At 34.6% G+C, this 53479-nt stretch overlaps 1 protein-coding gene and 1 long non-coding RNA gene across 2 annotated transcripts; both read right to left on the bottom strand.

Annotated features, from left to right (window-relative positions):
- Nucleotides 1-6148: 6148 nt before the first annotated feature.
- LOC128219719 (uncharacterized) lies at nt 6149-35015 on the bottom strand. Its single transcript, XM_052927654.1, has 10 exons — nt 34910-35015; nt 32878-33060; nt 27083-27262; nt 25808-25882; nt 17849-17926; nt 16953-17331; nt 16328-16374; nt 16147-16224; nt 15202-15255; nt 6149-14942 (listed from the first exon to the last, which is right to left on the bottom strand). The coding sequence occupies exons 2-10, from the start codon at nt 33016-33018 to the stop codon at nt 14592-14594; spliced, it is 1383 nt and encodes a 460-aa protein (XP_052783614.1). The 5' UTR covers nt 33019-33060; nt 34910-35015; the 3' UTR covers nt 6149-14591.
- Nucleotides 35016-45064: 10049 nt separating this feature from the next.
- LOC128218968 (uncharacterized) lies at nt 45065-51291 on the bottom strand. Its single transcript, XR_008258525.1, has 3 exons — nt 51224-51291; nt 48955-49008; nt 45065-45564 (listed from the first exon to the last, which is right to left on the bottom strand). It is a non-coding gene; the product is annotated as an uncharacterized LOC128218968 (long non-coding RNA).
- Between the last annotated feature and the right edge of the window lie 2188 nt (nt 51292-53479).

The following is a 53479-nucleotide window of genomic DNA, read 5'->3' as shown; positions in this document are numbered from 1 at the left end:
AATCATTAATATAGAAGAAGAAGAAGACTTTATTATGCAAACAAATCTGACAAGATCCATAGCATAGCAGAATTAACAACAAAGTATAATAATAATATACTGGTACAGATGTCATCTGGCATAGTAAGTTTACATAATAATTCAAAAATAGCAATATGAAACTTATATACTTGAAGGAAAAAATTCATGTCGGGAGAGACAACATGTATTCGATTCAATTTGTATTAGGTAGAAGCACGTCAGTCATATACTAAATGGCGTCTTATTTCAAAGGCCTTAAAAGTAAATGTGGCAAGATTTTTTAATTTCACTGAACTTTCACTATTTATCAATTGCATAAACTTGAAGAAACTTGGATTACGCCAAAAGTAGTTGTTTATATATCAATAAAAATATATCAAAGCTAGTTTTGAAGATGTGTTCCTATAATGTAAATGTCAGTTTAAGATAAATATTTGCACTAAAATATAAAATGCAAGAATTCATATGCTTTAAAATATTGCTTTTTTTCAGTTAACACTCCGAACTTCAAACAGCAATGGACAAGTAACAGTTTACAAGTTTTCTCAAAATTGAGAGAATTAATTTCATTCATACTGCGACGCGAAATTCAACGTCAAAAATAACAGATCAAAATTGATGGCAGATTCAATCTCGTCTCGATGGTTTGACGGCTCATTTCTTGGAGAACCGCGTGCTTTCTGACGAGTGGCTCTCAGCGGATTGGATTTAAGAAAAGAAATATAAGAACGACTTACAATGATCGCCGGCCTATTATAGGTTCAATACATTAGCCAATTACCCGCACGTTGTGGAATTTATCGCCCGTTACCAACCAACTACGGAAACGACCGCCGACCCGATGCATGTCCATTATATATATATATATATATATATATATATATATATATATATATATATATATATATATATATATATATATATATATATATATATATATATATATATATTACCGACCAATTGCGCAACTGGTCACCCTCCCATTGTATATCCGTAACTGGATAACTTCAGTCGACCAGTTGTTTTTGGCGATATTCTTCGCAGACTGGAGAATTATCTAAGTGGGTTTGATTTATGATATGATCAAGCCGGACAAGTGGGTTTAGTTTCCCCACAACACAAAACCCCACCCTCGCGTAACATCGTGCCAACAAAAGTGATTAATATAATTTTGTTATGACTTGATTCACAACCGTTGTATAATAAATAAGTTTAAACTAATTAGCGGACCATTCAAGAAACAATTGGCGGCACATTACATGTCCGCTATGTTTGCCAGTTACGGTGTCATTGCGGATTTTTTCGTCGGCATAAAGCAGGCATATGCGTACGTTTGTTAGCGAATTACCAGAATTAGCAAATTGCGTTATTTATCGCTGGTCCATTGCGTGTCGTGGAGGATACCGGAGGAGTAAAAGGCGGAAACCTACTTGTCCGGCTTGGTGACTATAAACCTTACTCACATGTACCAAATCGTAACAACTCGGACATCTCCGGCAAGCATCGAGATAGACAATTCCTGTTTGATAGTGGCCGGGGTGTTCCGATTGACATGAACCCAGGTCAATTGAGTAAACGATCGCGTTCCCTTTGAAGGTCTGTAATGCTGGCCGGTTACAAATCCATTACCGAAGTGGCATCGGTCCAATAGAGGTCCGTTATGCCATATTCTGTTAAATGCTTGTTGCGGAATATATCATCGGCTTCGTGCACGAAGTTTATGCTGGCCGGTGACCGAATCATTACTATGGCCCGTTTCCTACTCAGAGCGGAAATGAGCGCCGGCCGATTGCGTTTGCGGTATGATGGCCCCTGACATGCCGAAAGCAGCAAAGATAGCTAGTAAGTTATGCCGGGCAACTACCGGCTAATCGTGGAATTGATCGATCTAATATGCAGGATAGTTACCGGCCCACAATGTTAACAATCGCCATCCCATTGCAAACCAGTTAGTTTGGTATGTTACCGCTAACCGGCGCATTGCAGACTCATTATGGTTGTTCGATCGTTCATGCCCCAGTCAATTGTAACCACCGCCCTCAGGTCCGGGGAATAGCGGTGACTTTGACTTATGGTCCAGCCAATTCCCGGTAAAAATCCCCGCCCTGCGGAGACAACCTGCTGATAAAATCCCCGCCAAATGCCCCCGCTCCCTGGGGACATCCTAGGTTAGGCCCATTTCCAGGTATTTTCGGCACAAATTTGCTGTTGATTGTCTGCTTTAGACAAATCCTAATAAATAAGCAGTCTGTTGATAGGAATGGACCAAAGTTCAGTAACGCTACCGCCTACCGAAAAAAGGAATAAGTAGCAGCGTAAATGAATAGTTGGCCGTTTTGTGAACGCATCTGCTCCGTTTGTTTAACGAATCAGCTTACTTTACATTTTGTCATAGTACTGCTGGTGTGTATGTGTAAAACTTTAAAGTTAAAAGGTTATCCATGAGACATTATGCAAAAAAACGTCCAAAGGTGCACTTTACTTGAACAATTAAAACATGAAAAATCAACATCTACTATCACATTATTTGCAAAATTATAAGAAAGAGGTACGCTTAAAGTTTTTACAGACGATTAATAAAATAGTTCACAAAATAGTTCTTAATCGGCCCGTATCTTCTTATCTTGGTATTTAAAATAACACACAGTTCATATGCATCTCACATTCTACGTGACAGGAACAAGCGTCATATTAGTTAATAAATTATAAGAAATGGTAATCTAAAATCAAACACAATGGACCGATTGTTCCGAACTTTATTAAAATTAACAACGTTGTTTACGTCATCGCTGTTAACTTTCAAATCATTACTGAACTGGCCCCAATTTCTCGAAACTTCTTAAGCTAAACAGGCTTAAGTTGCCTATTTCAATTTGCCAAAATACATGCATATAGTGATTTTTTATTTTTTATGAAAAATGGTTTATTGTGATAATCATAACGATAATTAATATCTTAAGTACTAAAACATTTAAAGAAATATATAAAACGCAAAATATTGAAAGACAAAAATAGTGGGTTTAGCATCCTGTTATAAGAGACTTAAGAAGGTTCGAGAAACTGGGGCCTGCACGTTTAATGGCTACACTCGTGATCTGTTGTATTTTAAACAATATGTGAGACATTTATTTAGCTGTACTTTTTTATATACAAATATATGAGCAAATACTTCATCTTTAAAAGATAACAGCGATTTCGTTTATCACATTGTTAACTTTAACCAAGTTTTGAACAACCTGCCCTACTATTTGAGTCCGGGCGTGGCCTATTTTCGGTGAAATATGTGCGATAAAAGTGACCGTAAAGTAACATCTATTTCGTGAGGTCTCATATGAACAGGAGGAAATAACAAATACCTTATGAAGAGCTGTTAGAAGGAGAATACAGTCAATAGTCATTTCAAATAATCCCGAAGAACGAGACATACCGTACACTACAAGCGAGACAATCATCACGACTCTTATATACGTTTACAAATACTAGTAAACTCCCTTTGTGCAAAGGTCTCTTTATAAGAAAGTTGATTACAACTCGTGTAAATAGCTCAAGTAAATTACAAGCCCATATAAACAGCCGCTTCAGAGTCTTTGACGATTTTTGATTTGGCGACTCTACGCAAATGTTAAATCTCTTGCTATAAAACAACTTTTATTTAAAATATTGATCATTTATTGATTTATGAGAGCATTCGACTTTTATTAATAAAGGGACGAGACAACAGATGGTACCATTGCAAGAAAAAAAATGAAATTGTCAAAAACTTACATAGAATTGATATCGTTCTATACAACGCATTGAATCCCACCTACTGATATCATCACTTACGACACATGACGATGATATATCTTTTGCAGTTTTGCATAGTTTTCCATTGCGAAATTTACTGGGTTTATCTACCACGTATATCCCAGTAAATCTAAAAATAGCGTGAACAACACTGAGACAGCGAAAAAATATTATTTTAATCAGGTAAAATAATGTATTATTGGGCTCATACTAGCTCGTATTGATGAGTCTAGGCTTGTCTGGAGGAAATACTGTATTTGGAGGTTTTAAGACCATCTGGTGTCTAGTCCCTTTAAAAGAGTAAAAATATACAGTCAAGATTTCGTAAAATTTTAGGCCAATAAGCGGTTAAAATGAGTTGTACCTGTTATGGAGTACTAGTACTTGCTTGTTTGTTGCAGGGATTGTATTGAGGTACAATTGTAACTTTCTGTATACACGTATTTTGCGGAGATTATTTTCAATAACATGTCTTTTGGGGCTATTGAAGCAGGTAGTCCGACGAGGTGCGGCTGACCAAATCATTGGAACAGCCAAAATCTTTGTAAAGGACTGTCTCAGTAACCCCATCTACAATTTAATTAAGTTAAATACCAAGAGCAGGAATGTCAGGTGCACCGCGACTGTCTAGACAGAAAAACGTCCTTAATTCGGCGAGTATTAAAACGATTTCAAGGATATTTCTGACAAACGACCGTGTGCACTGAATACCAAACACTAGTTGGTGTTGACAACGGCGTTTCCTTTTATGCACCAGTCAATTTTAACCACGCCCCCGGCCCAGGTTCGGGGAAATGCGGGGACTTTGATTTTCGTTCCAGCCAACCCCCGGTAAAATGCCCGCGGGGACAAACTGCTGGTAAAATCCCTGCCAATAGACCCCTCACCCCAGGGGCATTCTAGGTTAGGCTCATTCTCCGCGAAAACAAAACCACCGCAGTCCCTTGGCACTGCAGGGCCACCTGAAAGGTAAAAACACGACCCATTTCCCCCGCTATCCCCGGTATACCCCCGGACTTGGACTTGGGAGGGGGGAGGCGAGGTTACAACTGACTAGTGCATTACAAAGCCTGTATTAAAATATATTGCTAGTAAAAATGCATGTCTTACTATTCTTATCGCGTTACCCAAATTACATTTCTTCTTCAAAAATACGAATGTGTACTATTCTCTTATACGAAACCCTTCTCCCATAATTTGCCACGGTCTTTGAAAGGTATCATTAAAATTTTCTGAATAAAGAAAGCAAAAGTTTTGGATATTTTGAGTGTTTTGGACATGTGTTAATATGGCCACATTTTGCAGCTCAAAATCAAAGTCAAGTTTTTGCCTTTCTTTTATTTTTTGCATTTTCATTTGTAAACATAATTGTAAACGTGCACGGGTTTTTTGTTCGTTGGGGATGGAACTCTTGTTTCATCGGAAGTGTTTTAATCGGCGGTAACTAAATTAAAAGTTCCAGTAACCCTTGACATTTGCTTTAACTGCAAGACGTTGGTAAATAGTCGTTAAGCTGTAATACATTTAGTACAGTATTCAACAAAACGTTTAAACTGTCCCAACATTGCTGACAAGAGGGAGATATAAGGAGGTCCATGGTTGTCATAGGTTACATGTTCTAAGAAAAATGTAGTTGCTGATGAAGTTGACGGTTGTTTAGGAGGTCCATGGTTGTTGAGGGAGAAAATGGTTGCTCGGAAAGTAAGCTGCTGCTATGAAAGTCATTTTTCGTCGTTTCCAATGACGTTTGTGGTTGCACAGGAACTTGAAGGTTGCTTAGGAAAGTGCTGGTTGCTACGTAAATAAGATCATTTGAATATAGTTGGTTCAGGACCAGTAGACAAATATTCATAGTAAGTATCTCAGCTCTGGATACTGTTTTGGAGGAATGTATTCTTCAATAATTTATTTTATTTAGTCTGTATCAAAGAAGTGACCCCCCCCCCCCCCCAAGAGCAGTGTTTAAACTAAATTGGTACAACACAAGGCAATGCTATATGTCAATTAATAATCCCTGCAGTTATAGGGTATATGTTTTTACAACTTGTACAAAACTACCAGAGTCTGTGTATTATGTGATGCTTGGTATATATATTTATGATAATATAATTAGAAACAATAAAATCCTCTGGATGAAACACATCATATCTATATTTGTGTTTCGTCCAGAGGATTTCATTTCTACTAAGCATAATACACAGACTAACTATAAGTTGGGAATATACGTTTTTAATAATAACTGATTATTTGTGTATCGATATATATTTTGATGGCTTAACACCGGTTTCTCCATAAACCATACAATTTGGCGTACTACGTTTTACATTAAGTACATGTTTCATAGAAGAAGAAGAAGATTTATTTCATATCCAATAAGCCATACGGCCCATGGGGACAAACACAATATTTACAAATGTTTACAATGGTACATACACATTCATGATAAGGAGAAGGCACGCAATAATTGTTTTAACAATGCTCTGAAAAAATAATGATACTTGTAAAAGAAAGTTATCTAACATTGCAATAACTGTATGCAATTGTATTATTATAGAATAAGTCAGACTTGAATTGATAACAAAACCATTTAAAAGAAGTTAACGTAATGGAATAAGATATTTAATATGATGCTTGCATGCTTAGAATTATAACAGCTTAAATGATTTATAAATACATATTGTTTGCATATGTTTATACATTAAATGTGCAAGTCTATTAATATATCTAACCATGTAGGGGCAAACCTAGCCACTGGTCGTAAACGAAAGTGTATCTATTTTTATTTTTTTATTATTCAATATTGACAAATATTATACAACACAACACGTTGCAAACATATATATATATATACATATCAATGAGACATTTATATATAGCGTACTTGTTATTTGTATTACATAATATTTGTTTTTTAAGTATTGGTGTGTGAGTGATATCACATGCAAAATATATTGTACATAAAGGTCAATATAGGTCACTGCCAATGCAGGAAGCAATCTTTTAATCTTTCAATATTTAAGTGTTGAAATAAAAAGTAAGAAGATAATAATGAAGGATGGTAGGATAGCTAGAAAGGATAGAAAGAATAGAATAAAATAGTTGGAATAGACAGAATAGATAGAATAGATAGAATAGATAGATAGAATAGATAGGAGGTATTTATGCATTTATGTAGTTATTCAAAAGATGCCATTTGTTTTCATGGAAGTTCATTTTGTTGTTGACTAGAGCTGTTTCGCGCTCTATTTTTTCTCAAAGTTTTACATAGTTCAGAAAGGATGTAAAGGTTGGTATAGTGTTTCTGTTTTTCATGCTAAATATAAAAAACTTCATTAGCAGTATTAAAAAGTTAATTATTGTCTTATGTTGTAATTGTTCAAAGATACCAAAGCTTATGGTTTTTAAGTTTAAATTGATCGAGTTTGGGTTGTGATCAATTATTCTTTTTAATTGAGACCACAGATTTTGTGTAATTCTACATTCCCAGAATAAATGTTCCTGTGTTTCGATGTATTCCCCGCAAAAGTCACATAAACTTGAATTTGAGATTCCACACTTGTATAAGTATTTGTTAGTAGGTATAATTCTGTTTATAAATTTGTATTGAAAACTTCTCAGGGTAACATCATTGGTGTATCTATAGTAAGATGTCAAGATTAATTTCCATAGAGTGTTATCTATATGTTCGTCTGGTATGACCCGTTTCCATTTTTCATCTATTTGACTGTAAGTTTCTTTATAAAACTGGATTGAGTATAGTAATGTGTTTGGTTTTACTTTGCTTGTTTCGATTTTGTGTTTTAGCGTGTCTTGAGAGTCGTTTATTGGTATTGCAGCTCTCATTTGATCTCTTATTGATTGTGGCAAACAGGCTATTAGTTGATAATATTTAAGGTAATCGTTATTTTTTATATTGTATAAATATTTAATATCTTCAAATTTGTAAAAGTCTTTTGAACGGTAATCAAATATGTGTTGTATGAATTGTACACCTTTATCATACCAATCTCTGTAATAAAAAGTGTTACCGTTGTTATTAATGTGTTTGTTGTTCCATATTATGATTTTTTGTGTCGGTATCTTTGGGTAGAACTGATTTACTTCTGTCCAAGAATGAATAATGTCAAATAAGAACTTATTTCCGCGACAAATTTTGTTAATCAAAGTATCGTTTAAATTACACTCAAAAACCAGGTTTCCACCGTATCTCTCAATAAGATTTGAATAAAATGTTTTATATTGGCTTTTGTTAGAGCGGTCTAATATTCTCTTTACCCATGACGCTTTAATTGAATTTACAAGTTTATATATGTCCGGTACTTTCAAACCCCCATGTTCGTAATCTTGTATTAGTAGATTTCGTTTTATTTTATCAGGTTTGTGATCCCATATAAAGTTAAATATATCTTTATTTATATCGTCAAGAATATGTTTTTGCGGGTTTGGTAGAACAGTTAATGGATATATAATTTTTGGCAGTGCAAATGTTTTTATAACTGTCACTTTGCCAAGAAGAGTAAGTTTTCTGTGATGCCAACCTTTGAGACAATTTTTGAAGTTTTGTAATTTAGGGAGAAAATTGAGGTCTAAGAAGCTATTTTCAACATTTGTGAAATTTATACCAAGTGTTTTTGCTTCGTTCGATGTCCATATGAATTTCTTTTCTGGCAAGTAAGTTAAATTCGTGTCTTGCAATTTTCCTGCTCTTAATATAATTGTCTTTTTAGTGTTCAGTTTTAAACCAGATATCTGTCCGAACTCATCTATTGTATTGACTAGAGCGGTAAAAGATTTTTCGGTACCATCATTTATATAAGTCGCGTCATCGGCAAACAGTGATTGTTTTATCTCAATATTGTATATATTTAGGCCTACAATGTCCGTTTTGTTCTGTATAGCGTTGGAGAGTATATCGATACAAATGATAAATAGATAAGAAGAGAGAGGGCAACCTTGTCGTACTCCTCTTTCAATTTTCAATTCCTCAGAAAAATATCCATTGTTGATGATTATACTACTGATATCATTATAAAACAGTTTAACCCATTGAATCAATTCGGCACCAAAATTAAAATGACGTAAACAATTTAACATGAACGAATGGTCCAGGCTATCGAAAGCCTTCTCAAAGTCAGCAAAAAATAAAATTCCTGGTGTGTTTGTTTTGTTTAAGTAAGATATACATTCATTTATCAGTCGAACGTTTTCTCCTATATATCTAGATTTTATGAAACCAGTTTGGAAGGGGCTTATTATTGATGGCAGTATACATTTTATTCTGTTCGCTATGGCTTTTGTGGCAACTTTGTAATCTACATTCAATAAGCTAATCGGTCTCCAGTTAGATAAAAATTCTGAGTCTTTACCAGGTTTTGGAATGAGAGAAATAATACCTTGTTTTTGGAGTAAAGATAAATGTCCTGATGTAAACGACGTGTTAATTGAGTTTGTGTAGTGGTGTTTTAAGTTGTTCCAAAATGTTTTATAAAATTCAACTGAAAATCCGTCTGATCCTGGACTTTTATTGTTTTTCATTTCGTTGAGTGCTTTAAAACATTCATGTTCTGTTAAAAGGCCTTCACATGATAGCATTTGTTCGTTGTTTAATTTGGTTGTTGAGTAGTCTAATAAAGATGACTCAGGTCTAATAAGGGTATTTTTCTTGTATAAATTAGAATAAAATTTATATTGTTCATTAACTATTTCCTTTTGACATATTGTAACTTTATTATTAATGTTAAGTTTATGCATTGTTTTCATTTCTGCTCTTTTCTTTTCGAGGTTTGAAAAGTATGCTGTATTTTTTTCATTGTTTTCTATATGAACAGCTTTTGATCTAAGAATTGAGCCATTGACACGTTTTAATATTATTTCGTTAAGCTCAGCTTTTAAGGACGATATTTGGTCTGTTATTTCATCAACATTTATATTTTGTAATTCCAGTTTGAATTCGAGTTTTGCGATGCTGTCAATTATTTCTTTTTCTTTTGCATTTGTATTTTTTTTTAGATTTGATGAATATGTTATCGTAGCGTTTCTGATATTTCCTTTTAAAATGTCCCATAAAGTTACTGGGTTTGCGTCTTCATTTGTATTCAAAGTATCTGTGATTGTATTTTCAATTATTTCCTTGTAGTCAGGCATAAACAGTAAGCTATTGTTAAATTTAAAATATCCTGGTCCACGTTTGTTTTCAATTGTACAAAGTCGAAGACTAACAAATGCATGATCAGTTCTGAAACTTGTGCGTATACGACAATCAGTAACAAGATTTTGAATGGAATCCGATATCAAAAAGTAATCTAATCGACAATGTATACTTGGTTTTGAGTTTGAATGCCATGTAAATTGTTTTTTGTCTGGGTGTTTTATACGCCATATGTCAATTAAATTATAAGTTTCGTTCATACTTTTAATAAAAGTCCGACATCGATTATGTCTATTTTGGTTGCCATTCTTCTTATCTAATCTTGCATCAATAATGGTGTTAAAATCGCCACCTATTATAATGCGTTTGTCAGAATTGTTATGTATAAATTCTTGCAGACTTTCGAAAACGTTTATATCGTCTGTATTTGGTCCATATATGTTAATAATGGTATACTCTTTTGAGTTGATTGAGAGTTCAATTGCCAATATTCTTCCTGTTTTTATTTGATACGTTTTAATTTCACCAAAAGTATAGTTTGGATGAATAAGAATTCCAACACCTTCACTGTTTGTCGAGACACCACTAAAAAAACAAAGACCTTTCCATTCTTTTTCCCACTGTTCCTTATATTTTTCATGAAAATGTACTTCTTGTAAAAGATAGAACGTCGAATTTTGTTCTTTCAACCAATGGAAAATCTGCATCCTTTTTTCTTTATTACCTAGTCCTCTGACATTAATAGTACATAGAGTGGTATCCATGTTAGGTTGGGTAGTGATGATTTATGCATAAATACCTCCATTTTGATTGTAGAGTAGATGACGTTTTTACTTAATAATAAATAATTGACTGATCTGAATTGCATGTGTAACTGAAAGATATCTATACTAAGCGGAGTTAATCTATATTGAAATATCTTTTTTTTTTTAATATGGAAATAAGTACTCTGTAAATATTTGTAGTTTTGGGTGAACGTTATGTAATGTTTTGCGTCGTTTACGTAGAAAAAGCTTTTGTTTTGTTGTTCGATTAATTATCAAAAAGTACCATACTTTTTAGGTAAGTTCATCTGAGTTAAGATAAATGCAAACATGGTTGTTTAACAAGTTAGTACAATTACATTTCATTTGACATATTAACATCATTATACACAATGATTTGTCTAATTTGCATCAATATTAGCATACAGCTTAAGTGTGGTTTTACATCCATGATATATACATAAAATACCATGATTTCCAAAAAGGTACATTAACAGTGTAAGCAAGAGAGGGTTATACAGAGGCAAGTAGTAATGATAGTATATCTCACAATATATATGCTAAAACAATTTTGTATTTTCTTCAAAAGGAAATGAATCGGTACACTATTATTAAAATATCACGATAGAGACATCTTAGAATAGAGTACGATATTAGAATACAGAGGCACATTTCATTTCCAATGCCGTTTCAGCAAAAACGAAACGAAAAGACGTGGTATATGTACATCTGATGACAAAATGCGAAGCATTTGAATATAGGGGTACAAGTAACATTGTCTTTTCAACAAAAGCGAAAAACGAAAAGACACAGTATATGTACATTTGATGATGAAATGCGAAGCATATGAATAAAGAGGTACAATTTACATTGTCTTTTCAACAAAAGCGAAACGAAAAGACACAGTATAATTATGTACATCTGATGATAAAATGCGAAGCATGTAAATATATAGAGGTACAAGTTACATTGTCGTTTCAACAAAAGCGAAACGAAAAGACACAGTGTAATCATGTACATCTGATGATAAAATGCAAAGCATGTGAATATAGAGGTACAAGTTACATTGTCTTTTCAACAAAAGCGAAACAAAAAGACACAGTATATGTACATCTGATGATTAATTGCGAAGAATGTGAATATAGAGGTACAAGTTACATTGTCGTACAACTAAAAACGTGAAGAAAGGGCTAGGTATGTCTCCGTAGAAAAAGTTAACAGTACGAGGGTGCCATATTTTTTATGCAAATGTCATCTGTTCAGGTGTTAATACCTCTACACGTTATTATACATTTATATCCGAAATGAAGAATACAATGGGTTGATGTTTTAAATAGTATTCTAATAATATTTTAATGATGTCAATTTTATGAATGCAGGTGATTGTCATATGTTGTGTATTTTGAACAAAAAAACGACAAGGGAGGTAATTGTACTATTTAAAAAATAAATAAAGAAGCATTATAAACAGAAGTGTTCGAATGTAACAACATCAATAAGTTTGAGTTTACACCCTTTTACTACTGATTTTATTACTTAAATAATATTATATATATGTAAGTATTGAGGGAGGGTGGGCAAGTAATGCATGTTTTCTTAACGTGATCTATTTGATAATTGTCGGCATTTAAGCCTTTTTGCCTAGCTACACTGTCACTAAATCCAATAGGGTAATAATGTGTTGCATAATCTGCATAAATAATCCGGTGATTACAGTTTCTATACTTCACGCCAGAAAGTTACGTGTGTGGCCAAGGTAGATCCAGCCAGCTGTCGTAGTCACTGTAGTCGACCCGAACGATGCGGTCCTGTTTATTTCTGTATAGTATCTTTCCGTTTGAGACCCATGCTTGATCAACCTCGTCTTTCATTTTGAGACGAACACTCATAAAAACATCGTGGTTAAGTTTTGTCAAGTCATCAAAAATAAAGATCCCGGTTCCCCGTAGGCTGCGTTTGCTTCTCATAACAAGATCTCGCTTCATGCGTGATTTGAACCTTACGATGACATCCCTTTTCCCGTCCGTAGTTTTTCGGAGCCTATGGGCGATGTCAATGTCATCGAAGGTAACGTTAATGTTGCGTTCGGTTAGCTTTTTAACAAGTTTTTGGGTCGTTTCTTCTGGTCTTTCTGGGTTGGCTTTGTCATTAGTTTCCGGTAGGCCTCTAATTCGAATATTGTTTAAACGCGTGTATTGTTCGAATTCATTGTGCGCAAATTCGTTTTTTGATTCATTTTCATGTACCTCTCTTTTTAGGTTAATAATTTCATTGTCTTTGTCTTTAATACGTTTTTCGAGCGATTCAATTTTCTTTGATTGTTTTTCTTTGTCAGTATCTCTGTCAAACTGTTGGTTCTCTAATTTGTCAATGCGTAAAAAAACTGACCCAAGCAGACTCTCTTTCATGTCGCTGAATATCTCTTTGATTATTTCTCTGATATTCAGTCCTTCACTATCTTTGTCTACAATTTGTTCGATTTTTTTCTCTAACAGATTTGTTGATTTGTCAATTTTTGAAGTCATGCTGTTTATTTTTCCGTTTATTTCCTTGAGTTGATTTTTAATACCTGATATTTCTCGCTCATTTGATATTTCTCTTTCATGTTCCTCGTCTTCTATGACTGTTTCAATGTTTGAAAGTTTTACCTTTTTCTTTTTGCTTTTTTTCTTATTTTGTGTTTGCGGTGGTGTTTCTTCCGTTAAACTTGTTTCTAACTCACTAGACCCACTAATACTTTGTTCACTTTTTTTTCTTTTACGCTCTGAATCAATGCTGCTTTCCATTTCTGTTTCTGTTTCAAGCCTCTCTGTATACACAGTTGATGCAATTTAAAGTTGTGCAGTATACTTGAAGATTTTGCGAGCGTGCGGCTTTTCTCGAAAGGTGTCAATATATGTGACTATTCAATGAAAAAACTGTCCGCTAAGATCAATGTAAATTTTAACACATGCAACAGATCAGTCTATTTTAAGTTTCTAAGTCATACCGTTTTGTAGTCTTATTCCCTATAATAATTGTCGAAATTAACACAAAAATATACGTCCTTTAAGTATTTTAAGTCCTACTTTGAGAGAAATAATAAACTTTTTCCGTCAGTCGATAAACAATGCGTCCATTTTGCAGGGGACATCACTCTCTTACGAAAGTGTATCTAGGACTTTTGACATGGTGACATTCAAATAAATATACACAATATCCAAATTGCGCAATAAATACAACTATGAAAACGCACTATATATTTACATAACATAACAAATACAACACAGAATAAATGAATGATAAGCGCTGTAAATTGTCAATTAGTTTGTGATCTAGCCAGAAGTGGTTGATAAAAATAATCGATTAACAGGTTTACAAAGGGTTAAACAAGAACAGCTAACGATGACTCACGTTCATAAAGGATAGTACTATTTCTAATATATAATTATTTTTATAGACCCACATGTCACATCCATACATCAGAATTGTTTTTACAACTTTTTTAATAAAAACAAAACTTTTCGTAAATAAAAGAACAAAGTGTTTTGCTTTTTTCAGTAAACAAAATATAACTTTTAATATTTAGCTTTACAAAAAAAACACTTCGAGCTAACATCACACTTAAATACTGATATACAGACACTACATCGTTTTTAGCATTGCAAAAGAGTAAATTCGTATCTAGGGAGTCTACCTCTGGTAAATATAAGAATCTTTATTTTAGAGGTATAAACTGTGCAGTTTGTTATCATTAAATTAATTTGCATAGCAAGCCGAAATGCATTTATTATGTGCAAGATAATATAGTAAGTGTACTGACCGTGTAATGATGCACATGTGACAATTAAATATATATTATTTTCGGTAATTACTCGGATCTAGAAAGACAATCATGTTACCGGCTTCGAGCTGGTGCAAAATATTTTAAGGTATGGGAGAACTTGACTTTGTATTTCATCCCAATCTACATCAACAAGTTTTGGTGATTTACTCGCTGACATAAGGAGATCATCCAGATAACAACCATCTCGATTTATCCTTACATCCCTTAACATTTCAAGGGCGTGAAATATTAATACGCTTTCCTTTTCATCTTTGCGTTCCTTCTTAAGTTGTTGGATCTTGACTTTCCTAAGGCCAAGCTGGATGAAAAATACCTCCCAGTCTCCACTTATACACTGACATAGTCTAGCATTAATTCCTTCTGTTAACTTAACGTGTTGAGTCTGAAGTGGTGGACCCTGCAAAACAACAACAGCAACGAAATGAACGTTAAAGCCGCTTACTTTATCCTTTGACTTGTAAATCTACAGTCAATTGTTTAAAACTTGAATCAGTTATCCACTGGTTATCTTTTGGCACATTTAAATGATTTCATTGGTCCATAGTTATTTTTGGAAAAAAATATTGGCCAATCAATAAACAGTTTTACAAACTTTGCCCTAACCAAAGGTTGGTAAAATTTATGCCAATGCATGATGGTGACAACAAACTACTTACATTTAGTGGATGCAGGGCTTTACGTGGCTTCTTTCTACTAACGGACTCCAAATCCTAAAAATATAGTTGGCCATGTGAAGACACTCCACAAAGATTATGACATTGGCTTGATACTATCCCTTATATAACTACATTTTCCGACTCACCAATTATGGAACAAGAAATGTTTGACAAGCATTATGACCCACTGAGCGATACCTTTCGGAAACACATGTACTATGGTGCTTTTAGATGAAATGCATTGATTATAAATGGTTGCTCAAATTTCAAAGACAAACATTAAGAAATATGAACTGCGGACAAATTGTTCATAAGACCGTTAACTGGACCTTTGATCTTCTGACAGCGCCTTAATAGGGGCCATGCAAAAAAGTGAAACCTACCACTAAAGTTTCATGATAATATGTCTAGGTATTATGCAGACAAAGTTTTCATAAGACTGTTGTCCGTGACCTTGACATTTGACCTACTGATCCAAAAAAGGGGGTTCATCAACATGTCAAGATTAACCAATCACGAAAGTTTCATGGCCCATGGTCAAACCGTCCTTGAGTTGTTCTACGGGCATTGTATTCATACGACTGTTCAAAATGACATTGATCTTTGACCAACTGACCCTTAAATCAAACATGGACGACCGCAGATCAAGCGAACTTACCACCAATGTTTAATTGTCATATATCAAGCCGTTCTTAAGGTATTACGTGGACACAGATTTCATAAGACTTTTGTTCGTGACCTTGACATTTGACCTTCTGACCTAAAGTGTCAGTGCCACAAGCGTGCGTTCCAAGCTTTTGGCTTGTGGCCATGACAGTCGACCTACAGACTCCATAAAACAAAAATATTCTCTATATATTGGCCTACAGTGTGCTGGAAAAGTTACCTGAGACAAACACAAAGACTTTATTCAAACAAGAGAATTTGAATATACAAACTATTTACATTGTCGTGATTTTTTCTTTTGCCGTTTTCAGTTTCTCCGTCTCCGACGGCTGACTCAGAGGGAGGAGTACTTGTTAACTGAAATATGTAGAAACAATCTAATGCAAAAGATATACATATTACGCATGGAATTTGTAAATTTTAATTTTATTTTGAAAATTCGAAAATTTGTACAACTTACATTATTCTGGAGGACTTCAATGTTTACCCTTTTCCATTTCTTGATTTCTGTAAAAACAATTGAAATATTATCATATGTGATCATTCTATCAAGACAGCAAAGCCATTTCAGAGTCAAATTCATTTTTTCGTTGCAATATCAACAACATAAATGTTCAACAAAAAACGATCATACAGTCGCCTTATTGCACTCTAACAACATACTAAATTTCATAAAACTTGTTTGCAAACTGTTTGAGATATCCCAGGATCCAATCTTTCTTTATTGGAAAACATTTAACCTATTCATATTGCCATGGCAAACAAAGTTTTGTCGGACATAATACATTAAATGAAGTGCTACAAGAGAAATGATAGTGGCCTTGTGGTAAAGGTATATGTTTTTCATCCAACAGGTTGTGGGTTCGATCCCCGCTAGGGGAACATTCTCATAGACTCCTGAAATGGATATATGTGCAAGTTTCTGCATATGAAACGGATTCGAGCTGATATAAGCTGATATAACTTTGTGGACACCGTCCAATCGCCATATGCGTTATCCAATTTATCTTTATTGCGTCTAATATATTGCATACGAGCGTATAAATACACAAAATTAATGCTGTTCTGTTATTTTGTTTACTTACTGGCTGTTATTGCATTAAGTTTATTTGTAATTTTTTCTTTGGTTAAATTCGTGTCTGGGGAAATAGAAAATAAATAGTCCACCACGATAGACATCCCTTTCCGTTTACTATCTTTTGGATCATTTCTTTGTACGATGGCCTCCAATCTGCCGCCATTATCGAGCAGCATCTTCAGCCCAGGAAGATTCGCCAATTCCTTTTTGACTGATCCGACTCTTTTAATTCCACCTTGAAAGGCAATTATTCCTTCGTTTTTGACATATTGACAACGCAACTTTTCTCCAATATGCGGAACCCAGATGTCTTCGTAATGATGGAAACCCATAAGCTGAACGCCTTCCCCAGATATCTTGAACTCAACCATTTCGTTCGTTCCTCTCTGAAAATGATACGTTTTTGTATAGTTCCTAATTGTTCATATGTGATAACATCAAAACGGAAGCTAATAGCTCTTTGATATTTTTACGAGTGGCATTTTTACTTCCGTTACAGTCATGCTTGGTGGAGGGGGGGATGAGAGATACATTATTTCCTCCATTATGAGACAAAAGGGCCAAATGTCCCTAAATTGCTCACCTGAGTAAAGTGTCATATGACGTAGTGATAGTTTAGGACGTAAGTGGTCGCTGATGATTTGATAGTTCTTAAGGTATTACGTGGACACAGATTTCATAAGAATTTTGTTCGTGACCTTGACATTTGACCTTCTGACCTAAAGTGTCAGTGCCACAAGCGTGCGTTCCAAGCTTTTTGCTTGTGGCCATGAAAGTCGACCTACTGACTCCATAAAACAAAATATTCTCTATATATTGGCCTACAGTGTGCTGGAAAAGTTACCTGAGACAAACACAAAGACTTTATTCAAACAAGAGAATTTGAATATACAAACTATTTACATTGTCGTGATTTTTTCTTTTGCCGTTTTCAGTTTCTCCGTCTCCGACGGCTGACTCAGAGGGAGGAGTACTTGTTAACTGAAATATGTAGAAACAATCTAATGCAAAAGATATACATATTACATATGGAATTTGTAAATTTTAATTTTATTTTGAAAATTCGAAAATTTGTACAACTTACATTATTCTGGAGGACTTCAATGTTTACCCTTTTCCATTATCTTATCATATGACGTAGTGATAGTTTAGGACGTAAGTGGTCGCTGATGATTTGATAGTTGATCTTGGTTTGGAAAACAAATATACTCGTATATATATATATATATATATATATATATATATATATATATATATATATATATATATATTGCTAGCTAAGTCAAGCCATGGATGCCAATGTTTAGGAGTTCTACGATGGCAAAGGAAGACGACTGTTGCCATGTAGGTCAATGTTTTCATTAGTTGCTTAGGATTAATGTAGTTGCTAAGGAAGTATATTCTTACTGAAGAACGCATTGGCTGCTAGGTATGGCATTATTTGTTAAGGAAGTAAATAGTTACTTGGGAAGTCATTGGTTGTTAAGGAGGTCATTTGTTGCTAAGAAAAAAGTGATTGCTCAGGAAGTTATTGGCTGCTCAGAGAATCATTGACTGCTCTAGTAAGGCCAGAGTTTTTTATCTTTAGATTTACGGGAGATTTTTCAAAAAGTTGGGTAAGGAAGAGGAAATAAAAATAAAAATAAAATGTCCCGAAGGAGAAATAAATAAAAATAAAACGGATTTTTCTCCGATTTTTTTTATTTTTTAAATCTTCTTATATCATGAAGACAAAACACACCTTACTTGTGTCAGCTATTTCATAGGCTGAAAAAAGGGTGATAGATCACCATAAAGTTTCAAAAGCATAATTATAAGATCCTTTTAATGACTGAAAATATTGACCTCAACACTGTGGAGTTCAAGCGCTCATTGAAATTAATTGTATATATTTGTTCGAATGCATCTATGCATATGAGGTGCATATATTATCAACCCATGGATTTTATGAAACATGTCAGTGTAATAAAGAAGTTTAAATGGCCATTTCTAACCTTTTGCCCACAGTATAAGCATATCCTTTCCATTGTGAAGTAATCAAACATTGAACAAAGTTTCAGACACGGTATAATAAGGAGGTCAAATGTGTTTTTAACGAAATAGTACCGTGACAATTTACCGTGATGTGGTTTTGATATAGAAAAAATAACCAAAAAAAGTCGACGCCCTGATGGAAATTCCTCTTCACTTCAAAGTTTGACAGGGCTTACGGAGACACCAGACAGTCAAAATCTACATTTATGTACTTCACCAAAGAAAATTCGGGAGCATTAAGATAAATTTGACAAGTGTTATATGTTTCAAAAAACCAGGTCTAAGAACTGATTTTAGAATCAGTCCTGAAAAATATCCTTCTAATTCCAGCTATGCCCGTTGGCAATAAGCAACGGACAAGTTTGACTTCTTGCACTGACTGCCAGATATCTTATGTTCAGATTTTTTGTTTTATCGGAAACACACACTATGTTATTATTACATCATTTTCAGTACTCTATAACGATTTAAATTCTAAATCATTATTAAACTAATTAACAACTACGAATATCACGATACCTTGTGTTTTTCTCTTCAAATATGTGATCGTGAAGTAGTGTGTTCAATGCTCCCCAGAGTCAAATTCAGAAAAAAATATCTATTTTGACTATGATGAACACGATATCATTTTGCAGTTTGTGTTTGTCAGAAGCTATACATTTTTGCACTGTAATCCAATTCATCCTTGTTAATATACGACGTGCGCCAACGACTTTTAATAGACAAAACAACCCAAGAATTTCTGTCTCCTTATTTTGACCGGAAGTTTCGCAATCATTCCACGAAACGCGAACAACATACTGAATTTATAAAAAAAAATCACAATAAACACGCTTTAAGTTCTCCATGGTTTGATTTAACTAATGAAACATAAACATCGGAACGTTTTTGTTGTAAAACATTTCTATATAGCTGCAGAAATTGCGAGAAATAAGGGGTATGACAAAAACTACTTTCACTTTTGACAGGACGTTGTTATGGTAACGGGTACCTGTTCTGTTTCCCCGCGTATTTCCGACTGGTTTACGTGGTTTGTGCAGTAAAAAGACCTATAATTAATGACAATTGGTACACCAGTTGGTTCTGGGATATGGGTTATAGAACACTAATTTTATTTTCTTCTTAACATTGGAGCAACGTTCGTCGGAAAAAAATAAAAATAAAACTACGAAAATGAATTTTATTTTTATTTGGGTTTTGCAATATTTAGGTACGGCGCTCCCGTAAATCTAAAGATATAAAAACTCTGGCCTAAGTAAGTGGTTGATAAGAAAGTCATTAGTCGTTAAACAAGTCATTTAATGTTATGGATGTAGGTAGGTACTGACAACTACATGCGATTACATACCAAATACCAAGGGTCTGGGCCTTGCGGTTTCAGAGATGACTTTTAAAGTGTTTAAGTAAATTATTTTTATTTTTTATTTTTTTTTATTTTTTTGTGTGTGTTGACCTTTTATTTTCCCCGTACATTTATACCTCACAAAACATTTTCATAAATATAGGGAATTCTCTACATACTAGTGTATTAAATTTCAATTATATCAATATGATATCATCTAAAACAAAACATCATCTATAAGTTGAATTATTATATTACGTCCTTGTCTTTTTATTTATATTACAGATGTTAAAACAAGTATGACATAACTAACAAGGCGAACACACATAGTTTTATAAATGTACAGAGGTGAAAAAAATAAAGAAAATATAAACAGTTTTTACTGTTTTTAAAACGTATGTGGTCTAGATAAACAATTTCACAACTGACCAATTACTAAGTTCTGTATCTTTAATATTTGATTTTTCATAAATATACCAAGCAAGTTTTAAACTACTCTTTAACCCAATAAAGGTTTATATTTTTCTCCTTTGACAGAGCTAAAAGTATTTTTTATAACTAAGTATATTATATCTAATTGATTTTTTACAAGTGGTTCCCAACAAAAATGTCTGGCAATTGAACGGGAAAAATTCATTTAGGGCAGCTAAAAATTCTTTAACACAGTTTATTAAGGTTTGAACAATCTCACAATTCCAGAATATATGAATCAAGGTTTCCTCTTCAGACAAACAGAATGTACATACTCTATCATTAACAATATTTATTTTAAACAAGTAAGTTTGTAGCTAAAATCCTATGTATAATTCTTGTTTGAAACCATTGAATATATGTATCTCTTGTAATACTCAATACCAATCCATAAATCTTTTTCCAATTTACATCCTGGAAAACAATTCATTATAAACTTTTTTACTTCCATTGGTTTCAAGCAAAATATCCTTAACATAACATGATGGGTTTTGAGTTCTATCATTATTACTAAATGTAATTTTACATGTTTTTATGTAGTTCTTAACAACTCTTATTAAACCTTCAAACCATATGAAATTTATATTTGTCCCTGTACAATTCTCTAAGTATCTCTTGGTTACAAATGTGTCTGATTCATCAACAATATCTTTAATAAAACGTATTCCTCTATTATAAAGACTTTTGACAAAGATACCTTTATTACCAATTTTCAAATGATGGTTGTAAAACAAAGGTCTAGTATATCTTCAACAGTATTAGTGGATAATTTATCAATGAAGCTATTAAATATGCTTAGTACATCAATCCAAAAATTATTTTTCAATTTCTTAATTATACTTTAAGCAAACAATTTTCCTGTATTAAATACTTTACAGACATCGACAATGAGTTCATTAACACATAACATTTTCCTTCACTATTCACAAATTTTCTAAGCCAAGAGCGTTTTAAGGTATTACAATATGCTACAACATTTATCATTTTTAGACCTTCATTACTGTACTCTTTTACTAAAACAGAGTTGTTGTTTTTTATCTTATGGGGTCCATCCCAAATGAAATCATAGAACATGTTTATGATTTTATTGAACACATGTGTACTAGGGTTTGGCAATGACATAAAAAGATGTGTACAAATGGGAAGTAACAATGACTTTACAACAGTGATCTTTCCAATTGGAGTAAACTTCCTTCTTTTCCAATAACTGATACATATTTTTACCTTTTCTAGTTTGCTTGTAAAATTTAATTCTATCATTTTGCTTAGAGCTACATCAAAAACTAAACCTAATAATCTAAACTGTGTAGCTCCCCAGATCAATTTATATTTTGTTTTAATTGACCTTGTGATATATTTTATGGAACAAATCCATATTAAATTTGTCTTATCAAAGTTATTTTCAAGCCAGAATATAAAGAAAAATCATGTAATAAATTTAAGGTAGAATTCAATGATAAATCTGATCCATCAAGTAACAGAGATGTATCATCTGCAAATTGAGATATTTTGTATTCAACACCGTCCACTGAAATGCCCTTGATTCTTATTTTTATTGATAAAATTTCAGCACACAAAATAAAAATATAAGGGTATTTAAGTAAATTAAGTGAAGTATAATAATAATAATAATAATAATAATAATAATAATAATAATAATAATAATAATAATATTGTTTTATATTAATAGTATTACTATTATTATTATTATTAGTAGTAGTAGTAGTAGTAGTAGTACTAGTAGTAGTAGTAGTAGTAGTATTAGTAGTTGTAGTTGTAGTTGTAGTTGTAGTAGTAGTAGTAGTAGTAGTAGTAGTAGTGGTAGTAGTAGTAGTAGTAGATATCACTCCTGACCATAAAATTAAACTGTTTGATAAACTAATTAAGCCAATTTGGTGTATGGGTCTGAAGTATGGGGCTCCACATAAAGAATTCATATAGAACAAATACATACGCAAATTCTTAAAAATATACTTTCAGTAAAAATTAGTACACCAAACGACTTTATCCTAAAGACTAGATTTTATGACGTCAAGTACATTAAACATGATTAAGTACTAGTTTAAGGTAAAACACCCCTAATGAAAACCTCCACTTGAAACTGTTTTATTTTCATGCTTTAGCCTATGCTGTTAAACACAGGACTACAAATCTTTTAAGAGTTTCATAGTAGCTGTTCGAATCGATCCGAAGCATTTTTCTTTTCTTTTTTCATAAGCTTACATTCTTTTACAGAAGTGTATACAGTATTTTCATTAAAAGTAATTAATTTCAGTTTTACACATAAATATAAGCTTCTTTGGATATTTTCTTACTTGCATCCACGGCTGAAATAGGTGTTTGGGAATTTCAAACCCTTATTTTTTAACGGAACATTGTGATTGTGTTGCATAATGTTCCAAAAAGTTATTTATTAATGAGGAATAGGCCATGAGTATTTCTAGAACTTATTGATTTTGCTTTTAAAAGTCAAGGTTCCAATTTTTTTTGCGTCAAAGCAGTGTGTTAAATTTGTAATACCATATTGCTATTTCAGTACAGTTTGATTACATTTGTTGATGATGTGATCAATAATGTATTATTTCTGCAAATATATTTTTTGTTTCTCTGATATAAAAATGTTGAAAAATGAAATAAAGGATTTTTCTTGTCTAGGGTGATGTCGTTTTTATCAAAAATTCTGAAAAGGGGGGGGGGGATAGGCTATTTCAAATTTAAATAAAATTGTTATTTGACGGTACATTTATTTGCATTTTGTTTTTAAAACCAGAAAATGATACACATTAAGGAATTGTCAAGCTGATCATAGTTTGAAATGATGCTCATTAGGGGTGTGCTACCTAAAAGTAATTTGTTCACCGGTACACAAATACATTAATCTCATATATAAGTTTATGTTAGATCATTTTGAAATTCGTCCTTTAAAAAATAACTGAATTAAACAAGTAAAATTTGTTCTAAGTTCATTGGGATTCCATTATGTTTGATTATCACAAAGTGTTAGAGATTACCCTTAATGTTTGCTACTTAAACAAAGACTAGCAGATAGCTCTGTCCAAAATGTTCATGTTACACTCAATGACTTTTTTATGGCCTTATTTAATACAAATGTATTTCTCAATTTAATTTCATTTTCTTTTACAATGTGTTCATATTGTATAAGAATGCTCTAAACATATTGATATTAGCATAGCATAGGCTTAATATCGAAACTGAGAGATGAAATAATACAGATAGTGTTTATGGGACTTGTCCACCATGTAACATTTAAGAAGATAAGTTTAACTTCCTTTTTAAATGCAACTTGTATTTTGAAATTAGTTACCTGCCCAGGTATTATTGTATAAATCCAAGCATGTTTAAAACCATTGAGCTTATCATGTCAAAAAAATGTAAATATAGTTTTAAAATCTCGCTGTTTTTGTATTCAAATATTTTAAAATAAAAAAACAGTTTACCCTGTAGCTTAAACATGTTTATAAATGATATTTCATTGTGTGAATGCCTTCTGAAAACGTAGTAACGATTGGCATGTCAAGGTCTAATTTATATTTGTTTTCTATGAAATCAAATTTATGTATTTATTACAATATACCATATTGTGTTCTTAAATACTAAATCTCCTTTCGTTTCATGAATTGACTCGTTGATCGCCATGCAAGCCATTCATCAAGGGTCATTTTGATTTGTTTCATTGTATGTTTTTATGTTGAATGTTTGAATTAAAATACATTTATGTTCTGTTCTGGTAAAAGACTACTACATGATTTTCATAACAAATATGACATATGGTCATCAAACTTCACATGAAGGTTGGGCCTGACCAGTAGATGACCCCTATTGATTTTGGGGGTCATCGGGTCAAAGGTCAAGGCCACAGTGACCTTTAATGGTAAAATAATTTTAAAGCTTGTCCGAGTGGTAACTCACCCATGGCCCTCAAACTTGACATGGAGGTTGGGCCTGATCAGTAGATGACCCCTATTGTTTTTGGGGGTCATCGGGCCAAAGGTCAAGGTCACAGTGACCTTGAATGGTAAAAGGTTGTCAGAGTGATAATTCAACAATGCCTGCACCCATGGCCCTCATAATTGAATTGGAGCTTGGGCCTGACCAGTAGAAGACCCCTTTTGTTTTTGGGGGTCATCGGGCCAAAGGTCTAGGTCACAGTCACCTTGAATGGTTAAAGGTTTTCCGTGTGGTAACTTGACAATGCCTGCACCCATGGCCCTCAAACTTGACTTGGAATTGGGCCTGACCAGTACATGACCCCTTTTGTTTTTGGGGGTCATCTGGCCAAAGGTCAAGGTCACAGTCACCTGGAATGGTAAAAGGTTGTCCGAGTGATAACTCGACAATGCCTGCACCCATGGCCCTCAAACTTGACTCAGAGAATTGGCCTGACCAGGAGATGACCCCTATGGTTTTTGGGGGTCATCTGGCCATACGTGACTATTTAAATATCTTCAAAGGCACATGCTTTCACAATAAATATCATTTAAATGACTATCTTGTTTTACAATGTCATTTTGACATCATGCAATGATACTTGTTATGACGTGATGTCAACAGAATGGAGCACAGCTGTATTGCATTGGAGTGGAATACAGACTACCATAATTTGCAATATATATTGCATGTGGATTTATGATAAGTATATAATACAATAGAGTTATTAGTAATGCGTTTTGATCTGGGAGGTTGTATTCGACTCGAGTGTTTTTTGCAGATTTGGATTTCACGAGGCGTAAGTCCCTGGTTAGATGACTTAAAAGCCACATGTTTTCATAATAAATGTCCTTTTAATGTAGCACTATTTTGTTTTATGACGTCATTTAAACGTCACGCAACGATACTTGTTATGACGTGATGTCACAAGAGTGGAATACAGCTGTATTGCACCGGAGTGGAATACAGACTACCGTATTTTGTGATATGTATTGTGTGTGGATTTATGATGTGTATATAACAAACATAGATATAAAGTTCATGACAGGAACAAAGTGGTTACTTACAATTATTTTGCTGTCTCCCATGTTTTTGCCTTGTTTATCCAACAGCGGTTGCAGGAAAGGTCGTCCAGCCACAATCTGCCACAATATACAGGCAAATAATTAAACCTAGTTTATCTATTTAACTAAGTATACATGAATTGAGAAGAGCATAATAACCAGTATGATACGCATTACAGCATATTGGGTACTTGCCATGGGGATCGCACTTCACCATCTGGTGGGCTGGCTTAAAGCAGGCATTTTGGTGAGCATAAGAGAATATTAATCATGATTTATCATTAAGAATTGATTCTATTAAGTTTTAACTAGTCCATTATTACGAAAAGTCCAAGTCAACTCAAAAATCAAAACTACAATTCTTGTTTTTAATAAAACAGTCTTACTATCAGAGCATTTTGGTGACAGGGCTTTTTCTGCCCATTTTGGGAAAAAGACCCTAGACATTTTGGGAAAGTTTGCGTCGTGAAAATGCGGAAATTGGGAAATTTTACAGTGAAAAGAAAAAGCTGTCTAGTCTCCTGTGAATTAGGAAATGATTTAATATTAGTTTATTTTCTCTTTAAAAGACCCACAATGGCTGAAATATCAATCCTTGGGGTGTAAATATCTATTTCAATAAATCATGACAGATATTTCATATCTCTGAATGTGATGAAAATCAATGAGTTCAAGTACCAAAAAAACTTCACATCACATAATTTATTAGAATGTTGAAAATGAACCAGTACAGGTATAAAAAAATTCTAAATAAAAAAAAAAAAAAGATTGGGAAAAATATCTTATATTTTGCTTTAGGGATTGGGTCCGATAGTCGGACCCGTGGGTACTATAGAAAAAGCCCTGGGTTAACATTTCTAAACTTATTACAAGTTGAAGAAATTGTTGCTACTGTATTTTTATCAGCTATCTGTTTCTTCATCATATCAAAAAAAATATTCATAAAAAAGAAGCATATTTTTTTTACAAAGTTAAAAAGTATCTACGATCTTAAGCATGTTACACCAATGTCACAGTCATTCTATTTATAATCACTGACGCTATGATCTTGTATTCACCACTTAGTCATAGTAACTTATATTTCATTTTTGTGGTTCATAATACAACACATACATGTACCGGTATATGAGCTATTTAAGAGTTTATAAAGGTCTGCCCACACCCATTGGCTTGACCTCACCATGTGTCCCATCATGACTTTAAATGTAGTCAAATTCATATAAGGCCACAGTTAGAAGTGATTAATAAATAAGTTACATAGTAAGAGGGTATTTATACCTGACCAAGTGAGCACTCAATCTGCCCCAAGAAGTCATCGTCCCCGAGCTGTGGTGTGGAGTTGTCGAGGTCGTACACGGAGATCTTCACTTTCTGAACCAGTTCGAACATGTAGTCCACTGTGAAACACTTGGCAAAGTCAGGGTCCAGGCAGTTCTGTACATTCTCAGTTCTACCCACCTGGAATATTAAAGAAATGAGGTTTTGAGCATTTTAAGTAACTGCACACATTGATCGATAAACTCGCCAATACCTATAACAATACAATATCATATATTTTTAAAACTCATTACATTGTAAATGAAATGATATATTGTTAGAATTGTAAACTATTTCATAATCCATGACCCATTTACATAGCTTTTTTTACATATTACTCTGTGGGTTTGGAATATTTTCATAAAGTCAATTGACAACTTTGAGTTATACACAATCCTATATGACAATTACATATAAATCTGATCAGTGACTGTACTTAATGCAAATTTATATCGTAGTACATTTAGAAGCATGAAAAATTTATTATTCATGACCATCTTTTATATCAGTGATTACATCTAAAATGAGCAATGCAAGCAAATACAGATGCTAAAATTGCCAAACAAAGGACCTACATTTGTAACTCTACATTAATCAAAGCCAGAGTAATGGGCTGTTGTTCACATAAAAAATTTGCATACTGTCAATGGTATAACGTGTACTAAGTTTCATGTAAAATCTAACAAACAAGAGCTGTCGTAAGACAGCGCGCTCGATTTCACCGCTTTGACTTAGAAGTGAATACAATAACAATGTAATATTACCAAGTTTGGTCTATTTATGTCAAACCTAACTAAAATTATTCAATACATAATGTGACTTTGATGCTGCCCTCCCACCACCCGAAAAATGACGCAAGTCATTCAAATAACTTGATATCCCATTCTGAAAATGTGGTAAAGAATATACAAACAATTGTGTGAAGTATTAAGTCAATTGAATGAAGGGTATAGAAGTTATTAATAAATATCCCAACCTGCCCTAAAACTTTAACCTAAGTTCCATAGTAAATCAGGGGCCATAATTTGTATAAAAGACTAGAGATTGCTTTTTTGAAAAAGCGCTTGTCTCCCCTATTGTGTGGTCGTAGCTGAGAAAAAATAAATGATGGACATGAAATTTGTAACTTTGGACTGGAGACAAACCAACAGTGAAGTTTGGTTTATTCGATTATATTAAATAGTGAAGAGAAGAAAGTGTTGTTGATTAATCATGGAAAATGTAAACGAAGTTTGCATTGTATGAAGTTCCTGGGCGCAAGCGTTATTCAATTATTGATCGGAAACCATTTTTCAGCTCACAGTCATCGTGACCATGACCTTTTACCTACTGATCACAACATCAATAGGGATCATCTACATAACCAACTTGCATACCAAGTATTAAGTTCTTGGGTGCAAGTGTTCTTTAGTTACTGAGCGGTAACCATTTCTTCAACTCAAGGTCATGGCAACCTTGACCTTTGACCTACTGATCTCAAAATCAATAGGGGTCATCTACTAGTCATGACCGACTAGCGTACCAAGAATGAAGTTCCTGGGTACAAGCGTTCTTAAGTTATTGAGCAGAAACCATTTTTAAGCTTAAGGTCACCGCCAACGTATCATTTTTTACCTGAAGGTAACCTTGACCTTTGACATTTTGATCTGAAAATCAATAGGGGTCATCTTCTAGTCATGAACAACTAGCTTACCAAGTATGAAGTTCCTGAAACCAAAGGATCTTTAGTTATTGAGCGGAAACTTTTTCTTCACTTCAAGGTCATGGCAACCTTGACCTTTGACCTAGTGATCTCAAAATCAATATGGGTCATCTTCTAGTCATGACCAACTAGCATACCAAGTATGAAATTCCTGGTTGCAAGCGTTCTCTAGTTATTGAGCGGAAACAGTTTCTTCACCTCAAGGTCACGGTGACCTTGACTATTGACCTACTGATCTCAAAATCAATAGGAGTCATCTACTAGTCATGAACAACTATGAAGTTCCTGGGTACAAGCTTTCTTTAGTTATTGAGCAGAAACCATTTTTAAGCTTAAGGTCACTGCCAACATAACATTTTTTACCTGAAGGTAACCTTGACCTTTGACCTTTTGATCTCAAAATCCATAGGAGTCATCTAATAGTCATGAACAACTAGCATACCAAGTATGAAGTTCCTGGACCCAAAGGATCTTTAGTTATTGAGTGGAAACCGTTTCTTCACCTCAAGGTCACGTTGACCCTGATCTTTGACCTAGTGACCCCAAATTCAATAGGGGTCATCTACTAGTCATGACCAACTAGCATACCAAGTATGAAGTTCCTGGGTCTAAGAGTTCTATAGTTATTGGGCGGAAACGAAGTGTGACGTACTGACTGACTGACTGACAGACTGATGGACTGACTGACGGACAGGGCAAAAACAATATGTCTCCCCATGAATGGGGGAGACATAAAGATATTACACGCAAATGATTTTTACATGGAAGGTCACCACGACCTTGACTATTGACCTTGTTACCCCCAAAACAATTGGGATCATCTAGACATCATGACCAACCTCACTTCAAAGTTTGGTGAACCTAGATCAAAGCATTCTCCTGATATTGCACGGAAATATTTTTTTACATTAGAGGTCACAGCGACGTTGACCTTTGACCTTGTGACCCCCCAAAATATAGGAGTTTTCTAAACCTCATGATCAACCTCCCTACCAAGTTTGGTGAACCTAGGTCAAACCATTCTCAAGATATTGAGCGGAAATGTTTTTTACATTGGGGGTCGCCGCGACCTTGACCTTTGACCTAGTGACCCCAAAAACAATAGGGATCTTCTACACCTCATGACCAACCTCCCTACCAAGTTTGGTGAACCTAGGTCAAACCGTTCTCAAGATTTTGAGCAGAAATGTTTTTTATATTGGGGGTCGCCGCGACCTTGACCTTTGACCTAGTGACCCCAAAAACAATAGGGATCCTCTACACCTCACGACCAACCTCCCTACCAAGTTTGGTGATCCTAGGTCATGCGGTTTTCCAGTTATCGATCGGAAACGAAGTGTGACGTACGGACGGACTGACGGACTACCGGACTGACGGACAGGGCAAAAACAATATGTCTCCCCCAGAGAGGGGGAGACATAATAATATGGAGTTATCTAACCTCATTATGTGATGGCTCTGAACAACTGTGTGAAGTATTAAGTCAATTGAATGAATGGTATTGGAGTTTTAAGTGAAAAACCCAACTTGCCCTAAAACTTTAAACTGCCCTAAAACTTTAACCTAAGTCAATCAGGGGCCATAACTTGTATTAAGGATATGGAGTTATGTAACCTCATTGGGTGTTGGTCCTGAACAATTGTGTGAAGTATTAAGTCAATTGAATGAAGGGTATAGAAGTTATTAATAAATATCCCAACCTGCCCTAAAACTTTAACCTAAGTTCCATAGTCAATCAGGGGCCATAGTTTGTATAAAAGATAATATGGAGTTATCTAACCTCATAATGTGATGGCTCTGAACAACTGTGTGAAGTATTAAGTCAATTGAATGAATGGTATTGGAGTTTTAAGTGAAAAACCCAACTTGCCCTAAAACTTTAACATGCCCTAAAACTTTAACCTAAGTCAATCAAGGGCCATAACTTGTATTAAGGATATGGAGTTATGTGACCTCATTGTGTGATGGTCCTGAACAACTGTGTGAAGTATTAAGTCAATTGAACAAGGGTATAGAAGTTATTTATAAATATCTCAACCTGCCCTAAAACTTTAACCTAAGTTCCATAGTCAATCAGGGGCCATAGTATAACCCACCTATTCTTCGAATAGTCGAGCTAAAAATGTTGATATCATGGTCAAGGTTTAAGTTTGAACTTAAAGAAAATGCTGATGCATTAATAATTTAATATATAACACCAATGCTAAGATGACATTACCTAAAAAATTTCCTTAGAAAAAGCCTGACCGAAATATATTGAAATCAAACCACGAACAGTGATTTTGTTATGCAATTTAGTGCATTATAAAGGCTGTTTCCCCTTGCGAAAACTGTCCATTTTCCCAAAATTTTATAATTTTTTCCCAATTTCAAAAATGCAATTACAGTCATGATTAAAAAAGCAATGAATTCTTGAAATATAAACAAAATCTTGACAAGACTTACTCTTTCACAGCATAATGTATGCATTAACAAGAGCTGTCACAGTATGTGATGAATGCCCCCGAATGTGACATTGACCTACAAACAAGGTCAGTACATGAAAAGTTGATCTTGCCTTTATGTGTCAAATACATATGGCAAGTTATTTTAAACTTCCTCTGAACATAAAAAAATACCACCCATACTTGACAACCTACACTGTTATGTCCTTATATTCAGAATTCCCTTGTGAATAAACACTTAGTGTATCTTTCACCTTAGAGGTAGGGACATGGGTCTTGCACAGGACACGTCGTCTTCGTATGTGGAACACATGTAGCAAGTTATTTTAAAATCTGTCCTTACAAGGGAAAGTTACAGCCCGTACACGACAACCTATACCCTATGTCCTTGTATGCAGCACTCTATTGTAAATAAACACTAAGTGTGACCTTGACCTTTGAGGTAGGGACACGGGTCATGCACGCGACACGTCGTCTTGGTATGTGGAACACATGTGGCAAGTTATTTTAAAATCTGTCCATACAAGGGAAAGTTACAGCCCGGACACGACAACCTATACTCTATGTCCTTATATGCAGCACTCCATTGTGAATAAACACTATGTGTGACCTTGACCTTTGAGGTAGGGACACGGGTCTTGCACGCGACACGTCGTCTTGGTATGTGGAACACATGCGGCAAGTTATTTTAAAATCTGTCCATACAAGAGAAAGTTACAGCCCAGACACGACAACCTATACTCTATGTCCTTATATGCAGCACTCCATTGTGAATAAACACTATGTGTGACCTTGACCTTTGAGGTAGGGACACGGGTTCTGCATGCGACACGTCATCTTGGTATATGGAACACATGTGGCAAGTTATTTTAAAATCTGTCCATACAAGGGAAAGTTACAGCCCGGACATGACAACCTATACTCTATGTCCTTATATGCAGCACTGCATTGTGAATAAGCACTTAGTGTGACCTTGACCTTTGAGGTAGGGACACGGGTTTTGCACGCGACATGTCGTCTTGTTAGGTGGAACACATTTGGCAAGTAATTTTAAAATCTGTCCATACAAGGGAAAGTTACAGCCCGGACAGACAACTTATACTCTATGCTTATATGCAGCACTCTATGGTGAATAAACACTAAGTGTGACCTTGACCTTTGAGGTAGGGACACGGGTCTTGCACGCGACACGTCGTCTTGGTATGTGGTACACATGTGGCAAGTTATTTTAAAATCTGTCCATACAAGAGAAAGTTACAGCCCGGACACGACAACCTATACTCTATGTCCTTATATGCAGCACTCCATTGTGAATAAACACTAAGTGTGACCTTGACCTTTAAGCCAGGGACACGAGTCTTGCACGCCACACGTTTTAAAATCTGTCCATACAAGGGAGAGTTACAGAGCCGGACGGACGGACGGTGCGATTTTAATATGCCCACCTTCGGGGGCATAAAAAGTTAAAAAATGTTTATTTGCCATAATATTAGCTATTTTGGCTCGATTTTGTATTTTTCCCAAAGTCAACTTTTTTCCCAAATTTGCAAGGTACAGGCAGTAAATATAATTCCAATAAAATCACTGACCAATTACTGTGATGCACTCACCTCAGTCCAGTTCCCTCCATTTTGCATAAAGAGGACTGCACAGGGGTCAGACTTTGATGTGATGTCCTTATTCTTCAACTTTCTGCACGAGATCCTCAACTCCACTTTTGTCATCGGAACTAGGCCTGCTGACGCCGCCATTTTGTGGTCTTTCAGATATATTCGGTTAAGTACCAAATATGCCTACAAAAAATTATGAATAATTACACTCGAACAGGTAGGGACTCATAAATAAGCTCTCTGTTTTAAAAATCAGCCAAATTTGCCTATCTGATTCCTATGTAAACATAACAAATCAATTGATAAAATCGTTTTTTAAGAAATTGATAAAAGAGCTTTAAAGCTGCTCTCTAACAGATTGACTGTTTTGACAACTTTTTTATCTTTAGTCCAAGAACCAGTCAATTTTTGCGTTAATGTCTGGAAACCATATGCAAATACGGAAATGCAAAAAAGTTTAACATTTAACTTTTTAACATTTAAGCATAATTATAAAGTGCATCTCTTGAAATGTGCATACTGAATTAGGCAACTGCCCAGTAGGGTTAATTTCAAAAAGGTATATCATCTTTTCATTATCTTTAAGATTGAAATAACTGTTGTTTTATAAAATGTTGTGTTTTATTGAGTGTCTGTCGGGGTGTACATGAAGTATATATTGAAATAATTGTTATGTTAATTAAACATGATTTGTATAGAATAATTATATTCAAAACATCAAAAGTTCTTGTATAGGAATGTATAAGTGCGATGCAGATGTTTTATGATTTACCAAATGCATTTTGTTTCTGTTTGTTTGTTTTTCTTCATAGAAGGCCACATTGTAAATATGATGTTGTTATGGTTGAACCTGTAATTATGTCATAATGTGTTTATACCTTCTTATCTTCTTATCTCTAAATAAAGATATTATTATTATTATTATTATTATTATTATTATTATTATTATGTGAAAACTGATATCTGATATTTTGTCAGCAGTCTTATATCAATGGTTTCCAGGGAATATCTCAAATATTGACATTCCAAGACAAAATATTTAAAAATTAAAGCGATTTCCATGGCTATCGAACTTGATCAAGATATTATGGTCACAAACATGTGTTAAAAGTTTGGTGAGTATTGGACAAACAGTTTTCAAGAATTAGATCGGAAACAATCTTCGGGACGTATTTTTCAAGTCTTTTTTTGCAAATAAAGGGCCGTAACTCCTAAATGACAAAAGCGATTTCCATGGCTATCGAACTTGATCAAGATATTATGGTCACAATCATGTATGTAAAGTTTGGTGAGGATTGGACACATACTTTTCAAGAATTAGATTGGAAACATATATTTTTGAAGTATTTTTGGCAAAAAAGGGCCGTAACTCCTAAATGACTAAAGCGATTTCCATGACTATCGAACTTGATTAAGATATTATGGTCACAAACATGTGTTTAAAGTTTGGTGAGGATTGGACAAACGGTTTTCAAGAATTAGATCGGAAACAATCTTCGGGAATTTTTGGCAAAAAAGGGCCGTAACTCCTAAATGACTAAAGCGATTTCCATGACTATCGAACTTGATCAAGATATTATGGTCACAAACATGTGTTTAAAGTTTGGTGAGGATTGGACAAACGGTTTTCAAGAATTAGATCGGAAACAATCTTCGGGACGTACGTACGTCTGTCTGTCTGTACGTACGTACGTACGTACGTACGTACGGACAAGGGCAACCCTATATGCCGCCACTTTGTGGGGGCATAAAAACCCGAGAGAAGCTTATGTCCGCCAAAATAATTTACGTTTGACCCCCCTGGGTAAGGGAGAAGTTGTCTACATTTCTACATGAAATCCCGTGTGCCCCCGATAAACAATAACAGATTACAATAAAAAAAATGATCTTGGGTGATTTTTTTATACATTCGATTCCGAAGAAATCTTGAATAGTAATTTAATACTGTATTTTTATTTCATCGACCATCATTATTTAGCGAATATTATTGTTATCATTACTATTATATTTAAGACAATATTATTGTAAATACCTCTTTTTATAAGAAGAATACAGAGAAAAGGAAGCCAGAGTGTACACTTTGTACACTTTCGTTTTGAGATTATAGGAAATTCCCTTTTGCTTTGTTAAAGAGCTACCAGACAAATCGGCCCCTTACCAAATCGGCCCTTAGTTGAAACGGTTACTTTTTCGTCTCCTTACCAAATCGGCTCCTAGTTGAAACAGTAACCTTTTCGGCTCCTTACGAAATCGGCCAAATTCTGAAGACGTTTCGGCCCTTATTTTTTCTTTTTTATTTCTAAATATAAGAAACAAACCATAAAATTTCATTTCTATTTTAATAGAAGTAATGAGGTATGTTTATTCACATTAAACTATAAATATATAATTATGCATAAAAATGTATCGATAAACAAATACATTTAAAAGAAAATATCTTTATACTTTAACACAAATTTACATGTGAACATATACATTTATTCATGATATTTTTTATAAAAATATTTCGAGTTAAAAAAATAAATCTTTTAACTTGAAATGATCTTTAAATAATATAAATTAGCATGTTGCTAATATTTACATGAGGTATAATGATATGTGTTTAATATCAAGGCCACTGTCTAAAACTGTATCAAGCACCTATCGGCCGTCGATGGCACCAATATTTCTCAAAAACTCCTCGCACGTGACCTCATGCGAGTCCCACTCATCCATAATCTGGCGTCAATGTCTACAAGTAGATCCAAATCAATGTCTACCTAATGCTCTCTACGCTGACGGCCTACCATGCCAGAAACGCGTGTTATTATTTATAATATTAAAAATAAAAACCACGAAAGAACCCCGCTAATGTAGATCTATCAATTTTGATAATACCATGTCAGACACACGTGTGTTTTATAATGTACCAATGTATGACAACAGCACGTGCCAATGTGAGCCATAAACGTTTAAACTTAACATCATCTAAGCTGTTCGTCAGATTTAATCATTTACTGTAAGTTTTTATTATTTATTATAGTAAAATAAAAACCACAAAAGAACCCCACTCATATAGTTCATTCAATTGACACATATTTTGCCAGTCCAGTGTCAATGACAACAGCTTTGATATAACTTTGGCATCGTATGCATTTTATTCTAAATAACTTTAGTTATGGGAAAACTCGCTGTTATATACAGTAGGGTTTTAAGTACTGCGTTTTGATCCGGGAGGTTGTATTCGACTCGAATGGAGTTTTGCAGATTCGGATTTCACGAGGCGCAAGTCGAGTGAAATCAAAATCTGCCAAAATCCACGAGAAACGAATACGATATACCGGATCAAAACGCAGTACTAATAACCCTTTTATTATATACATTACTGGTTAGATCACTTAAAAGCCACATGTTTTCATAATAAATGTCATTTAAACGCACTATTTTATTTTATGACGCCACTTTAACATCGCGCAACGATACTTGTTCTGACGTGACGTCACAAGAGTGGAATACGGTCACATTGTCTTTTTCACACCCACAACACCCACGCTTTGCCTGGCAAAGAACGCATGGTTCAAAGACAAATTTTCTTTGAAGTCTTTATTGATCAATTAATATTTAACAGTTATAACAAAATTCATTCTTTAACATATTATATTAAAAATAAGGGTTTAAATGAAGATTTAAATGCTTTTTATCAATCTTATCAATGTATTTCATGAATATTTGTCTATTTGTGAATTACAGATCTCATTTACAACTTCTTTTGAAATAAAATTTGACAAATTTTATGTTTTTTCCTTATATTAAAAATAAAAAGTTAAATTAAATGAAGGGGTCGAAATGTCTCTGTTGTAATTAGTAAGGGGCCGAAATGTCTCGAGTCAATTTAATTAAGGGGACGAAATGGCAGGGCCAAAACGTCTTAGGGGCCTATTTGGTAGCAGGCCGATTCGACAAGGGGCCGATATGTCTCGCTCGCGTTAATGAAATGAAAACCACATATCGTGACGTAACAAGGTCATGTTGTAATTGTCAAACATGTGTTGTATATCAGTTTAATAAAATCGGAAGCTCAGAAATCTTAGTCCCTGAGGAAATTTAAAGTAGCTAGCACGAAATGGCACCAACAACTCATTTTCCTTAAATCCAATATAAAACACATTAAAATCTTAACATGCCAAACCAAATCAGCATTGAAAATTATATCTAAAACATATAAAGTTTTGTAAGGTGGTACTATTCGAATAATTAGACCATTTATGATACCAGGTACAACAATCGCTTTAATAACAAAGTTTCGAGGAACTGAACGTTTATACGTCATCGGCTAGAAACATTTTATCATGTATATACTTCTGCGCTTTATTTATACCTGATACAAATATATTGTTACTTGTATGTTTAGTACCCATTAAATTTGCATTACCCTTAAAAGGTAAAGGTAAAGGTATGTGTCGTTTGGAACAGCCCGGGAGAAGATGACAAATACAAGAAATCCCAAAAGTTGTATAAATAACTTTCTCGGCTGTTTATACATAAATACAACGTACCTTGAACAAGATATAGCTAGGAATAGTTTCCATAGTTTGTTTAAAAAAAAGTTATATAACGTGTTAACGGTTACAAAAGGCCAACGAAGATTCAATATCGCTAAACCAAAATTGAGTCTTTAAAAGGTATTAACTAGATATTGTCATACTGAGTCGACAATGTTAGCTGACTGTACAGGGTTGAAGGGGGTTTGAATTGATAATGCAACAGTCATTTGCAACCACGGCTCCCCCAGGTCCGGGGAATAGCGGGGACTTTGACTTTCGGTCCGGCCAAGCCCGGGTAAAATCCCCGCCCTGCTGGGACGAACTGCTGGTTAAATCCCCGTCAAATGACCCATGGGACTATAGGTAAGGACCATTCACCGCTATTTGGGCGCGAAGACAAAACCAGGTCGCATTCGCCCCCGGCACTGCGGGGCCACTTGGAAGGTAAAAACACGGCCCCTTTCCCCGGCTATTCACGGTATACCCCGGACCTGACAAATGATTGCACCAGAACAAAACAAATAAAACTATTATATTTATTATACGCAGTTTTAAGAAAGTCAATACAACTGGGTTACGCAATCAAAACAATCGAAAGGAGATATATAGATAAGTAGATATCGTATGTTGATATATATGAGTATTTCGTGCAGAATTCAGTGTTCTCAACGGGCCTTGCAGTAGCTTGTTTCATCTATTTAAAAGATAATAGTGTCAGGTACACAGTTTTATCTTGCATAATTTAAGATGAATTTGTGGATAAATATACACTAGCGGATAAAGAGGGGGGGGGGGGGGCGTACCCGGCGCGCGCCCCCTGTAAAATTGTCCAAGTTCACTTTTTATTTCAATATCGGAGAAAAAAGTAATTTAATATGCTTCAAATGCACCTTTCCGGCTACAAATTGTTTAAATTTGCATTAGGGATTAACCTCGAACACCCCTGCAAATAGTGTATGCCATATGCGTTCGGCTCTGAGGGAGGGGCGCATGTCAAAAGGTTGTGCCCCTAAGTTAGGCCCCCTCTTACACCAATTCCTAGAGCAGCGCCTATATTTATACAGTGACTCAAATTTAAAAAAAAATGTTATTTAAATCAACATGCAATAAACTAATGCAGATGTATGTATTATGTTTATGTTAATATTAATAGAATATTTGAGATTTCGGAATGAAATGGTACAGACGAACGGTGTGATGCTTTATAAGTATCGTTAAGTCCATTAAATAAGTAAAATATACAGGTGTAACTAATAAACATCCTCAATCAGGACATGAAATACATATACTCTTATACAAAGCGGTTTCTACGGAAGGCCATTAGTGGCATACTTTATTGACTGCCCCTTTCACTCAAACGAATTTGCCTCACACGTTACATGTGTGTGATGAGTTCTTGCGAATTCCGCATAATTTTGTTAGTGAAGAATACGCGCCAATATGTCACAACTCGCAAATTTGACATATTCGTTTGATTTTTTCAAGGGTTTCGATACGAACGTTTTCGTCACATCAAGGGTACAAGCAATGATTAGCAAAATTCTGAAAATATACTAGGTGATTTTATCAGACAAGAAGAAAGGCTATACTGCAATTTATACTCGACTTGTATACACGCATGTGCGCGCACGCGCGTGCGTCCTGTGTAAGTGCGTTCATGTGTGTGTGCGCGTCGTGTGTGCTTGCGTGCATGCGTGCGTGTGCGTAATTGCATATGGCAATTGTAACTACGCACGCCCCCCCCCTCCCCCAGGTCCGGATAATAGCGGGGACTTTAAAATCCCAGTCCTTCGGGGACAAACTGTTGGTAAAATCCCCGCCAAATTCCCCCGCACCCCAGGACATCCTAGGTAAGACCCATTCCCTTTGTTCGGCGCGAAAACAAAACCACCGGAGTCACTTGGCACTGCGGGGATTCCTGGAAGGTAAAACACGCCCCATTTCCTCCGCAATCTCCGATATACCCCCCCCCCCCCGGACATGGGGGCCGTGGTTAAAATTAACTGGTACATAAAATTATCATGTGTTAGTGATAGCAACAGAATGAACACTCGTCTGATTAAAGACATGTGTTTTCCTTTTCATTAAAGATCCACTCCGATATTATGCAACTGTTTAACATAATTGTTTGTTAGCGCAATATATAAATAAATTCACTGTTTAGTTTCATGTATTAACATTCTAACAATAAGATGTTTACTTATCGTTATTATTATAACGAACATTCGATATATAATATAACTGCAAAAAAATGTCTCACTAAACCCAATATGTTCGACATAACCGGGACATCGAGATAACAGTGTTCGACTGCATTATTTTTAAGTGCAAAATCCAATCTCAGTTTGATTTCCATTTTAAGGTGTTTAATTGAGTACGACCAAGTCGTATTTGCTTGTAGACGATTCGTTTTCCATATGATTTCGAAGAGTGAACTGAGACCATCTTCCATTGTTAAATTGGTTGCCATTCGACGTGTAGTGGGGTATTTTAGTTTATTTATCAGATAATTATTGTTTGAATTTTCCGGTTAGTAAGTATTGCAAAATCAGACCAATTAGAAAAAATATATTATTGTATGATTTAATATAAAATTCATGTTCGAGCAATTATTTGCGTTTATACAGTAATGGTTTTTGTACAAAAGCAAATGTTCTAGCATTCAGCTTCAAGAAAACGTTTGAAAAATAGGACGTCAAGTAATACATTTCCTTAAACAGGAGCTGTCACAGGAATTTGACAGATACCCCCAATGCTTCGTTGGATAGATAACCATCAGTATCTGGGCCTAAATATAAGGGCTAACAAGCTTACCAGGTTGAAAGTTCCTGTGCCTCGGCGTTTTCAATTATTTAAAGGCAACAGAATTTCATCTCAAGGTCACCACAACCTTTTACCTATGACCCACTGTCCTCAAAATCTTGAGAGGTCATTTGCTGGTCATATCCAGCCTGTCTACCAAGAGTGAGGTCCCTGAGCCCAAATGGTCTTTAGTTATTGATTATAAACCGTTTTTAGCTCAAGGTCACCACGACATTGACCTTTCAGCCTCTGACCTCAAAATTAATAGTTTATGTGCTGGTCAAGACCAACATCTCTACAAAGTTTGAAGTCCTTGGGTCCAAGAACTGTTAACGTTATGGATCTGAAACATAATTTTCAGCTCAGTCAATACGACCTAGACCTTTGATCCACTTACCTCCAAATCAAAATGATTTAATTGCTGGCCATCACAAACATACCTACCAAGTTTGAGGTCCCTGGGTCTAGCCATTCGCAAGTTGTTTATCTGAAACACACTGTGCGGACGAATACAGAAGACAGATTGACGAAGGGCGGCATATAAAAATCCAGATTTGATCAAAGGAAAATAACACATTTACTTGTTAATACTTTTACTTACAAATGTTTCAAGTTTCAAAGTTTATTGTATACAATGTTTCCAGTCCATACACAAACACCAGAGCATACATATACGAAACAAACATGAGAGATATGACATTTAATGATAAAAAACTTAATCTTCTATAAGATATACTTCCATATATATTTGTAATTATGATTGATAGTGAAAATGACATGTTATGATATAAAAGTTAAACTTTTATAAAATATGCTTCCATACTTTAAATGTCCAATATGGTACATAACTATAATTCTGAAACAAACTTAAAACATACACAAGTACTCAATTTACCTTAATTGACATATCCTCGCTTGAGCTCCAGACTGTTTTAACAGCATCTGGTAGTTTTTTTAACAGATTGAGTTTAAAGCTTAAAGATGTTATAACTATTTTGTTTATAAACATAATTTCACCAAATTTTAGGTGGTATGCAAACTTTAACGTAAAGTCGAAAAAGGGACATAATTATGTCAAAATGCTTGATAGAGTTACCTCCTCCTGTGTACAGGTTGAGGGTATGATGGTGAACAAGCATGCAAAGTTTCTTAGCCGGATGTCATTTGACTTTGAAAATATTTGAGGTGGTACGCAAACTTGAACATAAATTCTAAGTAGAAGGGGCATAATTTTGTCAAAATGCTTGATAGAGTTACCTCCTCCTGTGTACAGGTTGGGGGCATGGTGGTGAACAAGTGTGCAAAGTTTCAAAGCCAGATGTCAATGGACTTTGAATATATTTGAGGTAGTACGCAAACTTTAACTTAAATTCTAAGTAAAAAAAGGGCATAATTTTGTCAAAATGCTTGATAGAGTTACCTCCTCCTGTGTACAGGGTGAGGGCATGATGTTGAACAAGTGTGCAAAGTTTCAAAGCCATATGTCAATATCTGAGGTGGTACACAAACTCTTACAAAAACTTTAACATAACACGACGCTCGGGTGACTAGGATAGCTCTCCTTATTCTTCGAATAGTCGAGCTAAAAATGAAACTGACCTCATGTGTCACGCTATTGTTAAGATCAATGATTTCCATACTGTTCTTATTGAGATAAAACAGTTTGTATATGTGATATTGTACATGCAATTTGTTATTAACTGTGTTTGTCAAGTGTTCCAAACTGTTATTTTTAAGCGTTTTTGATTTGTTAAAGAAATGAATCACATGTTGTTGATACCATGATTTCATTGGCCAATTTAAGACTTAGTTATTTATATATAGTATGTATGCACTGTGCAGTGCTGCTTGTGGAGTGTTGTGCTGTTCTTCCCATGTTTCTTGTTTGTGATTTTATATTCTATGTCTTTGATGTTTACCAAGTGCCATTGAACTGCGTTTATGTTTAAACTTTTTGCTACTGAGCTTGTTTCTGTAGCTTTTCACATAAATATTAGAACAGTCAAGAAGTTATGAGAGCAGGAGATTTTTAGATAGAACAGAAAAGGGATGTTAAATAACTCTCCAAACATAATAGATAGACTGTTCTTAAGTTAGACCAAATGAAAGGGCTGGAAAAAACAATTCCAATAATAAAAAAAATCTGAAAATAACCCCAAAATCCACTTAGAACAGTATGGAATTCAAGCGACGATAAGTTTGGCCATTTTATACAGAAACAATGAACTTGTGAAATGAACACCAACATGGTCAAAACACGTAACAACACCTTAACTATGAGCATAAGACCAATCTTCATGTCCGGATAATTGTCTACCATTCTTAAATACAATAACTCGTTTTGTCTTCATTAACAACAAGCTTGCATCCATTACAAAAAGACCTGTAGAATATTGAGCTGCCTTTGTAGGCCTACAATAATATCAGATGAACATGCAATATCTTTTTTAAACATAATATTACACAAAATATTTCAGTAATATCAGGAAAAAGTTGTTAACCTTACCATTATTGTTTAATAACAAGCTACATGTATGTAGTTCATTTATAAACAAGGCAAACAATAAAGGACTTTAACCTTCAACCTTGACGTAATCCTGTATAAAACAAACAAAAAAACAGGCTTCTGTTTTCTTTGTAGGAATTCGGTTATAACATAATCTAATACAAATGCATTGTCTGCAGTACAGTTATCATTTCAAATTAAAAAGTAAAACAAGCAGTTATAATAATAATATTAATATTACTTTATAACACATCAAAATGTTCCTCTATAATTATTAGGATTTCCCAACCTGCTTTTCTTGTGCAATGGTACATTTTTTACTTGTTAAAAATGGCAGATTCAAATTTGTATACAATTTATATTTAGCAATGACACCACTGTATTGTAATTATTGATGTATATATAATAGTATGTATTTTCGGCCGGGACCCTTTATGTACAAAATAAAGTTGAGTTGAGAAAAAAAATTATAAAAAAAAAAAAATGAGATCATTTTTCAGGAAATGACCCTGAAGCAAATAATTCCTTAAGTATTTTACGAATACATGTAAATGGTAAAATATCAATACCATAGACAATATGTACAGGCAGAAGAAACCTTCCACTCGCATAAATCAATTAGAACTTTTAACAGAATCAATAATCTTTTCCTGCAATATAGAACTATTAAAAATATTATTTTCAACATCACCCAAGTTAAGGTCATTACCATTTACATCATGTACGCTAGCCTCACCGCCATTTACACCAATGTCAAAAGAAATCAAAGACTTGAAATGCTGATATTATCAGGCTTATATATATATCAATTCGGGATTCCCTAGAAATAAATGAATATATATATATATATATATATATATATATATATATATATATATATATATATATATATATATATATATATATCTTATATTTACAAATTTAGAAAAAATTTTACTGGTCCTTGCGCGGTTTTACCATATTTTTCCCCAAGGACAGTCTCTCAGTTCAAGGGGTATGTGACCGGTGCTTGGGGTTAATGGCTGGTCAAGAACAAATAACGGGAAAATGCAACATTAAAACTATAAAGCAAATAATTTCATTTATACAATGCACAATTGAATTGTTCCATTCACATAGTTAAACATTACAAATTTCAGCTTCATTAATAGAAAATATAAACAAACAAGAGCTGTTGTAACACAGCGCGCTCGACTATGTCGCTTTGACTTAAAAGTGAATACAATAATCATGTAATATGTGCCTGTCAAAAGTAATAAGAAAATCAAATTAAAAAGTGAACAAGAATCGCGATGTGACAAAACCGGGATTTTAATGATTGGCAGAAGAGATTCAGTTTCAACTACTTTCTTCTATTTTTTGTAACAGTGACATTGATCCTAGGGGCCACAAACACAATCCCATGGAAGTCCTCCATAATCTCTTCCTAAATATCAAGTTTGGTCACAATGTGTCAACCATTACTAAAGTTATTCAGTACCAAACAGTAATCTATTTTTAGTAACAGTGACCTTGACCCTAGGGGGCTAAAAGGCAATCCAATTAAAGCTCTGCATAAACTTGTCCTATATACCAAGTTTGGTCACACTATGTCAATCCTTACCGATGTTATTCAGTACTAACCATATTTCTATTTTAAGCAACAGTGACCTTGACCTAGACCATAACTCTCGGGGCCCAAAGCACAATCTCAGGAAGTCTCTATAAACACTTCCTATATACCAAGTTTGGTCACAATAGGTAGACCCTTACTTTAGTTAGTCAATACCAACCATTTTCCTATTAATAGTAACTTTGACCTTGACCTTGATCCTAGGGACATCAAACACATTGTAAGACAGTCGTCATTAATTTAGCAAAGTATTAAGTACATTGAATGAAGGGTATGGAAGTTTTTTTATTAAAATCCCAACTGGCCCTAAAACTTTAACCTGCCCTAAATCTTGAACCTAAGTCAATCAGGAGCAATTACTTGTATTAAGGATAATATGGAGTTATGTGACCTCATTGTGTGATGGTCCTTAACAACTTTGTGAAGTATTAAGTCAACTGAATGAAGGGTATAGAAGTTATTAATAAATATCCCAACCTGCCCTAAAACTTTAACATAAGTTTCATAGTCAATCAGGAGCCATAATTTGTATGAAGGATAATAATTGATGGAGTTATCTAACCTCATTATGTGATGGCCCTGAACAACTGTGTGAAGTACTAAGTGAATTGAATGAAAGGTATTGAAATTATAAGTGAAAATCCCAACTTGCCCAAAAACTTTAACCGGACGCCAACACCTACGCCAGGGCAAGTAGTATAGCCCTCCTTATTCTTTTGATAGACGAGCTAAAAAGGCTGTCACTCAACTATTTTTGTTTGAACTTGGTCACATAAATGAGCATAATGACCAGGTCGCAATGGAATACAATCCTTTTGGAAAAGCATGAACACTTAATTAAAGGTAGTATATGGGAACACAATCTGGCCCTAAAACACTAGAAAGACAATGTTGTGACTGGTTTCGGGTAATTTCGATTATTACGTTTAAAAGTATTGGGGAAGTTTACGTCCTATAAGATCCCAATCCACATGAACAAGTGCTGGTGATTCCCATGCTGAATTAAGAAAATCGTCCAGGTAGTAGCCACCTCGCTCTGACCTCAAATCCCCTAAAACTTGAAGGGCTTGAAATATTAACGCACTTTCTGGTTCGCCTTTATGTTCCTTCTGAATTTGTTGGGTCTTGACTCTCTTTAGGCCCAGCTCAACGAAAAATATTTCCCAGCTACCACTTATGCACTGACATAGACGAGATGTTATTTTTTCTGTAAATAGAATGTGTGGAGCCTGAAGTGGTGGGCCCTGGAAAACAACAACAACATAATGAATGGAATAGCCACACATTTTTATCATTTTAACTGTTCATATGCAGCCAAACAAATTTGCACTTGTTTTCTTTGATTTGTTAATAATTTATATTGAGTAAATATTGGCCAATTACCGTAATTCACCCAATAGTTCAGACACTGTAAGAATTAGGACACCAATAGTTATATTCAAAAATTATTTATTTTGCGTACCTAATTTCAACCATCAATATGGAATAATCAGTTTGCAAACATTGACCGAATCAAAGGATAAACCAGTTTTGTACAATTGTTTGATACCCTATAATAGATTTCCATCAAATTTACCAACATTAAAAGGACTATGTCATGGTTAGTAAAATGTGCTTTTGAGGGATTGTTTTTATTATGAAATTAAGTGTGGCAAATCATTAGGAAACTGACGGCTGGAATCCTTCAACGAATGTTGATATATGCTCAAATATTGTCTTTAAGTCCATGATTTTGAAAAGTGGTAGTAACGCGACCATAATGGACCAAATATAGAGTCTCTCGTGTGTTTCAAATATTTTTCTAAGACTTGACCTTGAAACCTAGTTTTTGACCCTATATGAACAACTGAAGAATGAGATATCAACAAGGGGCACATTCTGACTAAGTTTGAACAATATCTGACCAAACCTACCAATACTTGGTAGGTAAAATAAGAGATCCAACATTCACAAAATAGGCTTATTCTCATTTAAAGACATCAAGTTTGGTGAAAAGTGGTTGTTAAATTAAGCCAAGTTTAAAGAGCAGAAACTTTAAATACAGTTGTTACCAATTTGAGGGACACACGTTATTCTGCCCATACACAGTCTGACCAAATTAAGTGATGATTGCAAAATGCTTTTAAAGTTATTAATCTGACAAGACAGATTTTAGGTAAGTAATTTAATTAAAGGCTGAATACTTAGTAACTGAAGCAATACAGCTGTTTAACTAAGTTGTCTAAGATATTATTCAAGTACACAATATGAAATTTGGTGATGATTGGACAACGGATTCTAAAATTATTGATAGGACAAAACAAATTCTAGTTATAAAAGGGTGAATACTCTTAAGTCACTTGAGTGATATGGCCGGTTATCACACTTGCCTAAGATCTGACCAAATCTGGTAATAATTGGACAAAGGACAAGTAACAAAGGTTTCTAAAGTTATTGATCAGACAAGACCGATTAAAGGTTAATTCATAATTAAAGGGGGATAACTCTCAAGTGACAAGAGCAATATATGGCTGGTTATCAAACTTGTTCCGAGATATTATGCCAATACACATTCTGACCAAATTTGGAGATGATTGGACAAAAACTTTTTAATAGAAGTATTTTAGCGGACAAGACCATATTTAGGTAATTTCTATAATTGAAGGGCGCTATCTCTAGAGTGACATAAGCGATATGGCTGGTTATCGAACATGTTGAAGATATTATGCCAATACATATTCTGACCAAATTATGTGACTTAGTTTTACAGCAACAATTTCCAACACTCCGATAGCAAGACAAATGGGATTTTGGGGGCAAGGGGGTATGGGGGACTGGGGAATGGTGAAGACTCAATATTTGCCACTATATGAGGTTGATACCTCCAAATCCCAATAGTTTACTTGGTTGCTGTCATGAGAAAGAAAAAACTGCACGCATATTATTGTGATGTTTGCTGGATAACATCCCTCATACTACACGTAGAAATCCCAGCTAAACTAATTATCTGAGAATTAGTGCATTTTATCAACATAAACTTTCTATTGTGTAACTTTCAATTTCCATTTTCTGACTAACCATTCATTAACCCAGAATTTTTTGTCAAACAATATGTCCCCCAGCCCCGAGCAATCCTTTTCAGAAATGTGTAAATTAAAGGTGTTTTGAGAAGAAATGCATTGATTATTAAAGGTCGCACAAGTTTTTAAAGAAAAGCTCATTCAAACTTCGGACATAGTGTTCTTAAGGCTGTTAACTATTACTTATCCTTTGACCTACTCTTCGGACATAGTGTTCTTAAGGCTGTTAACTATTACTTATCCTTTGACCTACTCTTCGGACATAGTGTTCTTAAGGCTGTTAACTATTACTTATCCTTTGACCTACTCTTCGGACATAGTGTTCTTAAGGCTGTTAACTATTACTTATCTTTTGACCTACTCTTCGGACATAGTGTTCTTAAGGCTGTTAACTATTACTTATCCTTTGACCTACTCTTCGGACATAGTGTTCTTAAGGCTGTTAACTATTACTTATCTTTTGACCTACTCTTCGGACATAGTGTTCTTAAGGCTGTTAACTATTACTTATCCTTTGACCTACTCTTCATCATAGTGTTCTTAAGGCTGTTAACTATTACTTATCCTTTGACCTACTCTTCGGACATAGTGTTCTTAAGGCTGTTAACTATTACTTATCCTTTGACCTACACTTCGGTTATAGTGTTCTTAAGGCTGTTAACTATTACTTATCCTTTGAACTACTCTTCGGACATAGTGTTCTTAAGGCTGTTAACTATTACTTATCCTTTGACCTACTCTTCGGACATAGTGTTCTTAAGGCTGTTAACTAGTGTTGGGAATCGGTTCCAATTTTACAATCGATAATCGGTTCCACTCAAGTAACCGATTATCGATAGTACAATCGTTTTTTTAAATACTAGATAAAACCTAAAGTGAAGTTTTATTCATGCACATTATTAAACTCTTAATCATTATATGCATATACGTTATGTCTATGATTGAAGTAATTAAGTGTTATATAAAAATAATTCATTTTTACTTGCTCATTGTGGGTTTCATCTGCCATTTTGTTAAAGATAACATCTGAACACTTACTTATATTTTTTTTCTTTTTTTTTCGATGATCGATTATAACCAAATACAATCGATTGTCGCCGATTTCAGGCCCAACCGATCGATTTTCGATTATAATCGATCATCGGAACATCACTACTGTTAACTATTACTTATCCTTTGACCTACTCTTCGGACATAGTGTTCTTAAGGCTGTTAACTATTACTTATCCTTTGACCTACTGACACCTCCAAAATTATGTCATAATAACCCGCTTACAGACCGGCTAAATTGTGTATCCCCTTAACCAACCCCCAACCCCAATAAAAGACCCCCTCAAGTTTGCATATCTCAAAAATGGCCCTGGTAGAACCTAAACCTGGCAGATCCGCAGAAAATTCTCATGCAAATTCAAATAGCTATTCATTGTCCAAGGTCAAGGTAAAATACGTACACCATTTTCATAAGACTGTTTATCGTGACAATGACATTTGACCTAATGACCTTAAAAATAAAGGGGTCATCAGTTGGTCAAGAGCAACCTATAATTAGACTTTCTTTGATAACAATATACTCACAATTTGTGAACACAGATCTTGACAGGGTTTCTTTCTAACATCGGACTCCAAATCCTAGAATAAAGTTGGCATTTTTTAAGGTATGATAATGAAAAGAAAATGCACACAGAATGTGACGTTTGCCGGATAGCATCCCTTATATAACTGCTTTCTGACTTTTAAACAAGAAAGTTTTTTATTTCATGCATACCGGTGAAAGAGTGAAAAATATTAATGATTGATAACTTGATCATTTCACTCTGGCTCAAGTGAAATGATAACCCTTGCGCATTTCACTCTGTACAGACAACTCGGGACTATTTTTTCCATATTTTATAATATAAGATTTGCTTCCCTTGATTTGGAAAAAAAAATGTATATCACAAGTACACGTTTGTTGTCGACTGTAGTGCAGTAATATACACATTTGCCGAATCGTATTGAATTGTCAAAATCAAATTATGCAATAGTTTTAATAAAACAAACATTTTTTGCGATTGATATTAACTATTAAAAAAGAACAAGCTTACCAATTTATGTATGAACTATTTCAACATACTGTTACAATTAACCCGCTTGGTAGGTATACGTTGAATATTTACTTGGCCACATGTGCTAGTAATAGAGTTGATAGATCATTTCTTCCTAAAAACTCTAACCGCGTACATGTATGCACAAGAATTTTGAATTTGACCAATTTCCAGTCTACATTCATCGGTTCAACAATTCATTTTTATTTTTAAAAATTTTCAAAGTCTGCGCTGCATCCCTCTCAAAAGCATCTTCGGGCACATCCTCGACATTTCCTCTGGGGTCTTTGTAAACACATGGGAACGTGCCATTCAACTTTAATATAGATATTAAACTGATTTGCTGTCTCAACAACAAAACATCCTTCGGCTGCACTGAGCATGAATTCGACCCGAAAAAATACCGTCAGATCCAGAGTATGAGAGCGACAGTGACTAGATATACATTACGAAAAACACTAAACACAGACTTCCGTTGCTTTAACGAATACACACTTGTATAAGTCAATCATTGTTAATTTAAACTGTTGGAATTGTTTTTGAATGTACAAAAAAGTCACATGCTCAAGTTTCATTGAATTGTATTTCTACGCGATACATTTTTTTTTATTTCCGAAATGCTTTTGTTTAAATACTTGTTTTGTGCCTCAATAAATGTTAAAAATGATAGGTTTCGTTGATGGAAGTAGGGTTTTATCTAAAAATAATTTCAATTCCAACAACCATTTCCATAAAGTGTGGAACTTTTTTTTTAGTGGACGGACTGCTCACTCGAAGAGGAGGTAACTTTGACATAGCGATTATGCCGCAGCAAAGAGGCTACAGAAATTTACTCTAGCGGGGAAATATATTGAAAAAACACGATATATGCATGAAATAAAAAGAAAATTTGTTGAATTCAGTGTAAGATCGTATTTTACTTCACTCGTGGTCACAGAAAAATAATATTCACTCGTGAAAATATTTTTTTCTGTGACCACTCGTGAAATAAAATACGATCTTACACTGAATTCAACAAATATCCTCTATGTCATAAAGCCAACTGAGCAACGCTATTCAGAACAATATGTAGTAGGGGTGTTCTAAAAAGAAATGCATTGATTATTAATGGTTGCACACATTTTCAAAAACAAAGATAACTTGAACTGTTGACAAAGTGTTCATAAGACTATTATTTTTACTGTAACTTGACAATTGCTCTACTGACACCAATGTTATTGCAACATAGCAACACATTCATTTTCAATGGTGTACCTCATCAATAGTATTTTGAGCTTTTTATTTCACATAATCTTAAAGATACACTCTTACTCCCATGTAGGATTTACCACAATTCATACAAATGTTTTAATATGCCAAAAGGGATGAAAGAGTGTCGAAAACAATGGTTCTTATGAAGGGTACCGAGTTTAATTTGAAAGAAAGTTGCAGAAAATACAACATTTCTACCTAACATTCAAATCATTTAATATTTTTGAGTTTCCAGCTATAAAATACACAGTTACAACTTTGTTATCAGTCATTAATATTTTCCATAAATGCATTATTTGGAAAGTAGTTAAAGGTGTAAAACTCAAAATTGATGTTTGTTATACATGTGTATGTATTGATTTTGAATAAGAGTGTCACTTTAATCAGTCAAACAATCCTTATGGTACTGTATATTCTATATTTGTTTACATTTTGTGGTAAAAGTGACTTAAAACCCCCCCACAAAAACTTAATAAGAACAAGGCAATTTAAATATACAAACTGTTTACATTGTCATGATTTTTTCTTTTGCCGTTTACAATTTTTGTGTCGTTTGTAGTTCCTCTGTCGACTGGCAGAATTCGTGTTCATAATACCGGGTTATGTTTATACCGAGGTTTTTTGTCACAGTCAGCAATACAGATTAAGATTAAGCTCCAAACCACACAAAATAAACTTATGAGGTTTGTTTTGGATCTTGATGCAAGGTCTCACATTGGCCCAGAACACTTTAAATTACTCAACTGGTTACCTGTCAACAAACGTGTAACCAGATTATTTTGGGTAATGTCTTTAGAATAAAAAATGGCATGGCCCCGGACTATATGGGAGATAATTTTATCAAACCGTCTCCGTGGCCTAGTGGATAAGCGTCCGCCTACGGAGCGGGAGGTCGTGGGTTCGATCCCTGGCCGCGTCATACCAAAAGACGTTAAAAGTTGGTACAAGTAGCTCCCTTGCCTGGCGCTTGGCATTTAAAGGGTAGTGCTGTGGTGTACTCAGTACTGGTTTAACCCAGGAAAGTTGTACCCCGTGTATCGGTGCTTTACACCGAGCACGTAAAAGAACCAAGGGGTCTCTTCGAAAAAGAGCTAGGGTCTCGCACCCGGACTTCCTTGTATCCCACCACTGTCTCTTCAGCGTGCTGTCCCTTCAGCAAAAACAAAGGACCCCGTTGGAAATAAGTGCTTGCACTTTCACGGGTTATCCTTGATCGCAAGGTCTAAAGAAATACATACCCAAGATACTGTACACTCACATAGGACAAGGTTATGTCAGAAAGGGGCTTATGCTGTTCCAGAGGTCAAAGGTTTTGGATTAAAGTCCTTCTTCTTTTCTGGCATTTCCTTATGGAACAAGTTGCCATCTTGTATCGCACAGACTAAGAAATTACCTGTTTTTAAATTGCTAGTAAAGAATCTTTTTTAGATAATTTGGCATAATTAGTTATGCTATTAAAAAGCTTTTTTTTTCATTTATTTATTCAAAGATTTTCAGTAAAGGAACTATTTTAACTTAACCTCGCATTTTATAAGTAATACATACTGTCGTATTCATACTTTAATGTGATAGTTATATATAACTTTCTCAACTATAACTTTATGTTACTAAATTATGTAAAGTGACTGTGATACAACTACGGCAATATTTATTTTAATGCATAAAGACTAACTTTCAATATATTTGTGCAATTTCAATTACAGCTATATTATTACTTAAATATGCAATGCCTCCCTATGCCATGCCACCAAAACAAAGGACCACAATGGAAATAAGAGTTTTCTCTTTTTTGTGTCATCCTTGCATGGTTCGGTGTGCCTGTCATGGCTATTGATAATATCATGTATGTATAATGTTATTTACTATACATGTTGTTTATTTTAAATGCCCATGTATGAGCATTCCTTGCTGAAATAAATCTATCTATCTACATCAATACAGAGAAGTTGTGTACTGTACTAGCTAGTCCATCTAAATGGCCGTCAACGAGTCTTTTGACGATTGTTTTACTATGGCAGACTCGAGTTACAGGGATACACATGAAATGTCAAAATAATAAAAAGTATACCTGATCGCTCATTATTGTAGCTATGTACTATACACGGTCAGTATATGCAGTTAGCTGACCAATTGAACATATAGCGTAATTCCATACTGTTGTATTTATAGACTTTACTGACCAATGTCACGGACCTATAAACCATGGATTGGCAACTGCCCGATATCGGTAAGAAATAATACAATGTCTTGGCTGATCAGTGAAACTCGACTCTATTGCATAGTTTCTTTACAGTCCAATTTATTTGCTGACCAGTGAATTACATAATGTTTTAGCCATTATCAGGCAGAATGAGTTCAACACGGTGTTCGGTGCTGCACGTCGCTACATGACTCGAGACTGTCTTCACCTCAGCTTTGAATGCACCAAAAGCTGGTGCACAACATTGAAGCTGCAATTGTTGTGTCCCCAACGGCAAAGTGCATACCTGGTGGTGATCTATACCCGATGGCAGCGTGCTTACCTGCAGGTGATAACTCCCCGACAGCAGTTCGCCTAACTGCAGGATATATATCCCCGGCAGCAGCGTGCCTACCTGCAGGTGATGGCTCCCCGACAGCAGTGCGCCTATCTGCGGTGATGGCTCCCCGATAGCAGCGCGTCTATCTGCAGGTGGTGGCTCCCAGTCAGCAGCTCGCCTATCTGCAGTTGATGGTTCCCCGACAGCAGCGTGCCTTTCTGCAGGTGATGGCTCCCCGACAGCAGC

This window comes from Mya arenaria, chromosome 15 (genome assembly GCF_026914265.1).
Source record: "Mya arenaria isolate MELC-2E11 chromosome 15, ASM2691426v1".
Taxonomy (NCBI): Eukaryota; Metazoa; Mollusca; class Bivalvia; order Myida; family Myidae; genus Mya; species Mya arenaria.
This window is presented reverse-complemented; position numbering and strand designations above follow the sequence as displayed.

What these genes read in the sequence shown, in the direction of transcription:
- LOC128219719 (XM_052927654.1), bottom strand. Translation starts at nt 33,018, where the DNA reads ATGGCGGCGTCAGCAGGCCTAGTTCCGATGACAAAAGTGGAGTTGAGG. An exon ending in TGGGAGACAGCAAAATAATT is followed by an intron (nt 17,927 to 25,807) that starts GTAAGTAACCAC and finishes TACATATTTCAG; the next exon opens with TTAACAAGTACTCCTCCCTC. An exon ending in AAGCCCTGCATCCACTAAAT is followed by an intron (nt 14,943 to 15,201) that starts GTAAGTAGTTTG and finishes GTTGTTTTGCAG; the next exon opens with GGTCCACCACTTCAGACTCA.